The following is a 61,836-nucleotide window of genomic DNA, read 5'->3' on the forward strand; positions in this document are numbered from 1 at the left end:
ACACATTTGACTGACTTCTCTTGCTGTGGGGAGACCCCATCTCCTGCATGCATTAGTTTTGGGGTCCCTAAACTGTCAAGTCATCCCTATGAGGTCTCCTTTTGGACCTCCCCTGAGGCATAGCTACCAAACATGTTTTTCATCTTTATTAATCTTGCCCGCTTCTCACGTTTCTCAGGTCCCAGCTGCATTGTTATCTGATGGGCTTGCTGCCAGCAGCATGAAGGCTGACAGTTACAGAGGGCGCATTAGCCGTAAAGGACCATTTATTAGAAAAAGTCCCTTGTTATTTTTCTCTTGTCTTATGTGGAACTGGCCATGCCGACTGCATGAGATGAGAGGGGTGTTCTCAGAGTGATGAGCACAGGTCCCACATCTGGGGATTGGCAGTGCTGGACGAGCAGTTATGGGCCTCTTGGCCTGCTATGGTTCATCTCCTTGGGTCTCTCTTGGGAGGTCCTGTGGGTCTATAATCAAGTTGGCTTTCTTCAAATAGAGAAGTGGCGTGTGTGTGTGTGTGTGTGTGTGTGTGTGTGTATGTGTGCGTGTGTTTTGTGTGTGTGTGTGTTGTCTTTACCTTTTCTATAACCTTCAGAACTGGAGGGGAGTAGAGAACAGATCATTGATCGATTATTTCAATTTAGTAGCTCCATTTTGAAATGGTAAAGAATGGGGATGGGGGTTGGGTTGGTAGTATTATGAGAGAAAAGAAACATCCCAGGACCCCATACAGATAGACAGGGTCTTTACTTTTTTATGAAGAAATGCTGATATTGAGACAATAATTTAAAGTCTCAAAAGAAATGAACTTATTTGTGGGGAGCTGATTTCATTTTTGTTTTTGAGGCTTCACTGGTGAGATCTTAAATTGAAAAGGTTTATAAACCTGATAACTGTCTGAAGGGAAAACTTAGACTGGACGACAGCACAGAGGACTGGGCTGTTGGTACATATGTACTCTGAGTCACCTCTAGGGAGATGTCAGCTTTCCCACCCCAGCCTGGGGGCTGGTTGGGTCAGGCCTGCCCGGGCCTGCCTTGCCTCTGGATGTAGGGGAGATTGTAAGAAGCTGTGTGTGCTGGTAGGAAGGTGACTTCTGGGGTAGTGGTGGTCATTGTTTGAAAGCTGGGCCCTGCTAATCCTGGGAGTATGGGGAGAAACTGAGTTAGAGTCTCGAGAAAGGGGAGAGGAATCACTGTTGGGAAAGAAGGCAGGACAAAATGCCAGGGGTAGAGAAGACATTGGTGGCTGAAACCCCTTGGGCACCCATTCCTTCTTACATTTACATTTTCTTCTGCACCCTCCCTTTGTTGGCACCACATGTGTCCACATGGTGTCCCCCAAACCCATCAAGTATGGCCCAGGCTAACCTCAAACCCCTGGTATAATTAAGGATGACTTGGAACTCTTGATCCTCCACTTTCCACCTCCCAAGTTTGGGATTATAGGTGTTTATGATCACACCTAGTTTATGGGATGCCAGGGTTCAGACCCAGGGCCTTGTGCATGCTAGGCAAGCATACTGTTGACTGAACCGTTTCCCCAGCCACGAACTGTTTTCTCAATTATATGTTCCCTTGGGGAAAAGCCATGGCTTTTGGAAGAGAACCCATCTTTTCATGGAGCTCAGAAAAAGGTGGTAGAGAACAAGGTGCTAGGGTCTCAAGAAATGTGGTTGCCGACAAGCCAGGACCTCTCCCTTGCTGTTTATTGCTTGCATTCTCTTTCTTCTGTCTATTTGTGATTTCTCAGCTGTCTTTCATTAGATGGCTCACCCTCTGCCTGACTGGCAGGCCAGACTCTGTATGCACATCCATGTTCAGCTCGTCAGGTCCTTTGCCATTCCAGCATGTTGACTCCCTTACGTTTGGATAGTGGCACTAGTATTATATAGGACTCACCCAGGCTTGAGTCTAGCTCACTTTTATTGCCTTACTTGTCTCATCCTCTACATCTAGCCAGCCCCAAATTGAGTAGAATAGCCCTCTTCATTCACTGAGAAATGTTATCTTATGATGTGCTCACCTTCAGTCTGCTACTCTCAAATATGCATAGCTTCATCCTGAAGGCCGTAGGAGCCAAAATCCTTCCATAAGTGCCAGGGCTCCCCAGATAATATAGAGCTTGAAACAAGGCCAAGCATGGTGGTCCATACCAGGAATCCAAACACTGAGAGAGCTGAGGCAAGAGAACCGTGAGTTTGAGACCAATCTGGGCTATAAAACAAGATCTTTTCAAAAGTTGGGAGGGGGATTGAGAAAAGCATGTAATCATCATTGAGGATAAGCCCTTAATTCAGTGCTGGCCTGTACCACTAGGATGGGTTTTAGGGTCTGCAATATGTCAAGCTCAAAGAATCAAGTGCGCCAAACAACTCAGCTAAACATCCATGCTGATTGTCATGTGAAAAGCTGGCTTCCCCCCACCCCCCTTAAAGGAGTTCCAAAACACTGTTCACAGCTCACAGCTTCTATTAACAGAGATGTGTTAATATAAGTAGCTATGTGAAATATAAGATATATTGTTTTCAAAGTACCCAATTCAGGTAACTCTTAAAAAAAAAAGAAAGAAAAAGTCAACACCTCTATATATCTGAATGTGTTACCAGGAACAAACTGAGGAAGGCTAGGATGTGCGCAGGCCCCTCTGCACAGTTCCATCTTTGAGAGGATTATGAGCTGAGGACAGAAGGAAAGGCCTTGAACCCAACACGTCCCTGAGGCCTGAGCTCTTCCTAAAGTTCTGCCAGGGAAGGAATGCAGGGAGCCAGCCATCCCTCCTTAGGTGCTGAATCACAGTGAAGACCCTTCACAACTCATCTAGCCTCAGAAATCCCAACACACAAAGCCAAAAGTCTCAGGGAGAAACATTCCTCTCTGCTATCCACCAAACACCGTGAAACAGTCCGAAGAGGTCAGACGAGCATATAGCTATAGGGAAGATGGAGGCTCTGTGGCTAACCTTGGGGTATCCCTCCACAGCCCAGTTTTATACAGTCCAGTATCAAGGATATTGAATACTACTCAAGTGGTCCATTACTGTGGTTCTGCTGTCCTTGGTATCAGTTACTCTTGACCAAATCCAGTCTGAATAGCTTGCTAAGATCTTACACCATCCTGCGGCTTCTTCTCCAAAGTGTCATCCAGGCTGTGTGCCAATGGACTATGCCCATTAGTCACTTAGTAACTCATATATCAGACTGACTATCTCATTATCACAGTGCTTATATGCAACAGCCCTTATGTGTTAGCCTGATGTTACATCACAATGCCTGTGGCATTCATCTCACTTCGTCTCATTGTTTGACATCATATTGTCTCACACCATCAAAGGATGAAGAAGGCACGTTCAGCATAAATATAGTATTTGAGCGAGACCATCCAAATAAATTTTATTATAGTTGTTTGATAAATAATCATGTTATCATTTACTGCTACTCTCCTATCATGTCTCATTTATCAATTAAACTTTAGCATAGCTATGTACGGAGGAAAAAAATACATAGATTCATTACTCTGTGATTTCAGGTAGCTGCCGGGGTTGCAGTAATGGAGCCCCATTACTTATGGTGGCTTTCCTAGCCAAAGCTGAGTGGAGAGTGTGTGTAGAGGTCAGAGAAAGACTTTGAGAGGCAGCTATAAGACGATCCCATGATGTATGCTGGCAAGGACAACTCAGGAGTCACCATTGCAGGGACTTGGCTGGAAAAGAAATGGAAATCCATTGTTAGGATATGTATCTTCAAGGTCCCCCCAAAAGGTCATTGCTGAAGGCTTGGTCCCCAATGTGGACAGTGTTCAGTGTTCAGAAGCGGGACTGTTGGCAGGTGATTGGATCCTGAGAGCTCTTACCTCGTGAATGGAGGAATCCATTGAAGGAGTCAAAGCTTAATAGTTTTCAGGAGAGGGGACTTCGTTATAAAAGAAAGCACTTCCTTTGCTTCCCAGCTACCCTGAGAGAGGTTTGCGAGGTAAGTGCTTTGTCTGTCTGACAGCAGAGATGATGTGTATTGCACTGCTCAGATGTGAGCCCGAAGGGTTGCCCTGCCTCCTGAAAGCACAGGCTTGCATGTTACCTCTGCAAGTCACTGGGCTAGCTCTGCTTGCTAGGAGCAGGGTACTCTCTTTAACTGCCTAGTTTGGAGTTTGCGGAGCCTGATGGGCAGACATAAGGCCAGGTTTCCTCCCTGTTTCTAGGCAAAATTAGGTAGGTAGGCAAGTATTTGGGTTATTATATCTTATTATACCATCTCTTCCTCTCCCTTGCGCCCTTCCATGGCTTTCATTGCTCTTAGATAAAAACAATCTTCGCGTCAGTCAACTTTTCATTGCGGTGACAAAGTTACCCAAGGAAAAACAACATGAAGAAGGGAAGGTTCCTTTTGATTCATGGTGTCAGAGGTTTCAGGTCACGGGAACTTGGCTCAGTGGTTCATGACCTCATCTGTCCTGCCTGTCCCAGAATCTCTGCTGAGATAGAGACAATTCCCTACTATGCCTACCGCCTGCTCTTTACCGATCTAGCCTTTGTCTAATGTTTCCATTAAAATGTGGCTTTCTCTCAGCTAATCCCAGATGCTTCCCGATTGGGAAGAGGTGCTGCCTCTGATGTTCTGACTTACAGCTGGAGAGCTGGCATCTCAGTTTGGTGTCTGTGGCACTGGTGCTATTTCAGGATCAGATGGCAGACCGTGGCATCTAGACTGCTTGGGATGGTTTTGGAGGAAGCTTTAATATCACCGGGAGAAGTCAGCAGCTTGTCTCTGCAAGTACCCCAGGACTTTCCACCCTGAGAGCTACTCAGGTGCAGCTGAGAGGACTGGGAACTGTCTTCTCCTCAGACAACTGGGCTGTGCTTTAGGGACCGGGCTCTGAGCACCTCAAGGCATTTTAGTTGTCTTCTGCGGGCCTGCCTCATCCCTAGTCACTCCCCACAAAGCTTACCTTTAGGCTTTCCTGCACTGAATCAGCAGCAGCCCCCGCCCCTCTTCTGCTGCCCTGGCATTGTGAAATCAAGCTAAGCCCAGTCTGGTTACAATGCACCAGTTCATCAGGGCGCCCACATCCTGTACTCCTTTCCAAGGTGATGCTTAGCCAGCTGGCAAGCAATAGTGAAAACCATCGGAGGCTGCTAAGGATTCAGGACCCTGTACAAGTCAGCAGAAAGAGCCATGGGAAGGGGAGGCCATTCTACCTCACATTGGTTCTGTCTTGCACACCGTATGTCTGGCTGGCACTCAAAAATCCACCACTGCTGCTTGCTGGTGACCTGGCTCTTCCACGCGTAGCCGGCTCATTGGTCATTTGGAAGTTTTGTCTGTGTTCTGCTGACAACTTTTCAGAAATAAGTCAGTAGTTTTGGGGATGGTCTCCCTCCATATCATTTTCTATCATAGTCTGAAGGGAGATATGCTTGTTAACTGACACCTACTCTTGCCCTTTTCACGAATATAGATATCTTAGGTAACAGCACTGCTACGGAGAGGGGACTGGACGAGGAGGTATATACAGGAGAGGGTAGCGCCAAAATAGAATTATGTTTGGTCACTGGCATGAAAGAAATTTCCAATCTTTTGGCTCTGAGTCTGATTGACTCTGACTTTAATAGAAGCTTCCAGGCACTTCTTGAGCACCAGCATAGACTTCTTTCCCTCCTCTTTTTCTTCCCCTTCAAGGTCCCTTCCTTTTCCCTCCCCTTTCTTCCATTCCCTTCTTTGTCAGTCTTGCTGTGTAGCCCATGTTCATTTCAAACTCGTGGCCTTCCTGCCCCAGTATCTCACATACTAGGGTTATAGGCCTGCTCTACCATACCTGCTACCAGTATTCATTTCTGTTACCAGCTAAATTGTGTCCTTTTCTCCCCAGATTGTCTATTGAAGATAAAATTCCCAGAACCTCCAGCCTGTGATTATATTAGGAGATAGGGTCTTGAAGGAGGTAACAGAAGAAAGATCAGGTCATATGCGTGGTCCACAGCCCAATATGAATACTGTTCTTGTAAGAAAAGACCAAGTCGCAGATGGATACAGAGAGAAGACTGTGTGGAGACAGAGAGGTGAAGTCTCTGATTTCAAGTCAAGAATAAATATCCTCAGACGTCAACCCTGCTGAGCCTTGGCCTTGCCTGTCTATCTGTACTCCACCACTGAGAGGAAGCCATTTTTTTTTCTGAAGCTACCCAGTTTGTAACATTTTGTTTTGGCAGCCACAGAAGACCAAAACACCTTCATGATTGAAGGGTTACAGAAGGCCAAGAGGAGCACTGGACAAGATTTTTTCATTTTTACCAGCTTCTCCTTGGGATCTCAAGATTGGCAGCTTCTCTTTGGCTCCTCCACCTACTTCTGTCCAGGCAACCACCAACCTTGTATTGGTAGTTAGATGAAATGGTCAATAAGTCTAGCAGATCTACTCTGGTCTTCATTCCCTTCTGTGAACACCTTATAAAAGGGCCCACAGGTCCTGCCTTCTGGAACTTTCTATAGGCAGTGTGGTAGGTACCATGATAGGCATCTTCCAGAGACAGGGGAACACAAAGCAGGAGAACTTGAACCTGCTCAAGGAGATGGCAGAAGGCTTAGGAGAGATGGGAGCAGGGTCTGCTGTCTGTCAGTACTTGGAGGGCAGGGGCTGGGTCTTGCTTGCCTTCCTTCACCTGTATGGGCTCTCACACTTGCTTTTTCACAGAGGAGGAAGTGATTAGCTAGTGTGCCGAATAGAGGATTCTCTTTGACAGTCCTCCAGGCTTATGGTTCCATGAATCTGTGATCTGAGGCCCACAGCAGTCAGCTGCTGGTCTGCTAGCAGATGGCATGGGGACTCCAGATGTGGGGCAGTGCACCATGTGATGCCGTTTCTGAGCCGTCAAGCTGGAAACAAGAGAGGTGGGTCCAATGAGTTTCCCTTCTGAGCTCGTGCTTCTGGGAGGATCCTGAGGTGTAACAACAGGAACCTGGCCACCGTGACTGGCTAGAACTATTACCTCTTTTAAGAGCCTAGCTCTTAATATAGTCACACGGATGGTCAGATTGTAACATCTCGTTCTCCACAAAACAAAGGTTGGTCAAGCTCCTCACAGCTGTTTCCCGCTCAGAGGAAAGCCCCTAAGTTCCCAGGCAGTGTAAATTGTGTGTTTATAAGACACGCCTCATGTTCAAGTATACAAAAACACTCCATGTGCACAAACCTGCAGCTGGTTCAGCAGGGATCCCAGGAGCTTGGGAGCAGGGATGGGGGCGGGGGAAGTATGAATAAGACAAAGATTCAGTGCCAGCTAAGCATGGCTCTGCTCTAGAGAATACCCAGCGGATCTAAAACTCAACTTCAAAAATGAACAAATAGCATGAGTTTGGGGGGAAAATTTGGGTCCCAACATCATTTAAAGCCAAGTGGCTGGCCCCAAGCAGTGACTGCTGGTCACTAGTCTGGGTGCCCAGCTCCTGAAGACTCTGTGACAGTTTATGTACCCCTGGGATCTGAGGGGTCCCAGTGTCAGTAACTATTCTCTGTGGCTGACTTTTGCAAGATGGAGTAGAAACATGGAAAGTCCACTTGCTGGTAAGAAAACAGGCGAAGGAGGAAGGCAGGGAGAGGCTCTCTCTGCAAGGACTGTGTGGTGCCTTCAGATAAACTGTTTTGTTTCACGCCGAGCTGAGCTCACCTGGGGCAATGACCTTGTGACAAGAATATCAGGCAGAGTCCAGATCAGCAAAGAGGACCGGAAGAGGAAGAGAACTGGGTGCAACCATGCGAACTAGTGACTGGCAGAAGCCCCGCCAGAGCTGCTGCTCAGCCTCCTTTTGAATCCTTCAGTCAGACCTGATCAAATGAACAAGGGCAAGGCCATGTAGGGAAAATCTCAGTCTGTAACAAACCAAACCAACCAACAAAACAAAATAAAACAAAATAATTGGTTCTGACCAAAGATGGAAGACGGAATTACTGGAGTCATCAGATGCTATTCAAAATATTAGACCCATCCTTAGCTACACTGGGGCCCAAGTCTCTTAGGGTTAAACAGGGCAAATGTTCTGTTCGTGTCCACAGTGTCCACAATGACATTTATGGCAGTGAAAATGAGAACAAGTATTGCAGATTGAACACCGGATCTGTTCAGGCCCTGTGCTGGAGACACGTAGTCCTATAAAGGATCACGTCTGTCCCTTTTCTATCCAGGAGAGAATGAAGCATAGAGAAATCTGCTTGTTTTTGCATGGTCAGAGAGAAAACGATAGAACCAGAATGCAGTTCCAGAGAGAGGGGAGTCAGGGCCTAGGGCCTATGCTTTGCATGACTCTATGTTCTGTTCTGGGGAGATACCCTCTAGGTTTTGTTTTTGTGGAGGAGGGGGCTCAGGCTCTGCTAGGAGGGGTCACGGATGGCAGAACCAAAGACTGCTCTGGGTTTGTGTGAAGCATCCCATCTTCTTCCACTCAGTCATGTGACTAACAGAGTCTCAGACTTGCTCTTTAGGATGTCCCCTCAGGAAGTCAGACTCCTCTGAAGTCTGGGTGAGTGGATCTCTGAGAGAGAGAGAGAGAGAGACAGAGACAGAGACAGAGACAGAGACAGAGACAGAGAGAGACAGAGAGGGGCTGAGGCTGTAACTTAATTTATTGCATCAGGAAACAGGAAAGGAAGTGATTAAAGCCCTTTACATGGTTTATGCAGCTCCCCTCCCCACCTCTTTTCTGAACTCTGGTTGTCTTCTTCCTATCTGTGTCCACAGCTACAGCCCCAGAGCTGTCTCTCTCCCTCCATAGCCTCAGATCTGGAGTATGACACTCTTGTACCGGGGCTGCTGGGCTCACCATTGGTAAAGACTGGCTATCCTGGGGCAGCAACCACCCCAGATTCCTGCTCTCACATGCTGCAAGCCCTTAGCCTCTGTTTCTCTCGCTCTCTCTTCAGCCTGACTCCCTCTCCCCCCCCAAGACCTGGGGCAGTCAAGAGACAAGCCTCTTCCTCCACCCTCCATCTATGCAAGCCCTGCACACGGCTGTCCTAATCTCCCAGTGACCTCGCAGGAGTACCCAGGTGAACGGCATCAGCTGCTTGCTTACAGTCAAGGGCTCTGAAGAAGGAGGAAGGAGCTGTGATGGAAGCTGGGTTTCTTTCCTCCTGGCCTGAAGGAACTCTCTGGTAACTAGCCAACTAGTCTCCATGTCTTTCAGGACAAGGCTAACTCTTGCTCCGCAAAGACCTTGACATTTTATCCTCTGTTAAGCACCCCCTTTCTTCAGCCCCATCAGCTGGGGGAACGTGGCAGCTCCTCTAATAACCCCAGGTTTCAAACCTCCCCTTGGGAGGTGCAGGTTGTCAGGGCAGGCAAATCAGTTTTGCTTGGAGATCTCAGGAGAAGAAAGAGAAGCCCAGAGACCCCGATCTCGTGCTATGTTCTGGGAAGCTGCATCTTCCACTGCCACTTTCAAGTGAACTGAAGCTCGTTACAAACACCGAAGAGGTGTGTGATTCCGAGGAGGGGCCTGCAAAATGGGAACTTGGCCTAGCGACACCTCCGAGGGCCAGTGGGAGAGAACCGCAAGCCTGTCCAGATCTTATCTTCTCAAGAAGGGGCAGGAAAACAGCACAGCGGCCTAGACAGGAACACCAGCTAGCGCCTGCTTACCACACCCCCACGCGGGGTGAATTTACCATTTCCCATGAAGATGAAAGAGGGGAAGCGCAGCAGGGCTTCCCTGAGGCTCCGTGGGGCAAGGCAGGGGCCATGAGGACGACTCAAGGCAATTGACTCTGCCAGATCCCCCCCAAAAGAACACTGGGGGACTTACCCACTCTTTTATGAAGAGGCAATACAGCAATAAAACCAGATGCCTTGGTGTTTCCTTCTCCTCCTCTCCCTTTCCTCCTCTTTCCGTTTATTTTGTTTTTGAGACAAGGCCTTCAGTAGCCCAGGCTGTCCTTGAGCTCACCACGTGGGTGAAGATGACCTTGAACTTGTGACCATCGCTCTTCTCCCTCCTGAAGTTTACTAGATCTCTGCAGTGTGTCCTTGCTTGGCTTTGGGAAATCCAGTTAAACACAGGAGAGCCCTTACCCACATAACAAAACCAACCACAAATAAAGAGAAAGTTAAATGACAGGCCACATGCGCTCACACACATTGCACACAAAAGCCGTTATAAGCGGTCCATGACTAATTGGCAAATGAAAGACACGTTCCTTCTCAGTTTGCTCCCACACTGACATTTTGATAAAGAGGTGGAACAGCCCCAAGGATGTCACAGCCCTGTAGTTATCTGAAGTGGGGGCGGGGGAGCGGTGGCACATCTCCGATAAGGCAGCTTCTTGGCCAGAGGTACCTCTACTTGTCTCCTGTCACAACGTAAAAAGGCTTGTTTTCTGAGCTGGATTTAGTCCTACCCTGGCCATGCTCTCTGAAAGCTCTGATTCCGTCACACATGCTCCCTTCTGCCTCCCTCTTCCTTCAGAATCCGTTACTGAAGTTTCTGTTGTTTGCTGAGACGTGGATATAGGCCATGTTTCTGGCCTCCAGGACAGATACCAGCAGCAGTGTGTCTGCCATTATCTCTGCTTTCCATCTCTTTCCCAGGTCTCTGGGTTAAATGCCTACCGAATCCTTGATAGAACTGAATTGGATTTGAAGCTAATTGCTTGGGAACAAACCCCAGCCCCGTTGCTCTCTAGTGATGCTGAGTCCCAACTTCCTCATCTAGAAAGTGGGTCCAAGAAGGAGATCTTTATCATACGATTGCTATGAAACTCAGACCAGATCCCAAGTGCCTAGTGAGAGTCAGGGGTCCTTCTTACACTTGCACCCGACTTCAAACACCGGTCGAGTGTCTTGCTAAAAATGCAGATTCTTTGTAGTCCTGGGTGGGAGTGGGTTTTCCATATTTCTTGTAAGTTTCCCAGTTGGTCTAGTGGTCACTGGTCCAAGCACTACACCGGGGATCAAAGAGCACTGCAGGACCAACCCCAGCATGAGGATGCTGTGCTTCCTGGGCTGACCTTCAGCGCTGATGGCTTCCATGTCACTTTCTCTGCACGTGGGACACCTTACCTCCTTCCTCTAGTCCTGGCCTACCTGGGTCCACTTTCCCCTCTGACTCCACACTTCTCTCAGATTCTGCCTCAGTGAGGCACTTGTCACCCTGACAATACCCCTTTAAAGTCTCTGGTTTAGGTCTTGGTTGGTGGTTCTTTTCTTTCTTTCTTTCTTTCTTTCTTTCTTTCTTTCTTTCTTTCTTTCTTCCTTCCTTCCTTCCTTCCTTCCTTCCTTCCTTCCTTTCTTTCTTTCTTTCTTTCTTTTTTCTTTTTTTTTTACAGTTTGCCTGAAGTTACCTTTAGTTAAAGCCCTCCTGATTTTCCGTTTTTTCTGTGACCCGCCAGGAAATGTATAGATAGCTAATTTCTAAGTTAAGTTATAGCAATGTCTCCCACCCCCTGCATGTTTTATGATAAAATTAACCTGTTCCCACCCACCATCTTTCTTTTATAATTTGGCTCTTCCATGCTCTATTTTTTTATTTAATTTTATTTGATTTTAAGTATCACTGTTTTGTGATTCCACCCCCTCACTATACAGTAATGACAATAATGGTTCCTACCTCATAAGGATGTTGGCAGAATTAAATGAGTCTTTGGAGTAGTGTTTGGGACCAGGCAAGTCTCTACAGGATGTAATTTGTTGTTGCCATTTTCAAATCCTTTTGAAAAGTGAGATTCTGTTGTGACATGATCACCATCATCAATGTCAGCATTAGTATATGATATGCTAATAAGCTTTCATATTGCGTTAGAAATACTCAAGACATCTTTTAAGTTAAAAAGAAATAGATATAGAGCTAGTTAAACAGGGGATAGTAAACTTCAGGGGCCATGTCTCTTACAGTCTATTGGGCAGTTGGGATAAAATAAAACCTGTCCTTTCCACCTCTGGGTTGGGTCACAATGGTCTATTTAGGGGCCCTATACTTTCCTCACTGTTCATGGCATTGGATGTTATAGTCTCAGCCAAAGCCATTCTCTTCAGCCTGATTTTTTTCTCAAGTCATCTCTCTAGCTTTCAGGTCTGTTCCAGTCCTTGACCTTTGGGTTTGGTCTCTCATTCCTGTACCAACTAATTGTTTTCATCCCAGTGACCGAGTTTCAGCTGACTTGGTACTATTGGCTCCTCTGACTTGCCACGTATGTCAATTCCAGGGAAATCACCACGTGTGATCCTGCCTAGCCCCTTACTTGATGACTTCCTAGGGCTCTTCTGTGCCTGCTTTATACCCTCATGACTCCCGATCCAACCCTCCGGTGACATTTATGATGTATTCTGCAAAACCCTGATGGAAGTGACAGGAGACATAAGATAAGATGCAATCAGAAGAGAAGTTCTGGCTCTCACACAGGTTTTATTTTAGTGGGGATGGACAGGCAGTAAGCACGTGACGACCCAGTGGCATAAGCTTCATGCTCCCCAGCGTAGAGTGCAACCCTGTGAAATTAGCATGTGTGTTAATAAGACATGCAGGTGATTTGTGTGCTCATTACAATTGGAGACATACCATTCAGGTCATGGGGGAAAGGAGGCTGGTAAGTGGCTGTCTTCTACGGCATGGACAGAGAAGCTGATTTGATGAGTTGCGTCTGTCTGCTTAGTGACCAGAAGAGAAAAGGAGGATGGTCACTCAGGAGGCAGCAAGCATGGGTTATGGGTTGTGGACATAATTCGAAGTAAATAGGACTTTCAGATTGATTGGGTGCAGAGAACAGAGCAAAGAGAGTCCAGGATGGCCCCAAGGTTCACATCTGAGAAACTAAATACTCCACTGTCATTTGCCGCGGGATCTGGTTTAATGGAGAAAATGTTCTTAACATGTTTTGTTTTGGGGAAGGGTCTTTCTCTCTGTTGTCTCAGTTGCTTCTGTAGATCTATCTGCCTGCTTATGCCTCCTGAGTTCCAGAATTAGAAGCACCTGACAGGTCGAGCCAACGTATCAAGGTGCGTGTGTATGCACCAGATGTGTAGAGATCAGAGGACATCTTCCAGGAATCATTTCTCTCCTATCGTTCGAGTTCTGGGGATTACATTCAGGTTGACAGATTTGAGAGCAAGTAGCTTTCACCTTTATCAGCTGATGGCTGCTGTTTTTCAAACATATTAAATGAAAGATTTTTGAGACAGCCCGAGAAAGTTCAACTTTTTGGGAGACAGTTGAAGTAGGATTGACTTCAGGGTCATCTGTTCTGACTCGCTGATTTCACAACTGAACAAACCGAGTCTGAGCGAAGAGAGGAGGCCTTGCTAGAGGTCATGGAGCTTTTTTATTTATATCTATTTATTTATTTATTTGCACTTTAGTTCCACCATGTGCCACCTCTAAGCATGAGCTCTAAGTCAATGAGTAATTGAAGCAGATTTGTTTATTTAGAGAAGTCCCTCTGCCTTAGGAATGTATGGAAACAAAACTCTAGTTCCGATGTTTTCTGTTGAAGCCTCAATCTTGGGTTAGAGGGCTCATGGGTTGGATCTCCACAGCCATTCTAGAATCTCCAGTCATATCTGCCACCCTCTTAGGTGACAGGGGTGGCATCTCTGTGAATTTGTTCAAAGACACCAGAGGAGGTGCAGTGTAAACTGGAACCAAGAGAGAATCTCAGGACTGGAGCGAAAACTCAATCAGTACAATAGCTGGGTGCAAGCGTGAGGACTTGCATTTGATGTCCAGAGCCCGTGGCAGGCAGAGAGAAACAAAGCCAGGAGTGAGGATGTGCACCTGTAATCCCAGTGCTGGGGAAGTGGAGACAGGAGGATCTCTTGGACTTTCTGGTCAGTATCTGAGTACAACACCTGGGGTTCACCTCTGGCCTCTGCCATGTGTGCCTACATGCACATGCACACCCATTTGCACATGTGTGTCGACACACCCCAGTTCCCACGTGCTCTCCTTAACTCAGAGATCACTGCCTTCTGCCCTCTGCCATCCTTTACCAGCTGACAGCTCAGCTCTTTTCTGCTCTTTCGCGGTGACCGTGGCCCCTCTGTAAGAGCATAAGTCCTGGTATCTATTAAGATCTGTTTTCTGACAAAGCCTCCCTGACTAGAAGGGAGGGATTCAACCTTTTACCTAATTTAGAATAGGTTCATAGTAACGGACTTTGGGGTACATGGATGCATGCACATCATACGTACTTGGACGACTATGATGGTGACCTTGTTAGTTTCTTTGTCATCTCTCGTGGGCCAGAATTTCCTAGTGAGGGAAGAGGCTTCATGTTGTCTAGCCTTCCTCTTTGCACTCCCAGGCTCAGACAGCAATGAATGAAGGCAGATGTGTTCTTTTGACAACTTGGGCTCACCGTCTCCTGTGCCTGAAACTCCAATGGTAGCGGTATAGACCATAGTGTTGGGGCTGGATGAAGAGGCAGGCTTGCTTTTGTGTAGAAGGCTATGTTCCTTGTTCTCCCAGAGAGAGAACCTGTCTTCACTGCCGATGGCCAGGTGTGTGGGGCTCTGAGGAAGACATGGTTATCTGTTTATTGTCAACCAGAGATGGGGGGGTAGGGAGACGAGGGGGAGAGAGAGAGAGAGAGAGAGAGAGAGAGAGAGAGAGAGAGAGAGAGAAAGCAATCAAATTCATTTACTTGATTTTTTTTTCCCCTGCAATTCTAGGCAAACTTTCTCAGGATTTGAGAGCCATAGCAGACTTAAGAGTTTTCTTTTCTTTTCTTTTCTTTTCTTTTCTTTTCTTTTCTTTTCTTTTCTTTCCTTCCTTCCTCCCTCCTTCCCTCCTCCTCCTCTTCCTCCTCCTCCTCCTCCTTCTCCTCCTCCTTCTCCTTCTTCTTCTTTTTCTTCTTCTTTAAGACAGGGTTTCTCTTGACTATTCTGGATCTCACTGTGTAGACATATTGGTCTTGAACTCACAGCCTGCCTCTGCCTCCTGAGTGCTGGAATTAATGGTGTGTGCCACCACTGCCCAGCTTTGAGTGCTTTCTTAAGGAGATAGATTTCACACAGTATAAAGGATGAGCAAATATACTCTGTGCCAAGGGATGTCCCCATTCAAAGAGCAAGGCAGGCTGCCCAGACCTGGCTTTGTAATGTTCATGATTGAACTTACCAGGAACTAAAACAGCGGTTCAGAGAACAGACTTGAAAACAGATTGCTTGGGTCTGAATGGCAGTTAAGCTGTTTGCTCGCTGTGTGACTTGGGACAATTTAGCTGATTACTGTGTCTTAATTTTTCATCTATAAATGAGCTTATTTTTCATCCCACACAATTGCTGTGAGGATAAAATACCCTTAAAAGAATTAGGACAATTGTTGGCATCCAGAGCTGTGTATTACCATCACTTTATATTGTTATTAGAACATTCTATGAACAGAGGGTTTCTGAACCATGAAGCACAGTTTCAGATGCGCTGCTTTCCCCCGTCAAACCTGTGAGACAGATTGTATTACTATGCTTACTTTAGAGAAGAGGAAATCTAAGACCAGAAGACATAGATGGCTGGGGAACAAGTCTCTGCTCATTCTGCTGCACACTAGTGTCTTAATGGCACTCACCTTCAGGTAATAGACAACTGTGCATACCTAGAATGGAGGAGGGTGGGTTGTCCACTATGCCACCACTTCAACTTGGAAATGTCTCCTAAAGAAGAAAGGACAGGTCATTCTCCCATGCTGCTGTTTAGATAGAGCCCTAACGATCTTCTCTCTGCCCACTGACCTTCCCACACTTTTGCTTTCTCTCTATATCGTGGCTCTGCTCACTTCTAGGGTACAAGGCCTCACTGCATAATGAACCACCAGGGCTTTGATTCTGGTAACTTAGTGACTGATTTTTCTTAGTGGATAGAAGACATGGTTATCTGTTTATTGTCAACCAGAGATGGGAGGGGTAGGGAGACGAGGGGGAGAGAGAGAGAGAGGGAGGAAGAGAGAGAGAGAGAGAGAGAGAGAGAGAGAGAACAATCAAACTCATCTAGTTGATCAGCTGTCGAGCTCAGCTCTATCCTATTTCACTGAGACAGAAATGTGCAGGTGGCCAGGGCTCTGGATACTGGGCACCTGACCACTACAAAGTTGGCATCTTCTCTCCTATGTTTGCTAGCTCTTGAAGTCCTAGTGTGTTTTGCTGATGGCATCTCCTTTGTTCAGGTCTTTATGAACAACCACAAGTCTGGGCTGTAGTGCTGGAGAGGTGTCAAAGGGTTGGTCAAACATGGAGAGTGTGACGGTAAACTCACAGCCCTGGGTAACTGGCTTGGCCCATGTATGATCAATTGCATTATGGCCCAGCCGGCCTCACTTTAGATGCTAGCCTTCCCTTTCCTACATAGCTGGGGTGAGTTGCTTCACTTCTACCTGGTAAGGATTTAGTGAATTAACACAAACATAGCTCGTAGGACAAAGTCTAACACAGGTTAAACATGTAATTAAGGTTATCATGATTAGGACAAGTATATGATAAATGTAGCTTATATCCTGGGTATTATAGATCATCAGGTAGGCTATTATTTAAACAATGATACATTATTATAATAGTCTGAGGTAACACCAAGAAAAGAGTGATTTATAATGAGGTAGGTAAAGAAGTAGTTATCAGATGGACGAGGAGTAGTAAGGAGCAAACAGTCACGAGTTGCTGATGTCTTCAAAGCTTTGCACGAACACTGTTTAATGTAATCCTTGCCGAATCTCAGTAATATTTGCCACAGTTTGGCTGAGCAGACTAATGCCCACAGAGGGTAAGTGACTTGCACAGTACTTTCTGGTAGCATTGTGATATGTATCTGGGTCGTATTATCCACAACACAGGATCTCACTATGTAGACCAGGCATGCCTCAAACTGCTGACCTTTCTGTTCCCATCTCTCAGGTACTTGAATTATAGACAAGCACCATTATGTTGGACCAGGGAAGTCAGCTTGATTTTCACCTGAATCCTAAATAAACTCTCAGGGTTCATGGTTCTAATTTCTTAATGTACAGGCGACCCCGATAGATGACCCTGACTGAAGCCAATGTTCCTCAGTAAATCGTACCACAAATATTCATGAAGTATGGGTTCCATCCTTCACAGGGTAGTGCAGAGTCTGGAGAATGACCTCTGGCAGAGGAAGATAGTGACAGATATATACAGAGATAGAAATCCAGTTAGCAAAGTCATATAGGTGAAATCATAGGGCATGATGACAATGGTAACATTGTGTAATTATGGCTAACATAAGGAATTGTGTTTATGTCAGTGACAAAAGCTATGAGAGATGAGTGGCTCATGCTGCTGACTGCACCCTGTTCAGCTCCTGCTCTTTTGCCCACAATTCTCTGTGTTCTCAGGAACAGCATTGCCGGCTCTCATCAATGACCTGTCCTTTCTTCTCAAGGACACAGTTCCAAGTTAAATGACATGTCCACCCAGCAGCTCCTGCTGAATCCACGGAGACATCTTTGTTTCTTCCTATGCTTGTTGTCATTGGTTAGGAGAGCGTTTGTGGTCTGCCACCTCGTGAAGAACGGTAACGGGAGGTGGTCCTCAGGGATGGGTTGCTAGGGCAGAAGATTGCCTACTGAACTAGTTACTTCTCTCCTTGCCTTGGCAAAATCAGCAATAAAAACAACCTGGGAAGGCTTACTTTGGCTTACAGTGTAAGGGTCTGGTCCATCATCATGGAGAAAGCATGGACAGTCCTAGCTGCGGGGGGAGGAGCCTGAGCAGCTGGTCATGTGTCAGCAATCAGGAAGCAGAGGGTGACGACGTCAGGTGCTCTGCTCGGTTCTGCTCTTTTTGTAAAAACCATACAATATTTTGATAATTCAAGGATTTCATGTAATGCATTTCAATCATACTCATTCCTAGTCCTCCCCCCAATCCACTCCCTCTTCCCTACCCTCTCCACTCATGCCCCCCCCCAAGCACTATCTTACTGCAACTGTCCTGGTCTTTCTCTTCTTGAAGCCCACTCTACTGGATGGTGCCACCCACATTAAGGGTGGATCTCCATTCTTCGGTTAAACCTTTCTAGAAACTCTCTTGCAGACACCCTCCCACAGAGTAACACATTCTGAACGTGTGATTCTGAATTGTCAGGCTGACGGGGAGAGTAATCGCAATACCTGCCCTCGGTGCCACGTGTCACCCTCTTCCTTTCCGGGCTGGTAGTGTAAACAACAAGTATTTTCTAAAATGATTTTTTTTCCTGTTATTTATGTAAACAACATGTATTTTTCTAAAATGATTTTTCCCTCTTATTTAGCATTTCTTGAACCACCACCACTATGATTATCAGCATTACCAAATATCACTTGAAAATTGCTAAGGCTGGATATTTCCGGAGCATGGGTCATGTCACCATTTTATTTCGTCGTCAGGTTCCGGTCCTTTCTCGCCTAACTAGGTGACTTTGGACACATTGCTTACTCTCTCTGAGGTTTAGTTTTCCCACATATAAAATGGGTGTATGAAAATCGAAGTGCTGTTGTAGGCCTGGTGGTAGGAGAGAAGGGAGTAGGCTGTAATTGGTTGGACTTTTGTTTCTTCCCCAAGATGTCTTCTCTGCAGCTTCATGGTCCTGCCCCAGACACACGTGATGATGGTGGTGCCTCCAATTATCCACAGTGTCTGTAAAGTCAGATCAATTTCCTTTCCCTGTGGGGCTGGGATTGGGAATTCAGAAGCACAAAAAGCGTAAGTTAATTACCTTTGTAGATTTCTAGGCACGGGATTGCTTTTTGTCTTTTAACCAGCTGCTGTACTTCGAGGGTTTCTGAAGTAGAGCAATTTCCCATGCTGTGGTCACACTTTAAGGGCGCAGAGGATGGTAGGACTCAGAGTCCCTCACAGAATTCCTTCCCTGGAAAAATCTTGGTCTGATAATTCAGGGACGAAAACAGACTTGATCTGAAAATTTAGCTGGGGAGTTCTCATCTCAACCTCTAGTCTGTAGAGAACTCTTTTATTCCGTTGAATTTCTTCACCAAGTCAACACAATTGAGGGTGGAAAGGACTGCGTGGTGACATTTCCGATGTGGTATTTCACCCTTTTTTGTTTGCCTTTGGTTAAAAGCACAGTCAGATCTTTGTGCCCAGCATGGATTCTGAGAGACCATTGAAGGTTGTGTGGGAGAGTCTGTAAGACGTCTCAGGGAACACTGAGCACAAACACTGGGTGTGCCATCTCGCCTCAAGGCTGGGAAGGCTGAGGGTTTCTCTGCAGTAACCCCTCTCTTCCTGAATCCTATCCTTGGAAAGATCTGGAAGGCACATCCCTTGGCTGCTATATGAGGCTCAGTTCATTCATCCATTGAATAAATATTTGTTGAGTCTCTTTTAGTGCCAAACCTACTCTAGATGCTGAGCATACTACAGGAACAAAAAGAGCAATGAATCCTACTGACATAGGAGTGACTCTTCCCAAGACTGACTGACTAGTGTTCTGTTCTTTCTGATTTTTCTTGTATATGCTATGTGCCATATAAATGCTTTAATGAAACTTAAGCTTTATATACAAATGCTTTCATGAAACTTAAGTTTTATATATGTCTTGAATTTCTTAGATTTGTATAAAGAACATGTAGTAAAATCTGAGTTATTTTCTTACATAGATAGTATATAGGTGCAATTATGCAATTATATCTTCTTAGATTGTATATTCCAAAAATACAGACTTATCCAATTATCTTTTTTCCTTTTTTAATTTTTTATTAATTATATTGACCTATACATTTTCTCTGCTCCCCCTTCCTCTCATCCAATTATCTTTGTTTAGAACCCAGAATAGTAGTATTCCCTCTCTCTTTGTGTATGTGTGTATATGTATATATGCGCACACACACACACACACACACACACACACACACACACACACGGAAGCCAGGGTAGCTAATCTTCCTGTCTCTACCTCCTTAGGGTTAGGATTGTAAATATCAAATCTCCCCCACAGAGCTTGTTTTGTTTTCTGAGAGGAGAGTGGTCCTGGGCATTGAACTCAGATCGTGAGGCTTGCGTGGCAAGCAGTTCACAGACTAGCCATCCCCTCAGCTGCTCAGAATATATTCTTTAAGTCAGCTGCTGCTTTCTGGCTGTGAGCTCTGAATTTGCGTTAGAGATCATGATGAGCAGAGATCATGGTTTAGTTTTAGCGACTGAAAAAGAGGGAGAATGATGTCATTGCTTTTCCGACGTTTCGTTTGGGCTTACTAATGTACAGATCTGTAGCTTGCTTGCTCAGTCATTGAGCAGGGACTAGGCCTTTCTTTCTGTAAGTGGCCCAGTCCTACACCCAAGAGGACAGGAGCTGTAGCTTCAAGCATACCTCATGGAAAGGGTCCCCATAAAAGGGGCACCACTCAGTTAAGTAAAAATGGTGTTTGGTTATTTTAGTTCCTTTTCTCTTGGTGTCCTTCACCCGTACACCCCTGAGGCTTGGGATCTTTAATACCTGTTCCCTTTCGCTTGATTAAACCTCTCAGGGAATTCTAACAACTCCTTACAGTTGCATATAAATCCACGATTTTGAGGGCCTCTGTGGGGACCATTGTCTTTAAGCAGACAGAAACATTTACTTATAGGTGGCTCTCTATCCTGGCTGTATGTCACCACTGATGGAGATGCTTTCTAAGATCTAGGGCTTTACACACATGCTGTAATCGTAATAGAAGTCCGTGGGAGAAGGGTGAATCTCATTCACACCGAGGACTGTGAAGCATTTGGATGCTCACTGTGTGATTCTTGTATCAATGTAGTATCAATACCACTTGGGAACACAGAGTTTCAAGCCGTCTGAATCAGAAGCTCTGGGATGGAGGCTAGCAAGCTGTGCATGATAAAGTCTTTGTTGTGACTCTGATGCTCTTTGCTTCTGAGGTCTGAGGATCACTGCTCGAAGCCAGAGGACTAAGTCGTATCTGGGACACTTCAGTCAAGAGTGAGGTTAATATGAAGCCACATTCCAAATGTGTCTGGCTAGTCCTTGTACACACAAGGCCCTCTGTGGCTGTTTGTCAGTCTGTGAAACTGTCCCCGATTTGTACATAAGCATCATATCAGTCTTATGTACAAATTTGTGAGTGGCAAGCTGGGTGTGCTGGATTCTTGAAAGCAGGGCTTGGAGAAATAGAGAAGAAAGGGAGGATTTGCTGAACATGGCAAACACAGGTTTGCTGATAGTACTAATGAGAACTAGTTAACTATGTGATAACTACTCCCCCCCCACCCCGGTCTCTCATGTCCCACAAGCCACAGACCACAAATCAGGACTATGGGAAGGGTAGAGGATAAAGCTGTGGCAGAGGATGTAAATGGTTGTATTTGCTAAGCTAAACTGTGTGGAGTTAGAAGTCATGGAACTTTTTAGTATAGCATTGTTTAGGCATGTGGATATGTATGTAGATGTATGTACAGGTATGTACAGATGTGGTGGAGCCTAGAGGTTGACATTGAGTGTCCTCCTTAAGTACTCTCCACCTGGTATCTCTCTCTCTCTCTCTCTCTCTCTCTCTCTCTCTCTCTATATATATATATATATATATATATATATATATATATGGGCAGAGACCCATATAGAGACCCATATTTGAACCAGAGCTCACCAATTCAGCCAGCCGAGCTAGGCAGCTTGCTCTGGGGATCTCTTGTCTCTGCCTCCCACTTACTGGAGTTACATTTTATGAGAATTCTGGGGATTCGAACTCCAGTGTTTACGTGACTTTATCCACTCTCTATATGGGCGAATTTTTTTAATTATAAATTTTAATCTCAAAGCAGTAGTCCCCCAGACATCGGAAGATAGTGATTTTAAGACCTGAAAGGACTGGGAATCGGAAAAGATTCCCACACATTTATCTGAAACACATTTACATTTCAGGTCTCTTCAGCAATATTGTTCCCTGTACTGAAGGTAAGAAGATGAAGAAGAGCGATGTCATCAATGGCTGCAGAACCTGGAGGGGCAGGAACAAGAAGACACCTGGTGACGGGGAGACACCGGATGCTGCGCGGACGGCTAACCTTTGGCTGTACGCTACCTCTGGAGCTCAGGCAAGTCCTTGCTGAGTAAGGATTACTTTTCTGAAACCTGAAGGTTAAATGCAACCGTACAAGTGAAAGTGTGCAGGGGAGGGAAGGAGAATGTGAAGAGAACATTCTAGAGGGGGGGGGATCATGGGTGAGAGCTTGGCATGGAGAGAGGCTAAAACGGGAGTTTATGAGTGGCAAGCTGGAGGTGTTGGATCCTAGAAGGCAGGGTGGAATGCAGTGGAGACGCAGTCAGAAAGGCAGCAAGCAAGCCTAGACCCAGAGAACCCAGAGACTTAGATGGAGGATTTGGACCAGGGCCCAGGGACAATTGGAAGCCACTTAGAGGTTTAACACAGTGGAAGAAACTGATGAGTTTGAATGAAGAATAGATCTCTTGGCTACATCTTGGAAGTGAACTGAAGGAAGAACTGTGGGTTCTGGGAGACAGGAGATGCCTGTCATGCAGATTAAATTTACAAATGTTTGCTTAGGGAAAATACGAGATGAGCTAAAAATTAAATTAAATCGAGCAGTTAATCTTGTGCTCTTTTCCAGCCTTAGGTGTGTTTCCTTGAAAGAAATAATTTTCTGACAGCTATGGAGACCTAGCCAGGGGCAGGAATCAATCAACAGGTAGTAACTGAGCACTGCTATGTGCCAATCACAATATAAAATATGGTGCTGGGGCCGGCAAGCTCGCTCAGTAGGATGCCTTAGCAGGTTAAGGCACTTGCTGCCAAGCCTAACAACCTGAGATTGATCCTTAGGACCCACGTAGGGGAAGGAAAAATCAACTCCTGCCAGCTGTCCTCTCATGTCCATGTGCCTCCCGTGGGACGCACAGACATGCATACAATAAATAATACAACAACACCTTGGTCTGGATATCCTGGGAGATTCTTGGAAGGCTTGGTTGTTGCACACAAGATACTAATATCTGAGTTACAGAAATAAGCAAAGCTGCATAGATATTCACTGAAGATTCAGGGCATCTGTGGTTAATTGTCAGAAAGTAAGAATAAAGTCATAAAGCCTCTACAAGGAGGATTAGACTTCCTTTGGGGCAACAGGCAGGCCTTGAGGAGAGTGTTGAGAGATCCTAGGAGTTGAGTAGACCCGCTCATTTGGGAACACGCTACATTTCAGGAGTGGTGTGACCTGCAGACTTTGTGGTTGCAGACACATTTGTAGTTTAGTTTCTCTTGGCTTTCAGAGAAAGGTGGCTGAGCCTCACGGATATGCAAAGGCACATTTGTTTTTGCTCAAAAATGAGGTACTAACATGTGTCTCCTTCTTAGTGAGTGACCATGTTTCTGCTGCATCTGTTGGAATAGGGCGTGTGGATGGGTAGATTTGTTGTACAGACATGATTTAGAAGAGTCTGGGAAGAATGGAGATGGACGAGGTATTTCTCAGAAAGGGGAGTGCAGTGGGATTCTCTAACTCTTCATGCTCTCTCCATAACCAGGTGCTGTACTTGACAGAATATTACCTAGTCCCCAAGAAGCTTCAAAATGACATGTGTCAGAAGTGGGTCATTCTAAAATTCCTATCCTAAGACTCTCTGCCCCTTAGTAAGGAGACAGTCTACTCTTGTGCAGGAGATAAATACTCGAAGGGTACATTTGACTCTGAATTAGCAAAATCCTAAGTTTGTGCTGCTTCTTGACAGCCATTTGCTACCATCCTGGGCAGAAACTGGGATGGAGGCTGAGGGCACAGTGCTGAACTGCCCTACACCAGCATCATCTGATCTGGACCAGACTTGAGAGGAGACAGGTGAGTGCCAGTGAGGTGACTTGGGGGTGCCAGTGAATTAGGTTGAGGAGACTGTTTGAAGATGTCAGGTTGCTACAGGGAAGCCTGTGTGTTTGACTTCCTGAAGACACTGTTGGATGAGTCCAAAGGGGTACAGTGGATGGTAGAATACTACCAACTTGAAGGTTCTTTGTAGATGCTTATAGGGCCAGGGAACCCAAAGATGTAGAGACACCAAAGACAGCTAAGGGACCCCACCTACTCCATTTTCATGTGAGTTGGATCCCTTCCTTTTGAGGGAGGATCTCATGCAGCTCAAGCTGGTTTCAAATTCACTGTGTAGCCCAGGATGGCCTTGACATCTTTGATCTTCCTCTCTCCATCTCTCAAGTGCTAGAATTAAAGGCATAGCCACTGTGCTTACTTTAGGCAGTGCTAGGGATCAAATCCAGGGACTCATGAATGCTGGCAAAGCACCCTACTAACTGAGCCACATACCTGCCCCTGGTCCTCATTTTAATTACATTTTGGGATTTTTCTCAGTAAAGCTCATTTAAATAATACCAAAATTCTGATGATAGAAATTAATTGAACATCTTTATCATTTTAATGGCCTTTTCACAAAATGTGCTTTTGGTCCTTGCTTTCAGTCTTAGAATTATGGCTCTGAAATAGTGGAGGTCCCAACTTTGTGGTACCCAAAGCATTGCAGCTTGGGTTCCAAGACTTGCACAGTGTGCACAGATCAGGCAAATCCCTAGGGTTTGCTAGGGTTGCTGTGGGCAAGTGTAATGAGCATTAATCAGAGGGCTGGCAGGAATAAGAACAATGAACTAGTGTGGATTCTGCCTGAGGAGCCTGTGGAGGTGACAGTCCATGGGACTGTGGAGACATGTTTGCTTAGGCAGAAAGCCATGTGGGACCCCAAGTCAGCTTACTCTGGCATACATCCTCACCACACCTGCAGCAGGTCCCCTGGACACATTTAGTGGGGCAGGAGTTGTGGGTGGGTAACCCAACCTCATCCTTCTAGCATTGTTGATTTCTTCTGTTTCCTGGCTGGGATTGAGAACATTCCCCAGCTCCAAGAAAATTCTCTACTGTGTTCAAGCCGCTTGGGCTTCATGAACTCACTACCTGGGATCCAGGTTCTCTGAGCTAGAGACACTGAATCATGATGAATTGGCAGGGTAGGGAGGAAGGGAGAGGGAGAAGAAAAGGGAAGTGGGGGAGAGGGAGGGAGGGAGAGCTGATAGAATGCCCTGAATGAATGAAGAATGGTTCTTCATTGATATGAACCAGTCAAGGATTCTGAGTGTGCCAGGCTCCCACTGTGATCACGCTCTTGGCATACCAGAGTCTAGTCACATTTAAGACTAGAGTAAAAAAGCATCCAAATACTAGTGTCCTTCAGTATCTGTGGTGATTGGTTCCAGCATCTCACTGGATGCTAAAATCCATTAATGCCTGAGACCTTCAAAAGAAGGGTTATATATTTAGATATAATCTATACACATTTTCCCATATACATCAAATCATCACTAGATTCTTATACTGTTTGTTCTAAGAATACTTGTTATGTCACAAGGACAAGGAAAGTCTATATACACTCATTATAGGCATAATGTTTGGAATGTTTTCATTCTGGTTTGCTGAATCCACAGACACGGAGCCCTGGGATATGGAGATCTGACTGTGATCCTGTCTCAGATCAGCATGGCTGCATCTGAGGACTCATACTTAGAAGCCACTGGGTTTACTATGTAGTCCATGGATATCGATACTGGGCTCACACTCAACTATTATTGTGGCCCAAGGTTGCTGGAGGTCTGGATAGGAGCAGATGTTTAAATGCCTGTCATTTGCTCTGGTTTATCTAATCAGTTGGAGATGACATCATAGCCTCTGACAGATGGGAACATATGGCTGGCTGCCTTGGTTAGATTATGCACTTCACTGGAATTTGAAAACCATGAATTACCAGCCTGGTGCCGTGACCCTGAATAACCATGGTAGAGTTTCACGATAACAGTGGATAGGCCTGGGTAGTAACAGCCCATAGTGCTCTCTCCCCTGGTGGTCTTTGTACTTGCTGTTGGTGTGTGACTTGCGAATCTGGGTGTAGGTGTGATATGCTCTCTCATCCATCATTTTGTTGTATACTCTCATGCCTTTCAGTGGACCAGGTAGGACTACCCTCAAGACCCAGGCCCAAGCCCATTCAGGGGCCTATAATAATAATAATACTAATACTAATACTAATACTAATAATAATAGAATGATTTGCTTACTCTTGGTCAGCAGTCTTGTTCTGCTTTGTACACGTTAAGCCATCCAACCCTTTAATAAAATTGGATAATCCAAAGGAGATAAAATTGGTGGGAGCATTTGATTCACAGATTTCTCTGAGTTCTGAGGCTGGAATGTCTCTTGTTCCCTAAGCTCAGAGCCCAGCAGTGAAGCAGAAGTCAGGCTAGGCTTTGCTGTCTGAAAAGGACAGAGAAGCGCTCTAGAGAAAGAGTAAGGTAAGGCAGTCTTCTCGAACATGATCTCAGGAGCAGGTGTGCTAGCCTTCCCTTAGAGCTCGTCCTCAGAAATTCTGGGGGTGGCGACTGGTGCATGAAAACACGAAGAAATCACTGTTCTGGGCCCATTTCTGTTTGCCTGTAAGTGTTCACCACAGTCCTTTTTCTTCTTTTATTTCACAGAAAAAGGTTGTCTAAGCTGCTTCTGGGGTTATCCCAGTGGATTCTGGAGTCTTTGTAGAAAGAGGGAGAGCAGAGATAAACAGAAGCCTATTAAGCGCTTAGCTTCATGGCCCCAAAGCTTCAGCCCACACCTCAAAGCATCTGAAAGAATGGAAAACTCACCATCCCTCATTCTCAGTCCTTGAGAACCTGGGTCTCTCTGGGCTCAGTTTCTGCTTTTTCACTGTGAGGAAATCCAAGTGATGTTTGATGGATCTGTTGAACATGGAATATCCTGGCTTAATGTAATGACATTTCTTTTATCTGTATCTCTTAACAGGATTAAAAAAATACTGTTCTACATTTATGCCTAAGGTGTTCTTTTGAGAGTATATTCTCCCTCCGCTGCTTCCTTTGTTGAATTAATATAAGCTTTATAGAGTCAGGGCTGTCTCATTATGCACTACTGCATCCTCAATGCCAAATGCCTAGGCGACAATAGGATGACATTTAGCACATCCCTGCTGAGTGAGTGGGGGGTGATGAGAGGTGGGGGGACAGACCACTTACCGTCCGAGGCTCATTTCTGTAGTAGAGCAGCAGTGTGATTTGGGGTTGAGAGCTGTCACGCCAGCTCACATTAGATCCTGGATTCTCCTCTTTCTGAACAAGATCCACTAGCCAAGTTTCTTAGCCCCATTATGTCTGTTTCTAGATGTGTGAGACGAGGCTAATGCTTCAAAAATTATTAAGAATACTGCATGAGCTAGTTTGTGCAGAGCCCACAGGAGTTCCTTATATGTAGCCAGAGCTCCAGAACTCCTCTTGTATTGACTGTGGGAGCAAAAACGTGGAATTCTTAGAGTTGTTTTACCCCCACTCTTCCACCTCACTACTCCTGTCTCAGCGTGCTTGTGTCTGCGTGTGGGACATGTACTAAGGGTGATTTAGTTCAGTTTTAGGGGAAAAGGCACTTATGTTGATTTACTGATAGTGTGTGTGTTTGTGGGTACAGGTGCATGCATATGCTTTATTTATTACATTCATGGAATTTTCTCTCACTCATACTAGAAGACACATAGCTCAAGTCAAAAGCCTCCATATTTAATATTAGCAAAAATTGTGACAATAGTAATGCCATCTTTTATAGAGACTTTTCTGTGTGCTAGGCATTGTATACTTTGGTGGCGAAGGAATTACCTGAGGCAGGGGACATCATAAGCCTAGGGAGTGGGCGATTTTAGCGTGTGGCCTACAGAAACAAGGCTTGGCTTACTTCATTCACTGGTGTTAACATGGCCAATAAAGACCCACGTGGCCTTTCTGCTTAATTGAATCAATTGCTTTGTTTTCGGAGGCACGTTTCTTTTCCCTTTGGAATTTAAGGATGCCTACAATTTTGAGGTTTTTTTTTTTTTTAAGGTCTCCTTCTCATGCTTTTCTTCTTCTTCCTCTCACCTTTCTGTCCTTTTCATCTTATCTTATTCATTCGTCCATTGGTTCAAGTTCCCATCCTCTCAGACTAAAACAAAACATGCAGCTTTGAGCTCTCCAGCTGCACCTGCGACTAAAAGCTTCTCGGGAGTGGGAGCGGGAGTGGGAGCGGGAGTGGGAGCGGGAGTGGGAGCGGGAGCGGGCCTCCTATGCAAATCCACTTGTTCTCGCACTCTGGAGCCTTTGCCTTTTGGTAGTAAGCTGTCCCTTTGTTCACAAGGAAATGGACTTTGTCTTTATTGCAACTCCCATTTCCATAGTATTTGGGCACAAATTACAAAATATACTTGGTGACAATCTTAGTTACTGGAGGGCTCGGCATTCCAGGAAGGAGATAAGGTGTTTTTTTGTGCATCTTCAGATGGATGGGTGGTTGACAAGCATTGCTGCAATTATTGGATAAGCTACCTTTGCCTCACTTTTTAAAGCCAGGCAACATTCAGGCAACAGGGCACCAGGCTGGTCAGGCCAACGGTCTGGGGAAATTCTCTTCATTCAAAACCACCTAGAGATTTATGAGTCTTGGAGTGGGTGCCAGGTAGAGTCACCAGGTCAGTATTGCTTGGGACAGCTCAAGGAATGAGATTGTTTCTGGGAAGCATTCATGAGCGTTCATGAGGCCAAGCTCTCTCCTATACACGGGAAACAAAAGAAGTGAGTTTAGCTAAACAAAGGAATTATTTCATGCTATGTTTATGGCAGAAGATTTTGGTTTTCTCCCTTTTCATATTTTTGTTTATTTTTTGAGAATTTCATGCAATATATAACCTCCCCACTCTCCTAATACCTCCCAGGTCCTCCCCACCCACCTGACTTCATGTACTTTCTCTGTCTTAGAAATCAAAAATCAGAACAAAAGCAACTATAAACCATAAAAAGCTGTTGAAGTCTGAATTTTGTTGGCTAACTATTTCTGAGCATGGGCCCTCCCTGGAGTGTGGTTGATGTACACAGTGCCACTCCATTGGGAATAAAACAACAACAACTGATTTTCCCTCTTCTGTCAGCTATCAGTTGCAAATATCTCCCTGGCTAGGGCTGGGATTTTGATCCCACTTCTCCTCCGTGCTGGGGTTTTTCCTGGTCTGAGCTTGTACAGGTCTTGTGCTGCTGTCATGGCCTCTGTGATGTCATATGTGCACCAATCCTATTGTGTCTGGAAAGTTATGTTTATTTGAAATTGTCCACCACCCCTGACTTTTATAATCTTTCTGCTTCCTTCTTTGCATAGATCCTTGTACCTTGAGGGGAGGGCTGTGATAGAGACATCTCATTTAGGGATGAGTAGTTCAAGTCTCTCATTGTATTAGTCAGGATTCTTTAAGGAACAGGACTGATAAGATGAGCTAATACATATATTATAATTATATAGTATGTCATACATAATAATATATAGTATATAATGGGATATACATACATACATACATATACACGCACACACATATGGGATCTATTTGAGTGGTTAACAGATTGCAGTCCGAGAAGTTCAACAATGGCTGTCTCCTGATGGGAAGGCCAACGGTTCAGGAGTTGTTTAGTACATGAGACTGGATGTCTCAACAATTCCGATCTGGTGCTGGCGTGGCATGTAGGTCCTAGAGGGCTGCCAGTTTTCAGTCCATGTTGCAATTCCAAAGGAGTAGGTTCTGAAACGAGCAGAAGGACAGCTCAGGATAGATGAACTTGGCAGTGAGAGTGAGGTCAAGCAGGAAGAAAGCCCAAGCCCAAACTTCCTTACACCATGTCCTTTATATGGGCTGCTACCTGACTGCATGGGCCCAGATTTCGGGTGGGCCTTCTGACCTCCAGTGGTCCAGATTTAGGGTAGATAGCCTACCTCAAATGAACCAACCAAGAGAATCTCTCACAGTACTCTCGGTTGCTTGGATTTTAGTTACAATGTGTCAAGTTGACAGCCAAGATTAGCTACTAACTCTCTGCACATTGTCTTTCTGTTAATTACCATCTACAGCAAGAAGAAGCTTCTCTGGTGAGCGTTGAGCGATGCACTGATTTGTGGATGTAACAATATGCCACTAGCAATTGTTTTATTGCTATGTTCACTTAGCAAGGAAATAGTAGTAGGTTTCTCCCTGGAGTCTGTGACCTATCTATCGGGACTCTTGGAGGGGAGGGGGACATTCTAATAAAATGCAGAAGACTTGAAAGAAGATGAATAAAAAAAGATCTTGGAAAAAAAGGAAGGACTAGTTTGGGGTTGTCTAGGTTAGTGATTCCAAATGTTAGAGCAATGCCACCTGACATGTTTGTTTAAAAATATAAAGCATACACACAAAACCCATGACCTTCCCAAACCTGTCTAACAGAGTTACAACCTGGTCCACTTCATATCTTACTAAGTTAGATTCTCTCAGTGGAGTGGAGCCCATGCATATCTCTTTATAAAAGAATATCCCATGTAATTTGAGTGGGAACTATTTTTTAGAAAGATTTCTGCATTTTCTTTTATGTATATGAATGTTTTGTCTGCATGTATGGGTGTGTACCACATGTGAGCCTGGGGTCCTCAGAGGCCAGGAAAGGATATTAAATTCTTAGAGCTCTATCTACAGATGGTTGTGAGCCACCATATGAGGGCTGGGAACTGAACAAAGGTCTTCTGAGAGACCAGCAAGTTCTCTTGACTGCTGAGCCATTTCTTCAGCTCATAAAAAAATAAAACAACAGTTTTCACACCAACCTGAACATGGGAACTGTATTTTGCTTATTTCAGCAACCTCAATATTCAGCTCAATTTCCAGCAAATTTGTACCTAATAAGTATTTGCAGCGCTATCCTGGAAGATGCTTCTTGAAGTTGGCCATTGATTGGACAGAGTTGTAAGACGTTATTGTTGCTAACATGGCAAAAATATCAACTAAAGCTCATTATTCAGCAATGTCTGGTAAAACAAAATGCTAAAATTGGGTCTTTCTGAATTAAGAAGACCACATGGTGGGCAGAATAACCTGGAGCTTTTCTGTTTGGCAAAGCACTCCAGTAATGCAGTATCAAAGAGAAGAGCTACCAGGCTGCCTTGGCTGATTCCAAGATTATTTATGGCATATCTGGGTCATAGCTAACAATCAAAGCCACATGGTCCTTGATTTTCTCATCTGCAAATTGGGACGGGGCATTCACCAGATGTCTGTGCCAATGGAAAATTGTCAGTGTGGCTAGAGACCATCTGTCTAGTGCCAAAGGCCATTCAAGAAGAGCCATAAAGAAAGTTGGGCCCTCTCCAGCTCACCACAGAAGCCAGACTGTTGTACACAATAAAGTCCTTGCTTCGGAACACTGGCGCCAGGCCAGACCACGTGATCGATCCAATCGCCATTTGGTTAGGGGTATGCGATATCCTTTCCATAGTACCTTGTTGTAAGGTTCAATTATTTGAGGTGTGACTATACAGGAAATCACAACCACTAAATCGACTTTTAGATAAGGACCCGCCATGCAGCTGTCAGCCATATTTGCAGATGATGGCTGGGAACTTGGGGAGATGAAATGTTGTCCGAATCTAGCTGCTGTTTTGATAAGGGCAGCAGGACCTGTCTTTTTCTTGGGAAAATAGAAATTGGCAAAGTTTGAAGGGCTCCCTGCTGTACACGAACTTGGGAAACAAAAACGTTAAAGGAAGATCAATTGAATTAGTCTCTTGATGGGAATCCGATGGCCTCATTCATGTGGATGAAGACTCTATAGCAAGCTATTGCTCTTATTTGTTATGATGATTTCTTTGACGGCTCCCATTTGAAAGAAGAAGAAATCAAAACTAGGAGAGCTTAAACAACTGGAGCAGCTCTCCAATTCTTGCAATGCAGTCCAATGGCAAGCTAAGCTATCTTACCCTGCAGGAGCATTTTGCTGTACTGTGCAGCCTTCCCCAGAGAAAAACTGGGCAGAAGGATGAAGCCACACTCACTCGCTGGAGAAGTGACCTTAGCCCTTTCAGTATAGAATGTAGGCGATTCTCAGAGACAGCAATGGAGTTTAATATCATTATTTATGGATTTACCCATTCATTATCCTAGCTGGATTTAAGTGATTTCATATATTTTAAAATATATATCATAGTACTATAATATCATAGTACTTCTCTTAAATATGCAGTGGTTCTTAACCATAGATTCTCATAAACTCTATTGACTATCTCCTGAGAAACACACACACACACACACACACACACACACACACACACAATGTTTTGTATAAGAAATTAATGGACACTCTTTAAAATTATCCTGGTCTACCTACCACTGCTCCAAGGTCAACAAATCTCTCTCTCTAGATCTAATTTATGACAAATTTCCAGGCCACATGCAATTTTCACAGCCTAGAGATTATTAAACCGGTAGACTACCGACTTTTGTAATTACTAGTTAGCTAATATTTGCACTGGTCACAAATCTTATATTAAAAGGTTAATATAAGTTAATATCTTATATTAGGATTTTCTGTCTACCTCGCATTAATTTTATACTTATATGATATTGATTATATCTGTTCTTTTTTAAATTTTATCCCTAAATTGTGACTATGTGGTGTAGTTTGTATATTTCTTGTGTTCAATATTTGTTTCTGAAAATTATAGATAAAAATACTTGGAAATGAATCTCATACAGGAGAACAAATTGTTATTGAAAAGAATTTGTATTTCTCTACTATGTATAACATTATTCTAGATTCTGTTATATGGTTTATTAAGCTAAATAACCTTCCCTCTAGTCTTAATTTTCTAAAAACTGTCTTCAAAATTATAAGAAGATATTAGATTTATAAAATTTTCTTTATGCATTAAGATAACATTATGAGTTTTCTCTTAGGATTCATTAATGTGGTGAGTTCCATTGATAAGCCTTCTAAGAGGAAAGTCGTCCTAGCATCCCTTAACCATATGAGGTTAAGCCTACATATGGAGATATGTGATCCTCATTCTATCATTATTTATTATTACTTCTTAACATACTATAGAATAATGCAAAATAATATTTAGGAGTTTTGAATGTATGTTTATGAGTTTTCTTAAGTTGACATCATCTAGCTTCAGAATCTAGTTTATATTAGTTTTTTATTTGACAACTTCCTGTTGGTCTTTCTTTGGTCACAACTATGACATTGTGTTGTTAGATCTTCTAAAACATTAATTTAGAAATTTCTTTTAATTAGTGACCCTACTAGTTTCATATTCACTATAGTTCCTATACTATTAGCTCTTACCATCTTCTGTTTTCTGTTTCCCACATTTTAAAAATATCCTTTTCTCATTTTCTATAGAGTTGCCCAAATTTATCTGACTTAAAGGTAAAATATTCTATTTCGGTTTTTTATTAAGCATGAAGGCGATGACTCCCCTTACTCAGCTCTCAGGTTGCTCCGAGGCTTGTTTTCTGCTATTGAGTTCTTAAATCTGCCTACCATTCTTCAGGTTAAGAGTTCCTGATATGGAAATCCCCATCCACGATGTCACAAATCACGAACTTTTCCAATGTTGGTATGACACCGCAGGTGGAAAATTTCATACCTGAACTTCTGTGACAGACTATAGTATAAAAACATTGACGAAAATTACCTTCAGGGTGTGTGGAAGATGTATACATGCACAAATAAACTTGGGCTTCATATCAAGATGGTTCATTATATATTCTGGTGTCCCAAAATCTGAAAATAATCTGGAATTTGAAATGCTTCTGGCCCCACACATATCAGATAATCCTTGCTTGGCCTCACTGTCCCTCTTTGCACAATAGAAGCAGCAGCACAATTAGATGCCCCCTGAGTTCCTCTAAGACCATTCATCATGACATTAAATACAAAATACAAAATATAATTTATATAAATTACCTTTTTTGGACTTGTGCAAGTGTGATGATATTTTGTTCTGGAGGAATTTCCTTTCCCCAACTTTAAGAAAATTCCTGTAATGAACTTGATCCAGGTATCTGATGGCCTGTTGTTCTAGCATTTCTTGCACTGCCCTCCGAAGTACCACTTTTCAGTTGAATACTTCCTCCAAGAACAATTTTAATGTGAGGCTTTGTGGGCCCTAAGATATTTTTGTTATGCTACAATATTTGAATGGCAGTTTGGCTTGCTTTAAGGAGACAGGTTCCGTGTTCACATCAATATCTTACAAATATTTCCTCATTGTCTGAATCTATATTTTTGCTGTGAGGAAGTTCACTGCCATAGTAAGCAGTTATTTATATTGCTCTGGGGAGCTCGTTATGCTAGATCCATAGAGTAAAATAGAAAAAAAAAACCCTTTCTTTCATGGCATTAGGCACGAAATTAGCATAAGGCAGATCACCATAATGTGAACAACAACACAGGAGATGCCCAACCAGCTAGCTCTATGTCCCCCAAGACATCTGGAGAGCCACTTCATTTTATAGACATAGAAACCGAAACGAGAACAGTTATGTGGCGTATTTAAGGGGACACAGTCAGTGGGTGGCAGAGCCTTAATAGGACTCCTACCTCCTGGAGCTAAGCCAGGCCTGATGGGCGGAAACTTCTCAGTAAGGCCCAAGGCTCTATGACACTGCCACCTACGAGGTTGTGGTATGTAGTCCCTACATTGTAGTTTCTTCTTCATACTGAGCTCAGAGGTCTTTGAGTGAGGGCTGTTAATCCATCCAGCAGGGAGTCTTCTCTGTGGAGTTATTTTTTTATGTGACCAATGTTTCTCCTCGAGAGCTGCCCTCAAGCCAACAACCCATTATAGGCTGTAATTGATCACTTCATTAGGTGAAGTCTTACCGGGGGTGAGCATACTCTGGGTCCTATGTAAAACACAAAGCTAAAGCCTGCTTGAGGTGCCTAAGGAGTCCTGTGACAGTTCACCACCATGTAAACAACAGGCATAGTGCTCTAAGAACAGAGAAAGGGGGACTGATCGTTTCTGGGCCAGGAGTTTCGGTGGGTCACAGAATTCTTTCACCTGCTAAGGTGCTATTTGAATGGGGTCTTGAGGAAAGCAGGGGTGCTCTTCAGATAGGGAAGGCCGCGAGAGAGACTCCGGAGGTGAGGCCAGTCCTTTAAAATGAGCATGCATCTGGAGAGGGGAGGGCTCAGTTGTGGGAGGCTTTCTCATCTCCACTCTGTGAGTAAAGGGAGAAGGCTTCTTCTGGTGGTACTGGAGGCTGAGCCCAGGCTTTACACAGCGCAGGCAAGTGCTTCACCACTGCGTGATAGGCCTTTAGGCGAAGACTTTGCGATCTGGAGAGTGGCAGGGTCAGAGCCAGAATGTATTAGATCCTTCTAAGGCACCATGAAAGGCAAAGTAGCAAGGTCTCTGGGCTACCCCTGGGGTCCTAACCATCTGATCTTAACCCCAGAGCGAGTGGGTCACTGGAATGGAGTATATGAGCGCATGGGTTTCAGATACACAGAGGCAGATGGTAGCCTCCTACTGCCCACGCTGCAGATGGTGAGTCCGTTATTCTGTCAGTCAGGCTGGGGTCCTGGGAGAGAAGCCCTGGTCCTCCTAAATCTACAAGTCATCTTGGGAAACAGTCCCAGCGTCACTTAAGAAGCCAGCGTCTCCTTTTCTTGTTTGAGTGAATTGGCCCCCTTCTCTGTAGATGCATCAGCCATTTGAACCAGTGACCCCTGGATCTAAATAATGGTACCTCTTGCCCTTTTGCTGTGGACTGGGGCGAGGGGAGGAGCCGTTAAATTTCAAAGTGGAATAAACAGAAAAGCAACACTAAAAGGATGGGGAGGTTGTGTAGTGGAGCTTGAAGGGAGAACAGGTGTTTCCTCCCACGTTGAGAATAGTGACCCCTGGGAATCGCATTTCCCGTTGAGCGGGCACCCATGGTGAGGCGAGTCCTGTAAATGGCCTGGTAGTGTGGAACTGCCTGTGAGCGCCAGAGAAAGCCCGCTGTTTTCTAGATGGTTTCTCGGACCCCTAGTCACATAAGGAGCTCTGGTCCTTGGCCTCAGGTTCCACTCTGTATTCATCCAGTCCCTCGTACGCTGTGGCTACCCAACGCTCCGTGGCTGTGGACAAATGGCCGTGGCCTCCTGTGTTGCGCGGAGGCTCAATACAGTCCCAGCTGGCTGGCTCTGGTGTGTAAAACACTCTTCAGCCAGTGGGGGCCTTTGGAGTGCACACAGTGGGGTGACAGGCAGCGTTGCCGAAGAGAAAGCACAGCCCTGCCTGGGGTGGGAGGATGTGTGTGATGACGTGGCCCCACTCAGCGGGAACGTAGGCCTTTAAAAAGCCGAAGAAACAGCCTCAGAGTAAACGGTGGTTCCACGGGAGGAAAGCACACCCAGTCACATTAAAGAAGCCAAACTGTCTGCTTCAAAGAGAAAAGGCAACATCCTGTCGCAGGCCATGCTCTGGCAAAAATGTAAGTGGTTTGGTTGTGGCTGTCAAAGCCAAGCAGGCAGAGACAGGCTCCAGGACTAGAGAGCTGCTGGCGGGGATGGGAGCACAGGGTTTAGGCTGAGGGCCTGGGGAGCATAGACTGCTGAGGTGGGCGAGATGGAGTTGGATGGGAAAACCAGTCTGTCAGAGGTGATGCTCATTTTCCAACTTGGGGGAACGAACTAGTGTCCCAAGGTGGGACAGCTCATTGCATCTCCGGTTCTGGGCATGAATCACTGAGGTGAGGAAAGGGCAGTTTATGATTCATGAGACGGAAACCACAGATGATATGGGTTTGGAGCAGTTCTTCACGTGAGGGCCTTTGCTTTCATGGACACCTGCTCTTCGGCTTGTTGTTCAGTTCTGTGGGTCCATTTCCACCCGAGTTCTGCCGAAGGTGGTTCCCTCCTGTGGATGTGCTGGGATGGGATGGAAGCCCAGTTGTGTGAAGCCTGTCTTCGCTGCTTCTCTCCGGCTTCTTCTCGTTCTCTTCCTTATTCTGCGGCGTGGCTAGTTCTGTGTTCCGCTGCAAGGGGCCCGTGGGTTTATCTTTGACCTTGATTTTTATCCCTGGAGTTGAACGGAACAACTGTGAGCTGTATGTTCCGTTCTGTGGATTGAAAAGAATCGTGCGTTATTGATAATGGAACTCTCACAGACATTATCTACAACATTCCTTTCATGGGGTAAACAAAGTCAACTGAATAATCTCACAAAAGTCGAACCGTATTAATAAGGCTCAGTTCCGCACTTCCTCAAGTAAATCTATTATCAACAAATTTTCCTATCTTTCTTTGTTAGAGGATTAATCCCATCAAATGCCTTTCGTTAGTTAAGTATACCACATCTCAATCAAATTTATGTGATAATCCAGATTAAAATAAAAATAAATTTTGGAGGGCTTTATTTTAAAAAAGAAAATCTGAAAATATCACTTCATGGATTAAAATGTGGCATACATTATCACTAACTCACTGTTTTATTTCTCAATCCCCAAGTTCTCTGGAACTGATTTTTGTTATTCATAGGTGACTCAGAGGAGCAATTTCAACATCTCTCAGTTTACAAAGTCCTATCATTGATATCAGCGAGATTTCATTTTTAAAAACAAGAAGAAATTAGCTTTAATTTGAATTCAAGGGTTTTAACCATCTCTTCCAGTTCAGGTAGCATGGGACTCATGCCAGAAGGTGACCAAAGTAAAACCTTGTCCTTCTGGAAGCAGAGTGTCAGTCACACCAGTGGAAATACTGCAAGGATCTAGATTGGTCTGAATGTCTTCTGGGGCCTTTTGAGTACTGGTATGCCTTCTTGCTTGAAGTTTTGTGTGAGCACTTCCATTTTAAAAAAACAAAACTCTTAGAGTTTGCATATTTAAAATGTGGGTAAGAACAATCCCACTGTGCTTAGCTGCCCTTAATACACTGATGGTGCCACCAGAATGATGCCAGTTGCCCTGACTTGGCATTAGCTCCTAAGGTATGGGCTGCTTGCCTACAACAAAGAAGCTGCCATCGTCTCTCAGTGTTGCTACCCACTGTATTTTTCTTCTCCAGTGCCTCTTTGGAGAGGAACAGATTTTTTTTTTTTTTGAGAGTTGTTGGAGGGCTTGCTTCCTGCTCATACCACAGGGCCAGCCAGGTAGACCAGAATGCACTAGAACAGTGAAGGAAATATTCTTGTAAACAGTCCTTGGGGGCCTTGGAGGAAATGAAGAAAGGCCTCGTTCACCAGACCTATCCCTTTACCCTGGACCCAAGGTCATGTGAGTAAGACTTGTGGGAAACCCAGTAAAATCAAGGCAGTGCCATCAGCCCACTTAGAGTCGCAGGCTGAGATCGCAGGGTTTGCAATCAGACACCCGGAGTGCTGAAAAGGCACTTTCTTATTTCAGAAACCACCCTTCAGGCGGGAGCTGAAATGACTGTACCCAGGGTTAGGAAAGAGTTAAGAAAACAATCGCAGTGCACTTGCCGCCTCCTCCCTGTTTGGCTGTGAATTCCTATGAGTGGACTCAGGGTGAACACAGGCTTTAGTTCAGAAGGGAGAGCAGCGTGCCAAAGCTCAGACCTGTTGACATTGAGATACGGAAGCCTGGAGGTCCCAGGTCTGGGTGTCATCTGGATGGAGAAGTTGGTCCATCTGCAGACTTTCTCCTTCTCCCCGGCACTGGCCACCCCTGTCTCGTGTAGAGGACTTAGGACAACATGGTAGGACCAGCTTGGGACAGCTTGACCGCTAGACCGAGACAGGGCTGGCTCTGACTCTTGGCCTCTGACTGAGTAATCTCACATCTTCTCACTCTTACCGTGGGGATTTGAACATCTGCCTCACCAAGTCTTTGTGAGGATTAAAGTAGAGCCTGTACCTGCCTCTGGCCAATATGCCTGTACTTATTGGGGGCATCAGCTTGGGCTTTATGTTAACCGTTGGCTATAGAACGTTCTATTTTGTATGCAAGCAGTTTCCATAAGGTTTGCTCTTCCTCTGCTAAGCTAAAAAAAGTAAGTTACTATACAGAGTAATGTATTTCATCATGGCATCTTCATCATATGTGTCATTATACTTTGCTCTCATCTGCCCCCCACCCACATGTCCCTTCCTTTGCTAAACTTACGTTGATATAATTATTACAACACTCCATTATAAAATGTTAACTGTAACAATTAAATTTCACATGAGTTAGCACGCCAGCTGTCTGGCAACTTTTAAAACCATAAGTTTGCTCAAAGTGACAAAACCCAGGAAAATTATATAAAATTGCATTGAGCATTCATGAGGCTAGAGACTGAAATCAGCAAGGCACTAGCTTGCTCAAACACGAAATACTAACTTCTAAAGCAATTTGATTCACACATTTTCAAATGGAAGTGACCACTATTGCATGAGTGGAAAATGTGCTTTTCAGTTCAAGGCCATATTTTAAACTCTTATTAAAGTTTCAAGAATCTGGAGATTATTTTATCTAGATGTCAACTTTTCATTGAAAGGTTGAACATAGAAAAAAAAAGAATGTAGGCAAAGTGGACCTCATGTGTCCAATAAGCAGCCACAGCGGTCAGTTAATGCCTTCCTTCTTCCATAAGCCTATCTGGCCCACCAGACTGTGCCAGCATCCCTGTTGTATATCTTTCCCTAACCTCCAAAGAGTTCGGGTCAAATATTTTTGAGTGATAGAATCTAGCTGCATTCTCCAAAGGTCTACAACACAATTTGGCCTGCGTGCCAAATTGGGCTTATTGTCAATTTTTATAATAAAGTTTTATTGGAACACATCTGTGTTTCTTGATTGGCATATTTTGCAGGACTGCTTTTGCTATATCAGCAGAGTTGTATAGATGTAATGCTAGTGGATGAGCCTATCTGGCTCTTTAGAGATGGAGTATGCTCACCTCTTCACTTAGACGCCTGGTTGGTACTTGAGGCATTCATTTCCCCAGGTTACTCAGCATCTTGGTCTTGTACAGTGTTAGCATCAATGGTAGACAAAGCATGTGTTCAATTCATTCAGTAGTTTGTTAATGACAAAAAAATCTAATTGATTAAAAATCTTCCTGAGAAGTGATGGAACAATATGTAATAAATTGAGTATCACTTGTTGGAAAGGGGGAAAAAACTTAAAGGTAAAGGTGAGATTTTTTTTTATCATTGTTTCTTGTATTAGGGAAAGATCTGTGAGAGTGGAAGGCAGGATTAACTGATTTTTCTTCATACTGACTGGTTGTCTCAGGTCCTGTGGATTTGGCCATGTTGTCACTGTAGTTAAGGCAAGGGGCACCTTAGACACAGGAATTGGTTACTACCAAATCATTACAGCCATGTTCCTTTGGCAGACATCTGGAACAGATCAGAGAGGTTTAACAGATAAACCAGGGACTCCTAACTCTCACTATTAGTGAATTCTACTTTTAGGATTTACCTTACGGTTTCACTAACTAGGAAATATATTGTTAAGAGTAGTTAAAGAGACTAAGGGCTATACATGTGAATTTTGGAACTTTGAAACTATCTCATGCATAAATTCATGTATATTTAGAGCAGGAAGTAATTTAAACTATGTGGACAACCTCTACCTTTTCCGTTCTAAGACACAGCCTTTGTTTAATGAGCTCAGTAAAGACCTTCCCTTACCAAGCTTGTGCGCTGAGTTCTTACTGCTAGCAGGAGGTATCCGAAGGAAAGATGTAAATTCGTAGGTTCTTTATGTGGAGGTAGACTGGGGAAGATGCACATCTCTGAGGGAGAGATGAACAGATCTCTAATAAGCCCAGGAAGAGAACCAATGACAGACCAAAGTCATAAATCTACACAAGTGTAGGTTGGTGAAATTGTTGGTTTATATGGCTTACTTGTAGAAGCATGGGTGACTCCCAAATATCTGTACCACCAAAACTTCCTACTTTAGCATGGGGAATGACTCCCCTTAATCTGTGCAAATGAAGCCCCTTTAGTTAGTCCTTTGCTTCCTAGTTTAGTCTAGCTCCTCCTGAGACTAGTTCTCACGGAGAAAGAATGACATACAACTGGAGGGTAGGGGCCAGAAATGAGTGAGTGAGTAGCTCGAACAGGTGGTGTCTAATGGCTTTTCCTCCCCATGGCTTTTGTGGTAGAATGTGAACAAGCTCAGTCTTGTGAAGGTCTTACGGGTTCTTACTGAAATGGGAATGTAGTGCCCAGAAAACAGTGTTCCACAACACAAGAATACAGTTTTATTGGTAAAAGAGCAAATGATTTCCATGGTGAACCTTTTTTCTTGTCTTCCTATATTTACTGAAGAAAGATGTCAAATATGTATCCCTAATTCTCAATATTTACCAGCTCAGGAGTACTGAAGTATCAGCTCAGAAGTACCAGCTCATACATGTAAATCTGTTCTTTTATGAAGAGTTAGGAAGAAAAAAAAATCAAGGTTGTCTGTACTTTTCTGCTGAGTCTGGTTTGATTCATTAGGAAGTTCTGTAAACATTTGCTTTTGGCTTTCTCAGTACCAAGTAGGAGCATCAGGTTTATCCCCCTCACCGCCCCCGCCAACTTTCCTACAGTAGTTTAGTTTCTAGTTAAATGAAGATGTTTACTAATTTCTCTTGTTAGCTAGCTACTCAAACCAAAGTTTGGTAATTGATTATGATTGTTTGAATAACTCTTCCCTTATGACATCTTTTATAACGACTCTAGTTTTTTTGTTTTTAGGAAGAATGTCTTGGTAAGAGTGGGAATGCCTTGGATGAAAGAACCTTCTTGGAGGCTCCTGTGCCTTGGCTGTGCAGGCCCTGTGAATGGAGGCATTATTCTTGCACTCATGATAAATGAATTATACTTCCAAATCTACAGATAAAAGGGCTTGGGGTCTTTCAGCCAGCTACATGGCCACTGTGGAATTAGTCTTTTCCTAGCCCAGAGATCGAACTTGGGTTCTAATTGCTGAGTTTTCTTATGTCCCTATTTTTTTTTAAAAAAAATTTAAAACAGAGGTTCTTAAATTAGTAGAAAGGAGTCTTATATGTGCCCAGAGCATTTCTTTGCAACATTAGCTGTATACTGGGATGTTTATGGGCAGGGGAAGATCTCAGTAATATTGATGTCTCAACCCCATTCCAGAGCTTCTAGTTCTGCCCCAGGAGCAGAAATTATGTGTATATATTAAGATACAGTTTTCCCTTCATGGGTTATAGTAGGTGATTACTATTGTGCTTAGCAGGAGGTAATACCCAATTCATAGCACAACTTGAACTAGAAAAAGATATGAGAATAAATATTGTTTAAACTTTTGAGGCCCGGGAAATGTTGAGACAGAAAAGAGAGCAGAAGCCAGGCGGTGGTGGCACATGCCTTTAATCCCTGCACTTGGGAGGCAGAGGCAGGTGGATCGCAAAGAGTTCGATGCCAGCCTGGTCTACAGAGCGAGTTTCAGGACAGCCAGGACTACTGTTACACAGAGAAAGCCTGCCTTGAAAAAAAGCAAACCAAACCAAAAAACAAAACAAAGAGTCAGATATATATATATATATATAGATATATATATATATATATACACACACACACACACACACACACACACACACACACACACACACACACACACAGAGAGAGAGAGAGAGAGAGAGAGAGAGGGGGGGGGCAAAAGAGTGAGAAATAGAAGCATGTTTTAATCATTTATTTCATTATTCCATGCTAGCATGTATTCATATATACTGTACTTCCTATCCAATAAGGGAACTTCTAGAGGTTAAGGAATTCTGAGTAAACCTTCTTCCTGGATGATTTTACTGTACAGGCCTTGAACTATTGCTGGTGGTCAAAATTGATGGCCTCTTATATATCATTGATCTTTGAGGTAGTATTAACAGAAGGTGTTCAGGTCTTCTGATAGTGTTAAATGGCAGCTGTGGGGTAGGGGGTAGGGCACTCAGTGCCCCTCAGAATATGAATTCTCTTTTGGATCAGTTTAGGTGACATTTTTTTGCTAACATAGAGAAGTGACATAATAGGAATTTAAGTGAGATTCTGGACTGTACCTCTTGTTACTTAAAAGAAGTTCACAGTAGATTTCCCAGGACCCCGTGGGGTCTCTGCACTGCCAACGAGATTCTGGCTTATTTTGTCTTTCTATTCTGATGTCTATGCCATATGACTTTTGTCTTCAAAATTTCCTGGTTGTCACTAACTCGGGCCACCACATTGATGATCACCAAGTCTTGAAAGAAGAACTGGAAAAAGGTATATTTATGTGTGTGTGTGTGTATACACACACACACACACACACACACACACACACACACACACATATGTGTAATTCATTACTGTCCCTTCTCCTAACACACAACCTCTTTTGACATCTCATGGCTACTCCATCTACAAGGGAGAAGAACATGTTATTTAGACGGGCATGTTGCCAGTGCAAGGGCCGCTAAAAAAGAAGGAACAAGCGACATTGGATGTGACAACTGTCAACCTTTGCCACACTTTGTACTCTTTCATCTGCTTCTCATAAAAAGGCCATGACATGGGTCCTATTATAAGATGCTCTTAAATATTATATTGGTAACTCACCTATGAGATAAAATTCATCCAAAGCAGACCCAAAATATTGATGTGCTAAGCTGCCCTGTCTCCTGCCACCACCAAGTTGTGCTACCTCCTAGGGCTTAGGAGATGTGTTTGGTGAAAGCCAAGGCTCTCTATGTTAGATAAAGGCCTACAGTGAGACAAAACACGTTAGCCCACAGACGACTGCTCAAACCTTCAGGATTCTTTCATAATGTGTTTACTTATTGGAGAGAAAGCTATTACGAGTGGGGTTTTATTTAGAGCTGTAAAGGAATATTGCTGCTCTTTGTTTGCTTTTAGGAGTTTAAAGATCAGCTTCAGGGTCAAGCAGATACGCGTTTCAGATCTATGCCTTACTGGTTGTGGTTCTGGGACGTCTCTTCTCTTTCTGTATACACCAAGGATGTGGTTCTTCCTTCATGGGTTGTGGTGGGTGTTTACTACCTTGCTTGGCAGTAAACAAACACCCAGTAAAGTAGCTGTTACTATTATTATTTTCCCTCACTAAGGGCAGAGTTTATGCAGGCTACCTATAAATTATAATTTGTGAGTTTGACATTACTTGCAAAGCTCCAGGGTGCCTATGCCTGGTCCTGGAATTAATAACAGGACTTGGGATCAGGGTCAGTGCTGTTGTCTAAGCTGATCAGTTTGAGGCCCGTTTGTCCATGACTTCCTTACCACCCTCATCAGGGAGCATGGGGCTTAGAACTTGTGTTTGTTTTTTAACTTACAAGTTTGGACTGAGGTATTTATAAGTAGGTTGTGCGGAGAACAGCACTTGAAATGGTCAAGAAATAGCGCTGATGATACCGAAAACCGAAACAGCAATGTGTTGCCTCCTTTTTTTAGTAATGGTTTCATTAGCAGTACTTGCCGGGAAAAGGGGGCAGCTAAAGACTTATAAGCCAGAATCATTTTCAGACTAGGTGTCGGTGCCCGAAAGGAGTCGATCACTATCCAGGAAAACTCTATTACCGTTTAATCCATTAGAAAGAATCAAGCTTTTACAGAGAAGGGAGACGATAATAAATATTCTTAAAATCTCCTAGGAGCAGCAAATGTTGAGGAGCTGGGAAAGAAAGGAGAGAGAAAAAATGTTGAAAATAATGAGTTTTAGTACTGGATGAGAGGTTTATCCGCTCAGGAAAGAAAAGTGTGGGGAAAAAGTCAGCCACATTATCACTATGCTGTGCTTGCGTGTGCTGGGCATCCGGTGATGTAACTCCTAGATAAATGAAGCAATGAAACAAATTATCTTCAGCAAATGGGAAGATGGGATCAGCGATGATGCCATAGGGCATGTGTAGGTCATGAAGGACACGTGATGATAATCAGGTTCATGGATTAGGTTCTGGAAAACACTGTGGCATTTTAGCATCGGAATAAAAAAAAATCCAAGGATGTCTAGGCTCATAAATGCCCATAAATACTGTTGACATTCTCTCTTCAAATCAAATGACTTGTGGGATCCTAACATGAAAGCCAAGATGAAGCATCTCTGGGGTGGGGATGCCCAGAGCTTGGCTTGTTTGTTCATGTCCTGATTTCCTGGCCTCTTAGGCACTTGCTGGCATCTTAATCTTGTCCTAGGGGTCTTACGGGCTCTAACCAGCCCCTCAGTCCTTTGACCAAGAGCCCTGGGAGCTAGTCACAGGTTCTAGGCTTACAGAGAGCTAGTCACAGGTTCTAGGCTCACAGAGAGCTAGTCACAGGTTCTAGGCTCACAGAGAGCTAGTCACAGGTTCTAGGCTCACAGAGAGCTAGTCACAGGTTCTAGGCTCACAGAGAGCTAGTCACAGGTTCTAGGCTTACAGAGAGCTAGTCACAGGTTCTAGGCTCACAGGGTGAGTCACGGTGAAGGGTGTTGGTTTTCATGAAGCTTTGCAGCTGCGAAGGTCACGTCTTCAGTCATGTGGGTTTCTGGAGAATTCGGAAGGAGGCAATTTCTTAAAAACATGATCTGGTGACATGTTTCTCAGACTTGATAGTCTAATAACCCCTCCTCCAGTGCCCGTTATAAGGGAGCCTCCCATATTATTAGGGCCTCTGGTTAGTTAGTAAATCCGAGAACTGTTGCAAAATCCCATCTCGACGACAAGTTATGTTTTCCTTCATGAGGCAGTCACCAGGACAATTTACAAACCCTACACAACTCATGAGGCTTGAGACTGGGCAGTTGGACCTGATCCTTAAATACAACCCCGGCTGCATCCTTGAAGAGAGTAGTCCTTACCCAAGAATCTCAGGATAAAAATGAATTTCTTTTATAAGACTCTCTTCAGCCTCGGAAAACTAAAACTGGGTATTAGGCAAGAAAGTAACCACTGTACATCTACCTGCCTCTTCATGCTGCCCAACCACAGACTTTTCTTCCTGACCTATATCAGATCGAGTCAATAATTCTAGATTCAGAACTTTATTTAATAAATGAAGATGAATTCCTCTCATCTGCTCTATCTCTCCTGATGGAGTTGCTTTCCTATGGAATTTAGGCTAGCAGTAGGTTGGGTAGGTTTAATATGGGACTGGTGGTCATGAGTTCTCAGGTTAGGCCATTACACACACAGGCACATACACACACACACACACACACACACACACACACATGCACATGCAGACACACACACATGCACATGCAGACACACACACACACACACACACATACACACACATTCTGCTTTGAGGCTGCTGCTCTTTGTGAAGTGGAGGTAATGTCCAATGTGTGAGCCAGGAATCTTCTTTGCTCTAACAGGTGACACAACCCTTACACCCCCCTGAGGACTACATTCTAGAACTGTATTCCTTGTATACATAACCACATAGATACTTCACAAGCGATATGTGTTTCTAGTTATTCAGACCCACTGAAGGAATATCTACAACCCAGCCTCAGCTGTGGCTATGTCCCTGTTTTTTAGAGACACCTACGGATTCCTTAAGGAGTAGCTAGCATTCAAGGTCAGGACAAGGGCATAACATCACACTTTGTCTCTTACCTAATTACTAGCACTCAAACGTATTCAAGGTGTTTCCTCTCAGAGGCAGCTTTAAAAAATCCTTAAATAGGCTGCCAGCCCAATTGTCTAGTGGCTTTTGAAGACAGAAATATGCTTTGCTTATATAATTTTACAAAAGCCAATGCCAGGTTTTTCTCTCCTGTTTAAGGTTGTTGTCTTTCAGTGAGGTCTTTGGTCAATCCCTTTCTATCCTTGGCATCTCTGTCTCCTCAATAAAGCTTTCCTTGGGGGCTTTACGCCCAGGTAGTTGAAGATGACATCCAGGAGAATGATAAAGACAAAGTGAGACAGGTTTTGTAGGTAGCAGGGTCCTGGGTATGCTCAGACATTTAGTCTCAGTAGGCAACAAGGTAAGGCGGGTGATAGCGACTTTTTGCTTGGCACCTGTTATACGCCACACGTCAGTGCATACATAATCTTCACAGCCCTTTTAAACAGACAGTATTGTTCTCATTTCACAGGTGGAGAAACTGAGGCTTACACAACTAAGTTACTTGCTGAGGGTCACACAGGTAATAAACCACGGTAGCAAGCTTCCACGCTAGGTCTGCCAGGTCCTAATGAGTACCACCCTGTATCTCAGGGCAAAGGAACTTTGCATGACACTAGACTTTTCTTCCTCTTTCAGTTGAAATAGGTCCACCCCAGATGGGGGTGGGCAATGATTTCGTCAAGGGTAGCTCTACACTGACTCAAAAAAAAAAAACAATCACTGCAAATTTGAGTCTCAGAAAGTGACACACAAGGTCTGGGGAGATAGTTTGGTTGTCAAGGTTCTTGCCATGCTAGTATGAGTACTGAATTTGATCCCCAGAACTGGCATGGTGGCATGTGCCTCTCATCCCAGTGCTAGGAAGCAAGATGGGATCCTTTGGTTAGTCAGTCTAGCTGAGTCAGTAAGTTCTAGGGCAGTGAGAGCTCCCACCTTAAAAAGAAAAACTACTCCCGTAGATGACATGTAGGTTGAACTCTGGCCTTCATGTGTATCTATACACACATATTCATCCCCGGATCCTTCACAGACATGCACACATGAGGAAAATGAAAAGAAGTTAACACTTGAGACTGAGTCTAGATGGGGCTGTTCTTCTCCTAGGCTAATCACCCAAGGGCAGACAGCAGTTGGGGCAACATCCCGAGGGGCTATCACTTTGAGTATCTTGACTGAGACTCATTCTCTTACTCATACTTATGATAAGGCCCAAGCCATTGACCCCGGGTCAGTCTCTAGCCGGAGAGAGAACTGCCTGTCACGCCTCTTGCCTCTCTTCTCTCCATACCGTCCCCAGAGACAGCTTGCTGCCCATTCAAGCCTTACTGAATCAGGTGGAAGCAGAAGTCAGAACACTGCAGTTCTGAAACGGATATAGCTTCATCACAGTTTGCAATTCGAGATTTGCTTATGTGATTATTTTATTAAAGTCTGCGTATCCCACCTGAGTAGCTGGCAAGTTCCCCGAGGGCCAGGACCTAGTCTGATCCGCTCAACAAGTATCTGCCAGATAAATGGTCTACCAGATGTCTCTTGGTCTTGACCCAGGATCAGAGACGTGGTATATCTGAGATAGGAACCCTTTCTGCTCTGATGACCCTAGTTTCTATAAAAGGCAGGCAGATGCAGCTGGTTTCTCAGGTGGACTTAGCTGCTGTCATTTCAGTAGAAAAATACCCAAAATAAAACCTTGCCAGGAATTGAGTCTCTCAGTTCTTGTCACTCCTCATGTGAGCAGACTTTTGACAAGTTTCTTGTGGAGGGCTCTATCACCTGGAAACCACCATTTTTTTTTTTTTTTGGAGAATTGGTCATCAAGAGAGACAGGTCACATGGTTCAAGCCAATATTCCAACTAGAGGAAGGAAGGCTAGGATTGACTCCAGGACCTTTAGGTGACTGACCTTCAATGCTACATAGAGAGAAAAATGGGGCAGTTAGTGACAAGAGGAGGGTGTGTGGTGAGGAAAAAATGGGCTATGTTGGGATCAGGTCTTGATTTGCTTGATGACACTGTTCCTGATAAATGCAGCCATTGGACAATCCATTGAACATATCGAAGGCGTCACCCTCTTCATCACTCGAAGAAGGGGAGGAGAGTATCAACTATATCTCTTGTTTGTTTCAGAGGTTGTAGTGCAGCCCCCCATAACATTGTTTCTGTCAGAGGCTCTGAGAACCACACCACAGAACTTCATGAAAATGTAGGTGAGAATTTCAGGGTTTCCGGGAGTTCAGATTATGACCTGGAAACACACAGACTACCGCACCCCCCTTCATTCAGCATCAAGTAGGTGTGCATACAAAGATGTCTACCACAGCTTTCTGTACCTGGCTGTTCCACAGTGGGTTTGGAAAGAGGGTGGACAGGTGGCGTGGAAGGCACAGTGGGCACCAAGTGTGCGGTGGTGTTGGTGAAGAGAAATTCAGGAAACCTCGCCACCCAGAAGACTCCATGCCAGAGGCCCCTGACTGGCTTTGCCTGAGGTCATGGGGTGGGCTACCTGTAATTCAAAGTCTCCATGAAGAAGCACCCTAGGCAGAAGCTGGTAAGTCCAGCATGAGCATAAATGGGTTTTCTTTTTCCATCTAATACAATGAGAGGAACGCCTGTCGGGGTCACGCTTGGTAGCCCATGCTGTGGTCTCTATGACTTTCTTGAGACAGCATGTTGTCCTTATTGGATAACTTTGGTCTGAGGTCTGGCGTCCTTGACCACAGTCACCTTAGATAGCATCAGACAACACCAGGTGGCTACTCATCACCTGTGTTGTTTCCCAGGGGCCTTTTTCCCTCTCCAAGTTTGAGGGCTTTCTTAGTGACTCCTCCTCCTTTCCCCAGTGGGCTCACCTGTGGCTGATGACTGGACACTGCAGGACCAATGGGGAAGGAACGTGGTTTCTTGGGGGTGGGGTCGTCTCAGGGAGTGCAAGAAAACCACTGATTGCTTCCTCTTCTCTGACTTAGCCAGACCCAACCACCATTTTTGGGATCTCATGATAGAGACCTCTCATTGTTTGCTCCCTGGCTGCACTAGCAGCCTTACAAGCAATATCATATCATAACTCAAGTATAGTTCTACCTATCTTCTCTCAGATCTTCTAGATAACTTTTATACAGTCATGTCCCCGGCCCTTGCCCCTTTTCACACTCTCTATTTTCCTTTCCGTCTTGAATATGACATAGATTGCTAGAATGTATAAATGGAATGTTTATTGTTCTCCTCTGTGGACTCTCCTGGTTCAAGCATTAGTGACTAGAAAGCCCACATTTACATATACACAGCAACGCTTTGTTGGCTTACATTTTTTTTTTAAAAAAGGAAATTTTGTGTGAATTGGGAGGGAAAATCTTTCTGTAGTATGTCAAGTCCCTCTGACCAAAGAACAAAGTCTTTCTTCCTGTTTAGAAAAAAAAAAATCAGCCATTGTCCATAAATGAAAACAGCGACTTTGAAAACTTCGGTGGTGAGCTTCACGCTAAGAAGAGCACCTGCAGTCGCGTTTCAGTAGGGGCTGTGAACGAGCCCGTGGCCTACCCGATCTCAGGCTTCCCAGAAGACCTCAGCTGTCTCGGGCCACCAAGACAAACAAGACTCTTCACGTTAAAGTGTCAGCAACTTTTCAGAGTTTGTTTTCAGTAGAAGCTAGGGCAAGTCCGCTAGCCCCAGGCTTGCAGTCCTATTGTTGAATTATTTGTTTTGGTTTTGCTACAAGCACAGAGAGAGCATGAGTTGTCCTTCACCTTAATGAGCTCTGTTTTCTTTTGGATGATATTGAACACCAGCAGCGAAAGAAAACATTCACAGTGGTCATCGGGAGCGATTCAGACAGCGTCTTAAGTGATAGCGTGTGTCCTGTGACCTTCCATCTAGGTGGCTTTTATCTTTCCAAGTGGCCGCCGTGGCTGTAGCCTTGAGGTTCAACTTTCCAACTGAAGCCTGAACTGCCTGTCAGGCTGGGACAGAAATGTTCCTATAGCTGTGAAGACGCCTGTTCTATGGCTCCCTGGTGGTGTAAATTCGTGTTTGACCTATATATTACAGAGTTTTTAGGCAGAGCTCTTAATTGTCCAGTCTGCTGCTTGGCCTGGCGACCCAAGGGGAATCTCAATGGCGGAGGCAAGGATTTTTTCTCAGGCAGCACCTATCCCACATGGGTTCTTTAAAAGCTATACTGAAAGACAGGTTACTGACGACTAAGACCTGGCGACTGGCTCTTTAGTTGAGTAGTACGTGCGCTGTGGTTTGCATAAGATTATTAAATAAATAGGTGCTGATGATTTTGCATATTTCCTTAGTGAGATTTTATTGTGCTGTCATTGAGAAAACCAGAGTGCCATGCTTATGTAGCTCAGCAGAAACCTGTATTCTCTCAGCTTGGTGGAGCGTGAGCATTGGTGCCAGTGTGCATCCGGGGACTGTGGGATGTGACTTGTTGGCTTCAAACTACCGTGCTGTGCACCTCCAGGTGGAATGGCAGCCGCAGGACTCTTCTTTTTGTGACGTGTAGTGGTCTGGGTGTGTGTGTGGCAGGGGAAGCGCAACACCCCCTGCTGACTGTTCACACTACTAGTTTTGAAAAAAGGAAGCTCTCCCTGTGATCAGATGTGTGGGTTTCCTGTCCATTAGATTTTTAAAACATTTTTTTCCTCCCTAGAATACCAAGGGCAACCGGTGGCCAATGGGAAAGAAAGTCAGTGTGGTGAACTCTGTGCAAAGAGATTCCCAGAGGTTCATGTTCAGATAGACTGGTTTCCACTGTGGTGGATTCTTTCAAGCTCACAGAAGCTCCAGGGGTCTTCACACCGCTAGAGGAATGCTGAGAAAGTTTCAGGCTTTCCTAGTGTGTTACCCAGAGCGGCAGTTTGACTGACGAATTGTTAAACTCTCTAGTTAGCGCCAATCCAGGCTTTCCTCGTCTCTGCCGATACAGTATTGTTTCAATCTCTACTTTATTTTCTTCAGATACTATTTTTAATAATTGCCATTTTAGATTACGTTAATATTTTTTTGAAAAAGTCACGAGCTATTTCAGCGCAGTCATTGGAAAGTTAGATTAGTTCAAGGACTCAGCAGCCCCAAGCCAAGGTAGCTGTGACTTTGGACAAAGTCTTTCCATATTGAATTTCCATTCCGAATTTCCATAGTGAGCTCAGCTCTGGTGCTGGCGACATTGAGATCACAGTGTTTACTGGGGGATTACGCCGATGGTTACTTTCCCTAGATTAGTGTGAAAGGCCTCAACTGCAGGTTGCAATTTACAAGTATCCTTGTGCATTGAGTTTCCTAGGGGGACATCTTGATGCTTTGGCTTCTGATGTCTCACGGAGCTCAGCAGAGACACCTCAGAAACAACCCCACTCTTGCCTGCTCAGATGGCATCAGTTACCAGATTCCTTATAAGCTGGCTGCAAACCCAGGGCTGTGGGAGCACCCCAGCTGTACTAGACCAGGACTTTTACGGTCTGCCAGGACACATCTGTTAATTCTGCGTGTCCCAGAGATGATGAGACATTAAAAGGCAGTGCACTGTCTTCGCAGCATCTCCCCAAAGCTTTCCAGGTTCTTAGATTTTAAAGCAACAGGGGCCAGGAAATCCCGACTTCACAAGATCTGGAAGTGCCCGGCCAGTCCTTTTCTAGTCAAGTGCACGGTGTGTCCAGTTCCAGAGATGAAGTAGAACCAGAGAAGGAACGGGACCTGGAGCCCTCTAAGCCCTTTCCCAGAACTGTCCATGCAAATCAGAGCTACCTGGAACACATTCCTGTCTCTGATTTGGGCTGAGGTGTTATGTGTAGTGTCCCCCAGCTGAATTCAGAGGGTGGCCATAGTACTTAGACCTTCTCCCGCCTGGGACCCAACCCTCATTATTTATTCTGGGAGCACAACAGCTCAGGTGAGGCTCTGCGCCGGAGGAGTGGAAGGGAACCTTAGCGGAGGTCCGCAGAGACTGAGCGACATGTCTGTGAGGAAAGCTGAGGAGATAGCAGAATGAAGCAAAGGCAGAGGTGCCTGTCCTGTCTCTCCTGGCAGTCCTACACACTTCCGTCTGTGGGGAGCGCTCAGCAGGACTCTGCAGACGAGGTGTGCAAGCAGCACTCATGCAGGAGAATTCAGTCAGAAGGAAGATTGGGGGCTAAAGGCACGTCACTGAGAAGTTAAAAACGTCTCTCCATTTTACAGATAAGGAAACGGAGGCCTAGAGTCATTTCATAAATCTGGGAATTTTCTACTAATAAGTGACAGCCCATATTTGAATGCAGCTATTTTGGGCCCTTAAGTCTGTTGTCATTGCTGTTTTGAACAAAGATGGCAGTGGTCTCGGGGCACAAATGCTATGCTGGCTCTTCATGGTATACACTCTTATGTCAGCCCAAACCTCTCATCTCATTGGTAGGTGTTTCATTGCTTTCTTTATCTGATACCCCCCCCCCCCATGCACGCACACACGCACGCACTCACTCACCCTCACACACACACCATTTTCTAGTTGATTCTTCTCCATGATCAGTTAGGAAACCATAGCATAGATAGGTCTGACGCCTAGTCTGAGGAGCGGGGTTCTCTTACTGTCTGCCTCTGAAACTCATTTCCACCCCACTGGCTGACCATGTAGGACTTCTTTGCCTCCTGGTTTTCAAGACCAGACCATGCTGGTGCTGATCGCCTAAGAGCCTTGTGGGAAGTCTTGGGCAGAGTGAAGCACACGTTGTTATCAGTATCAGCTGGGTGTTTACCGAACAAAGTTCAGTCAAGGCAGCCCAGTGCATCCGGGTTGAACAGATACCCAGGCTTCCGGGCCTTTGATACAAAGCCTGGGTCCCTGGGCCCTTATCTTTGAAGGATAATGGGCTCCTTGTGTGAGTCCCAGAGGCCATTGCTTCTTGATCTTGGATGACCGAGAGCTTGGCCTGCCTTCCATGGGCCTTTTCATCTGCATGCATAGGTTGTCTCTGATCTTCCAGGCAAGGGAAAACCCTATGCCCCGACTCGGGTTTTGTTGATGCTTTGGATTCTTGGATATTTTGAGAATAGGAAAAGGAAACATTCTCCCAGAAGCAAGGTGGACACAGCTTCTAGGACACATGGATCAGCATTGTCTCGTGTTCTGAGAATCACCAAGGACCTGACAGACACATGCTTTTCTCAGTCCATTAACTCTAAATGTCCAGGAGAGGTAAGAGGATAATAAAAGAAGTATATTTGAAAACATCACTCAGATGATTATAACAAGCAGCCAGGACCAAGATTATAGAGAGCTTAGGCATGTCTGCCACTTGGGGAGGCAGAAATGATGAGGCACAATATCTTGAGAAGTTTATAATCATGTTGGAAACATTTTTAAACTCATACAGACAAAAATAACCAATCGTTATCTAGCAGGCAGTAAATATATTGAATTTGGGAGGAAGACAGTACAGCTCGGTGGTAGAACACTTCTCTAGCAGGTACAAGGCTCTAGGTTATATCCACAGCACCAATAACCCAAAGAGACAAGAAAACAAGCAAAATCCTCTTTGCTAAATGATTGTTCCGTAACTGATTTTATATGACACATAAACCTATTTTTTATGTATCACACCATGTTACTCTGACCAACATTCATCTGATAAGAAGCTACAGGTTAAGAGGCTTGGAGAAATTGAATTACTTCATAGGACCACATGCTAGACTGTGACTGAGATGGGATCTGAATTCAGCTATACCTGACTCAAGAGTGCTTGGTCTGGTTGTCATTCTTTACTGTCACTTATGTGAGTGCCAGTCTAGATGTGTTGGAGATGGGGTACAGGAATTTCATGGTCTGCAGGCGTCAGAGAAGTAGCCCCAGAATCAGAATTCTGGTTCTCAGAAACAGCAGTGAAGAGAGGGAGGTGAAATCTCCTGGGGATGCTGAGGAGTGTAACAAGGCCTTCTTGTTGGAGCCAGTTCATGTATCATGCAAAAGGGTCAGAAAAATGGGGTTCTGTGGGAAGCCCTGTCACTTTTAGACAAAGGGGACAGGGTTTAATTATTTGAATATAATAGAGCCCCAGAAAGTTTGGGGGCAGAAGGAGTCTTGGAAGAAATATTCTAGCAAGCCTCACCAAGATTTGCCGTGTTAAGTACAACGTAGAGAGTTGGGCGTTAGAAGAAATGGGCACTTGTGGTTGGGGGCATCTGAGAAGGGCCAGGGGTTCCAGTGATCTTCCTCTTTACAGCCACAGCTCCAGAGCAAGCTCCTGCCCCACCACGGCCATACCAGGGTGTTCGAGTCAAGGAGCCAGTGAAGGAGTTACTGAGGAGAAAGCGTGGCCATGCCAGCAATGGGGCAGCTGGCCCACCTACTGCGGTGAGGGGCTGTTGTGGGGGCAGTGTATCCGCAGGGGTGTGTGTGTGTGTGTGTGTGTGTGTGTGTGTGTGTGTGTGTGCAGTTGGACTTGTCAGAGTGACCAGAGAGATAAGACGAGAGTGTTCATGCAACATTCATGGTGCATGAACACAGCAGATGACCCTGGGTGAGCTAAGCGGGTGGTTCCTCAGGGTGGTGAGGGAAATAGCGGTCCTTCTTGCTTTTATCTGTTTGGGGGGAAATACCTGTTGATGAGGCTTGAGGGAGCCAATGGTACGCACCATGGTATGAGTTGGGGATTCAGGAAATTTCTCTAATTGCATAGCCTTCTTGCTAAATCGAAACATAAATCCCTCAAAGAATGCCGGTGGTGATGGTTGGGGTATGGGGTGGGAGATTTCCCCCTATGAGTCTCCTACTCTGGGTCCCTGGGAGTCCCTACAGAGAGAGGGCTTGCTAGAGATAAATCAATGCCCATTCTGGTCTTCTTGTCCCTTTCTAGGTGGTGCTGCCCCACCAGCCCCTGGCAACCTACAGCACAGTGGGTAAGAGCTCTTCTCTGAAGCCTTGGTATCTGTGGGGACCCTCTCTGGAGGAGCCTGCAGTTCTATCGTTTCCTTTTTCTCGACAGGTCCTTCCTGCCTTGACATGGAGGTTTCTGCTTCCACAGTGACAGAGGAGGGGACATTGTGTGCTGGCTGGCTCTCCCAACCTGCCCCGGCCACCCTCCAGCCCTTGACTCCATGGACACCCTACACGGAGTATGTGTCCCACGAGGCTGTCAGCTGCCCTTACTCAGCTGACATGTATGTGCAGCCCGTTTGCCCCAGTTACACAGTGGTGGGACCCTCCTCGGTGCTGACCTATGCTTCCCCGCCACTCATTACTAATGTCACGGTATGTCACACAAACGCAGAACCCTGTCTATCCATGCTAATAGCACCCCTTGAGAAAACTCTTGGTTTTCTTGGCTATCGATTCCCATGATTACTGGGTCAACAAAGTTCACTGCATTTCCCAGGGTGACTTGCTCCTGTTCCTATTGACTGGAACTATCTATCCTCCACAAAGGCATTGTAGGCATGTATTGTCACATCTTTTACTCCTGTGGGTTAGGACGATCTCTTGCTTCCAGTCCAAACCTCCCCAGCTACTCTGAAAACGGTAGGTCTCGATGAGTGGAGATTTTAGCAGATGGGGCAGTAGGTGAGATCTGTACAGGAAGGGTCTGGGTTCCTGTCAGTCCAGAGGAACAGTTAGTAATGGAAACTATTGTAAGGCTTCCAGGCTGAGCCCAAGTTGATACTATTCATCAAGGAAACTACTTTTGGGTCAGACCCTCTTGTAAGTTTTTGTTTGTTTCCTACCATAATGTCCTGTGTTCAACACCCCTTGCCTTTTACTTAGTACCTCTGTGCGTAGAACTTTGACCTCTCTAAATGCACTGCCCTCATCTCTAAGATGGGAACAATGGCAGTTACTAACAAGATGTTGAGTATTGGAATCAGATGAGCTGGTACACATGGGACCATGCTTAGCATACAGACAACACTACATAAATGTTAGTTATTAGTCTCATGACCATAATCTGCCAGCCCTGTCAACAAATGACTGCCTTCTAGTGCCTGGTAGGATAGGACACCTCCCCCATCCTTGACGAGTGGAGGAAGGGAGTTATACTTATATATACTTGGTCCCCATGTGTTCAAAAGAATGGGAATCCCTTAAGTGTTTGTGAGGAGAAAAGGTCTAGGAAGCCAGTGAGCTAGTTGACTTACTGGTGACCAGCTCTGTAACATGAGGGTCAGCTTGTTGGTGTATCTGTCCCGCCCAGCACCCCACAACCGGCATACCCCAAAGAAAATGATACAGAGGGCTTCATAAGATTATAAAACTGATTGGCCCATTAGCTCAGGCTTCTTGTTAACTCTTGTAGTTTTTATTAACCCATTATTCTGATCCTTGTTAGCCATATGGCTTGGTACCTTTTTCAGCTGTCAGTTCACATGTTGCTTCTTTGGTGATCTGGGCAGGAATGGAGGAGGGATCTTCCTGCTTCCCAGAATTCTCCTGTTCTCATTGCATCACCTCTACTTCCTGTCTGGTTTTCCCGCCTATACTTCCTGCCTGGCCAATCAGCATTTACTTAAAATATGATTGACAGATTACAGACAATTCTCCCACACCACAGCTCTGTTCTGGTACTGTGGGTAGGAGGGCTGGATGGTCTCAGAGCCCACCCTTGGTGGTAGAGCTTGCCTTAGCTCCCCATGCCCTCTCTGTTTGCCTCCAGGGTCCAGCGTCGTTCCGGGGTCCCTGATCTCTGTTTCAAAGCGCTTTCTTGACAAGGTTTGTGGGAGCTTTTACGCCATGCCCACCTGGCTATCCCACAAACTGACCTGGGGGTGGAGCTTGATGAGAGTGAATAGCAAGAGTTAATTCAACACCTTTCCCAGGCAGTTCGCTTCCACAGCAATGGGCCTGAGGTGGGAGAGTGATTCCAAGCCAACTCAGACCTGAGGATTCTTTTCATTAGTTATCCTCTCTCATCAGCTCCGCCTTTCACTTCGAAAGGTTCTGTGTATCAAACAAACTGTATTTATTAAGAAATCATTGTTTTGGTCATTTTGTAAATTACCTCATCAAAGCTGGCTTGAGCTACCTACCACTCAGCACCCCTGGTCAGCAGAGATAAGAGCCACAATTCTATCCCCAGGCAAGGAACTGACAGTTTCAGCTGACCTGTATAGGTAGAGTTGAAAGAAAGGATTTTCATTTGGATATTTGAAATAATGGAAGTAGTAAGGGTTTCCCAGGTCCAACCTGGCTTCAAAAAGCTGAGCTGGGGAGCGTGTGCTCACATTGAGAGAGAAGAAACTGAATGCAGTAGATAGACACGCCAGCTCACGTGTTGGGGGTCATGGGCTCTATTGTTCAATAATGAAACTTCCTGAGGCTTTGCTACTCAAACTACAGTCCTTACACCAGCCGCATTAGCATCCTCTGAGGTCTGACTGGGCTGGGAGGATCCCAGGCCCTACTCCAGACCTCTGGGATCAGGATCCATGTTGTGACAAACTCCTCAGGAAGCTGTCAGAAAGTCTTCCCCAAATGGTTTTTGCAGTTTGCTCTTAAGATGCAGTGGCAGCTGGGGAGATGACCGGGGTGGGGGAGGGCGAGGATGGAAAGGGGAGGTTTAGATCGGCTGTCTTGCATCTGTCCATGTGGAGAATTTCCTTATCCATCTTCTTTTCTCAGCTGTGGATGAAGCCTTTAAAATCTCTAATTTACTGAGTGGCAACACCTCATTTTTTTTCTGTATACCCTTCCATGGAAAAGTGAACCTTCCAAATTGGGAAGTTGCTTGAGCATACAGTTAGAAGAAGGAGGGACAAGCTTGAAACTCAGAGCTAAGGTTCTCCCTTCTAGGAGACTGAGCGGAACTCGGGTTCTCCCTTCTAGGAGACTGAGAGGGAGGAAGCGAAGTTCCAGTCAGTAAAATATCAGTACCCGGAAGGCGGGGTACAATGGGAGGTCACGCTGGGGCGAGAATGCAGGTGTGCACCCCAGAGTTGCTAACCCCTGGTCCTGTGTTTTCCCATCACAGCCAAGAAGCACTGCTACACCTGCCGTGGGGCCCCAGCTGGAGGGTCCGGAGCACCAGGCACCCCTCACCTATTTCCCGTGGCCTCAGCCCCTTTCCACACTGCCCGCCTCCAGTCTGCAGTACCAACCTCCAGCCCCAGCCCTGCCTGGGACCCAGTTTGTTCAGCTCCCCATCTCTATCCCAGAGCCAGTCCTTCAGGATATGGATGACCCCAGAAGGGCCATCAGCTCCCTGACCATTGACAAGCTGCTTCTGGAGGAAGAGCAAAGCAGCAGCTACGAGCTAAACCACACCCTCTCTGTGGAGGGCTTTTAGGGCTGCGCTGCCGCTAACAGCCCTCTCCGCAGAAACTGAGATTCAGATGAGTTCAGAAGGAGCCTAGCCGCCTATCTGTTTAAGTGGCTCTTCCCTAGGTATCCCTTCTGCCTAAAGCTGAGCTGTGTTCCTTCTTTCCTCCTTTCTTCCCTTCTTGCTTCCCTTGCCCCCTCCCCAGTCCCTCTCCTTCCTTATTTCTTCTTCCAGTTTTCTTTCTCTGGAGGGTAAATTATAGTGGTGTCCTGAGCAGAATCTAATACTGAATGTCACCAAGTCCGCAGCTCAGAGTTTCCCCTTGATGTCACGTCATTAGAGAAGTGCCTCCCATGTTCTGGGAGCCGTGGCATTCTAAATCTCCCTTCAGATGGCTTAGCCTCTCTGCCATTCTGAAATGCATGGGATCCCACAGGGAGACTGAAGTCGCCAGCACCACCCTGTTGAGTCAGCCATGGACAAGACTCTCCCATGCCGCAGTTTTGTTTTGCTCTTCTCAGCCTTGGCTAATCTAAGCAGATGTCTCTGGGCTGGTTAGAGGGGGTGGGACAGGACTATCAGGGTGGGTTGGACTGTCAGTGAGCAATGAGAGACAGGGCTGAGGAGGAGTGGGACACATGCATGTGCTGTCTCTGTGGTTAGAAGGGGGTGAGGAAGGCGAGACTGAGAAGTGATCTACCTGCAACCAACTTTGAAAAAGAATCACTTTAACTTGGTTCAGCCGATCTTCTCCACAGTCACTGTGAGCAGAGCTGGGGCTGGCCAGCTGGATAATGGTGGCCCTGTCTGTTTCTGCCCTTCTGCAGGCCCCTACCAGGACACCAGCACTTAAATTGCCTTTGTCAAGGCATTGCCAGAGCAACAGGAAAAGACCCTGATGCCCAACAGTGAGGAGAGGTCCCGTTTAGTCCTTCCATGTGGGCTTGCTTTTTTTTCATGCCAAGAATCATCCATCAGCCACCACGAAGTGGCACCGAGGGTGCTTCCATCCAAGGACCATCCTTCTGGGGCTTCTACAGTCCCAGTAGGCAGGCCCATTAGGTTTCATTTCAGTTTTGATTTTATTTTATTGTTGGCTGGAGAAGCCTAGCATTTGCTGTGGAATGTTTTGCTGTTTCCGGGGCACTCTGCTCCTGAGGCGGATGTGTCTTTGGAGCTGGCAGGCTGTTTGCTAACGGTACCATCATCCCTCGGGCACATCTTAGTCTGTGGATTCCATGTAGAAGCAATAGACGTTTCTGGAAAGTGACAATTTCTTTGATGCCCCACTCCCTTTTTTGTTTCTCTTTTCAAGGAAAACGCCAAGAAAGCCACCTGTCATTTTTCTTCACGCTTTGTGCTTATTTTAGTTTAGATTTCTCAATATCTACCTAAAATCCTGGTAGGCTTATCCTGAATTATTTGTATTCCACTTTAATATTTAGATAAACCTTAGCGTGTAGAAAATAAGTTTACACTTGTGTTGGTAGTTACCATGAACAAGAAGGGGGGGGGGAATGCCCCAGCCTATTTAATTAAGGGCCTGTTGTATATAAAACACTATTCAAGATTTTCCAGCTAATTGAGGGTTTGAGAAGATTCAGGAGTGGCATCCACGGAAGAGTTAACGCTGGGGAAACGAAACAGCAAGGGAAGCAGTGTGAACATCTGCTAGGGTTGAATTGGTGTCTTTCCCCTTCTTATCTTGAGACCCCAAGTCTTGACTGCAGGCGTCCATTCAGATTTCCTTCCAGGTTATTCTACTCATAGGCAACATTTTCAATAAAGATTTACAGATGACTTCTCTGGGCCTATGCGTTTTATTTCTTATCCAATTAGTCACTCTTATCTCTCAGTCCCGTCCCATTCCCCCCCTTCCCTCTGCGTCCCACCTCCCACTCCAGACAGTGTCCTTAGAGGAAGAAGCTTGCTGTAGTCTTGTTGCTCTTACAAACTGATCTGTTCCAGGAGCCGGTAAAAGCTGTCCCCAGGGTGCCGTTGGGCAATTCTCACAGGATAGCACTTGTGTGGTTGGTGGATTCATTCTCCAGGGTCTATTGCCCTTCCTGTTGCGTGTGTTACATGAATAACGTCTCTTGATGCTTGCTTGGCATCTGGGGTTCTGCCACAGGCATTCTCTGTGAAGCCATCAGTCAGGACCTCAGAACATGCGACACAAAGAGACAACCTGAGAAGCCAGTCACCCCTCCCCCATCCTTGCAGTGAGTAACACTTTTGGAGGGGTGTCTTTTGGTGATTTGTAAAAAAAAAAAATTGTAATCTTAATTTTTTATTCATTTACTTATTTTTAGTTTCTGAGTTCACTGCCATCATTGTTAATCCATATTAAAATCATTGTTGTAAGTCATCCACATTATTTTGCTATATAACTGTTTCCAGATTCCAGAACCACTTGAACAATCAGCACCATTATTCTTTCTGCGTGCTTAGAAAAAAAAAAAAAAGACAGGAAACAAAAGAGATTTTATGGGAAGAGAAAGACCAGCTTGGTGTAGATTGGTATTTTACAGGATTCAGGATTCTCATCTGAAGCTTTGCACACAGCCTGAAAGCAGCCAGAGGCCGACAAGTATGTGGTCAGAGTTGGCCACATAGAAAGGATCAAAGTCACAATAAAATGACCCCAATTCTTTTGGGTATCAGTCTGCCCTGACCTTTAAGGGGCAGTTTGAAGATAAGCATTCTCTCTCTTCACCCTCCTGTGTGCGTGCGCGCGTGCACACACAGGTACCTGTCAAATGTCTTCCTTAATTGCTGTCCACCTTATTACTTTGTGACAGTTTTCATTGAAGCTAGAGTTCACTGATTCAGCCAGAGTAGTTGGCCAGAACGTCTGAGCCATCCTCTTGTCTCTGCTAGAGTTATAGGGACATGCAGCCTGACGGGCCTTTTCTGAGGGTGCTGGGGATATGAACTGGGGTCCTCGGCCTGGCAGTAAGTGCTTACTGACCGAATTATCTCCTCAGCTTCTAATCCTAAACGTGAGGGTTTTTGTTTGTTTGTGACAATAGAAAGCATAGACACCTAACTTTTTTTTTTATTATTCATTTTCTTAATCTGGGAAAATCTCAGTGATTCTTTGTTGAACTGGGAACTAATTCGGGAGGTTCTCTGTCAGCTGTTCCTAAACACCGACACAGATGCTTGTGAATTGATTGTTCGGGCATCTTTTTTATTGAATCATAGACACAGATTACTGCTCAAATGTTTTCTCT

General features: G+C 45.0%; 1 protein-coding gene and 2 long non-coding RNA genes across 6 annotated transcripts; 1 reads left to right on the plus strand and 2 right to left on the minus strand.

Annotated features, from left to right (window-relative positions):
* Positions 1–3,360: 3,360 nt before the first annotated feature.
* Positions 3,361–10,131, minus strand: LOC125389096 (uncharacterized). Of its 2 annotated transcripts, XR_007228389.3 has the most exons (4): positions 9,791–10,131; positions 7,660–7,817; positions 6,655–6,868; positions 3,361–3,701 (listed from the first exon to the last, which is right to left on the minus strand). It is a non-coding gene; the product is annotated as an uncharacterized LOC125389096 (long non-coding RNA). The 2 variants fall into 2 exon arrangements; XR_015001640.2 differs by lacking the exon at positions 6,655–6,868 and having other exon boundaries at positions 9,791–10,111.
* Positions 10,132–21,754: 11,623 nt separating this feature from the next.
* On the minus strand, positions 21,755–34,478 carry LOC125388646 (uncharacterized). Its single transcript, XR_007228298.3, has 5 exons — positions 33,779–34,478; positions 29,352–29,580; positions 27,011–28,566; positions 26,624–26,716; positions 21,755–21,919 (listed from the first exon to the last, which is right to left on the minus strand). It is a non-coding gene; the product is annotated as an uncharacterized LOC125388646 (long non-coding RNA).
* Positions 34,479–35,988: 1,510 nt separating this feature from the next.
* Positions 35,989–60,400, plus strand: Pou2af1 (POU class 2 homeobox associating factor 1). Of its 3 annotated transcripts, XM_048416862.3 has the most exons (6): positions 35,989–36,297; positions 53,409–53,550; positions 54,575–54,705; positions 55,208–55,250; positions 55,337–55,602; positions 58,313–60,400. In XM_048416862.3, exons 2-6 carry the CDS (start codon positions 53,538–53,540, stop codon positions 58,625–58,627), a joined length of 768 nt encoding a protein of 255 aa, XP_048272819.1. In that variant the 5' UTR covers positions 35,989–36,297; positions 53,409–53,537; the 3' UTR covers positions 58,628–60,400. The 3 variants fall into 3 exon arrangements, with proteins under 3 accessions (XP_048272819.1, XP_048272818.1, XP_048272817.1); XM_048416861.3 differs by lacking the exon at positions 53,409–53,550 and having other exon boundaries at positions 36,048–36,297; XM_048416860.3 differs by lacking the exons at positions 35,989–36,297; positions 53,409–53,550 and adding an exon at positions 37,792–38,079.
* Positions 60,401–61,836: the final 1,436 nt, after the last annotated feature.

This window comes from Myodes glareolus, chromosome 4 (genome assembly GCF_982192425.1).
Source record: "Myodes glareolus chromosome 4, mMyoGla1.1, whole genome shotgun sequence".
NCBI classification, from domain to species: Eukaryota; Metazoa; Chordata; class Mammalia; order Rodentia; family Cricetidae; genus Myodes; species Myodes glareolus.

Bases quoted from the DNA above. Each gene is read 5' to 3' on its own strand.
- Pou2af1 (XM_048416860.3), top strand. From the start codon at position 38,025: ATGAAGAAAGGCCTCGTTCACCAGACCTATCCCTTTACCCTGGACCCA. The intron at 38,080-54,574 runs GTGAGTAAGACT...TCCTCTTTACAG, and splicing joins TACCCTGGACCCAAGGTCAT to CCACAGCTCCAGAGCAAGCT. The intron at 54,706-55,207 runs GTGAGGGGCTGT...GTCCCTTTCTAG, and splicing joins CAGCTGGCCCACCTACTGCG to GTGGTGCTGCCCCACCAGCC.